Raw genomic sequence first — 72,089 nt, 5'->3', positions numbered from 1 at the left:
TAGAGTAAAAGCTGGGTGAAGGAAGCAGTCTATTATATGGTTGTGCGATCTCCTCTTGTAACAAATTCACAAACCTGTCCTGGGTGCATTCAGGTTCATTTGAAAAACCTCGCTTCAACCCTGAGTAGCTGTGGCTCTGAGCAGTCAGGCTTTATCAAAGGAACAAATGCAAAGTATTTTGAAATACCAAAACAATTGGATAAGAAGAAAATGCAACACAATTAAAATCCAACACTAATTTATAAATCTAGGTTGTACTTTTATCTTTAAATAGACATTTCAATGTCCACCGGAGGATTCCAGAGAAATGATTTAAAACCAAAACCAAAACATTGAATCACAGATTTTCACTTAGTATAATCAAGCATTGCAATCTTCTCGTGACTCGCAGTGCAGGGTTACATACTTCATATACCTTGAAAATGGCTATCAGAGCACCCTTTTTGGCAATCAACTTCAGTAAGGAGCCAGCCACTGGGACCAATCAGATTGAATAAAATAGTTATCTCCTAATCAAAGCAGTCTCCAGTCCAGTTCTAAACTCTATGAATGAACTGCCATAGACCTAATTCATGGGATATAGAAAGCTGGAGATCCTGAATGATGCTGACAGGGGTCTTCCTGCACCCGCCTTGGTCGACAAACATGGTGGATTGACTTTGGCCACAGGGGTTCATATCCCGCTATGTCCTGGTGAAGGCCAGCCGAAAAACAGTTTCCACAGGTCTCCCGTTACAGTAAAACCAGTGGTTCCCTTCAACTCCACTCCGATGACTCTCCTGAGTCCACTAGACTCGAGTGCAATATACAGGCTGCACATTGGCAGACAGTGGCGGTCAGGCTACGTGGAAGCCAAATCACCAAGCTTTTGTAGCCCTTTAGCTGTAAGTGGAAGTCAGCCAACTGACTTTTGGAGTCACCTTCTTTGCCTGAGGCTTGTAAGACTTTTCCTCGAGCAGGACACCATAGGGAAAGTCCTTTCCTTTGCTAGCTCAAGGTTCAGCAGGTGCAGCTCGTCATTGGTACAGCTCTCTTTGCCAGGTCAGGGGGAACAGCAGAGCAGTCCTTCTTCAGATGTGATTTAAGGTCTGGGAGCCAGGAATGCCACTTTTATGCCCAGTTCATGCCCTTGAGGGAAGTGGCAACTACTATCCAATGGGCTACCAGGTCCTCTTCTATCTAGTAATGGCTTCCTGTGAACTGTAGCATTTAGCTAGCCCAAAATGCAACATTTTGCCCACTTCCAACATAGCAGAACCCTTTGCTTGGCATGGGGAGAACCTAGTCCACCCCAGAGGTGTAGTTACCTGGGGGCTACACGCTTATGGAAAGACTGGTTTGGCAGCAGCTTCCCCCCTCTGTCCCTAATGCCAGCCTATCTGCAAAAACAAAAAAATCAGCCCCTCTCCTGTATGACACCATTAGCCCTTCAATGGCAGCTTCTTCTTTGTACCTTGCCTTTCCAGCTCACACCCTGTTTGGCCTTCCTGCCATGGAGAGGTTACACCTCTTTCAACAGCAGCCAATTTCTGTTACTTTCTGAGAGTCATTCACACCTCCCTCAGAAGGCTAGGAGACTGTCTTGTGACCAGCAACCGTAAACCAGCACTGGAAATCTTTGAACAACAAACTGACCACTTTCTAAAGGTGCCATTCATGGATGAGTTACATTAATTTGACTTGAGCATCAAGTATGGTTTAATGCAAAACCTATTTTGAAACCTTGAAGTTTCATATTTAGTAGACCCATTCAGAAATTAGCACTGCAGAGTTATCAGAGTGTACTTCTGTACTCGCCACTGGGACTACTAACCTTTCCACAGTAAAGATGACAATTTAGGTTTTTGTCCTGTCAGGGAATGTAAAAACACATGTCCTACTTTTTAATATATAGCACCTTGCTCTAGAGCTCAGGAGACCTGACTTAGGGGTGGCTTATATGTATTTAAATTGAAGGTTTGAGCTTTGCCATTACTTTAAATGACCAATTCGAAGTAGCAGTTCGAAAACCGCTCTGCCAGCCAGCAATGTTGGGCTGGAATTCATGCTTTACTCTGTCATGCTCATGGTGCCACATTAAGTGCAGTGGTCCAATTGGGACACTTTAACTTCCTGGCCCTGGGCAATCATCGTACCATTTACTAGAGACCTATAAGTAAGTTAATGCACCAATTGTGAGTGAGCCAATCAGACATATATCTAATAAGGGTCAGAGCAATGCCACTGAAGTCTGCGTGGCAGGACTCAGTGCACCTTCGGAGTCAAAAAACCAGCAACATCAGTTCAAAAAGACCATGCAAAAAGAGCCATTTCCTTAAAGTTGCCCAGCCCAATATTTCCATGGTCTGAGCTTGATATCTGTTTTTGCATTTCAAGCACTGGTTTAATATATAAAATTTCTGGAGTTTCTGACTCCGATGCACCAGTTTTTTTGTGCTGCATCCCACTAACGACCCCATAGCAGCGCTGTATTTACAATACAGCACGTTAGCATAATAGCATCAAAAATTTTTATGCTAATGTGGAACTTTGCTGGATTACTACCAACATTTTTGATGCTAGTCCAGCAAATCTCGGGGAAGCTCATAGGAAAGAACACTAGCGTCACTTTAACACCTACCCTGGGCAGGAGTTAAAAAATGACACTAAAATGACGCAGTGAAATCTTGTAAATTTCACTGTGCCATTTTTTTAGCCTCCCTGCGATGGAACGCCCCCGTCCCACTCATGGCATACATTATACCTGGTGCATGTATAATGTGACGCAAGAGTTTACAAAGTGGCACAATGCTAGCAATGCGCCACTTTGTAAATATGCAGCAGGTTGAGGTCCTGTTTACTGCCACTGTAGCATAAAGAAATGATGCTACTGCAGCGCTACAGGCACAAGGGGCTTGTAAATATGCCCCATTTTTCTAAGAAATGTAGTTGGGTTGTGTTCTCAAAGACAGGTCCATAGCTTAGCAAATGTAGCAAGTTGATACTTAACTTGGACTTTAATTAGCATTTTGTCTAGATGTGACTAGATCTGAGGATCCTAGTAAAAATCTAGGTGGCTGAAGAGAAGAACATGTTTAGCTCCCACACTACCGCAGGCAGAAACATGCATAGAGCAGATTATTTTTATGTTTATCCTCTACTTCAGTGGGAACCAATTAAGTGATGAATGTACATTCCGACTGTTTGGATTTGCACCCTTTACAGATTCTAAAGTAGTTTTTGTTAGAATCATATAGAGTACAATGTACTCATCCAGTTATACTAAGTTTAGATTGTGGTCTCCTCTTCCTTTTGATGGCTTGTAAGAGAATGTGTATTTTGAAGTGTGAATAATTGAAAGCTCCATCCCTTGACAAGAGTATCCACTTCTCTAGACGGGTATTAGATCGAACATCGATAGCACCCTGAAATGTTTCAAAAACTCTTTGGCCAGCATTGGAAACTCTATTTTAGCAGCATTGGGACAGTGCCTCTTTCTTCTTCTCGTAGAAGACATGATCCAGCCATTCTGCGGTCCAACTTGTACTGGCTAGCTGTTTCAGATGAGGACATCGGTGTCACCATTGCCACTTTGAATTGCAAATGGCACAATTAGACCATCTGCACCAGGTACCATATGTGCACATTGACGGCAAATGGTGAAAACAGCAATTCCTATGTTGGCTCATAGCAAACTTTTCTGTAAGGGAATTGAAAGGTATGTTTCCTGATTGCTTGACTGTATTTTTGAATCAAACATCGGATCTACTTTCTGGTGGGTCGTCTTATCCCCATCCACCATCAACAGAGTTTAAGGGGCATATTTATACTCTGTTTGTGCCGATTGTGCGTAAAAAAATTTGACGCACATTCGGCGCAAACCTTGCCCCATATTTAAACTCTGACGCCCGACCCCGCAGATGTCGAAATTCCACTGTGTGCGTCATTTTTTGGAGGCGGGAAACTGCCTTGCATTACTGATATGCAAGGTAGGCGTTCCAGTCCAAAAAATGACTTTAAGGCCTGTGCACTTTATTTATACCCCAGCGTCATTTTGATGCACAGGAGGGGGTGGGCCATAATACACGGTGCACAGGCTAATGTGCACCGTTTTTTAACGCCTGGGTCAGGGGAGGTGTTAAGGGACCTGTGGGCTCGGAAGGAGTCCAGAGGTGCCCTTCCCTGCCCCCAGGGACACCCCCTGCCACCCTCGCCCACCCGTGGAGGATACCCATGGATGGGAGGACCCATCCCAGGTAAGTACAGGTAAGTTGAGGTAAGTATTTTTATTTTATTTTTTAAAGTGGGATGGGGGGCCTAATTTGGTCCCCCCTACATGCCACTGTGCCCAATGACCATGCCCAGGGGACAGAAATCCCCTGGGCATGGCCATTGGGCAAGGGGGCATGACTCCTGTCTTTGCCAAGACTGGAGTAATTTCAATGGGGTTTGTGTGTCACAAAATGGCGCAAGTGCGGTTTGAGGCCTGATTTTTGCCTCAGACCTGATTTGCACCATTTTTTGGCACACAACCCCCATTTTTCCCTACGCCGTGCTTCCTGGTGTGCGTCATTTTTTTTTACTCAGTCCAGTCTGCAGCGCCAGCTAACGTCACTCCTTAAATAAGGCGCCCGCATGGCTTGTAGGAATGGCGTTAGCTGGCGGTAAAAGTTTTGACACACAACTGCGTTGGCGCAGTTGTGCATCAAAAAGTATAAATATGGCCCTAAGTGTGCTATGACCCATACTGTCTTAATTGAAGCAATGGTTGACTTCAAGCGTATCAATGGTTTAAGGGGTTTCTCACCTTTGATAATGCTGCAGCTTTCTTTAACTTTAAGTTCCCCTTATGTGTCCTCAGTCGGATGTGTAATGTTACATATAACTAAAGCTACTTATGAACATCATTTTCCAGGCTGTTTGTTGGATATTGTTGATGTGTGATGGAACATGTGTAAGTTAAGTCTTTCGGGCATGGCATGAGAATTTTGGATAGCAGTGAAATCTGGCCATTACATGTATTTTAAATAAGAAGCCCCGAAGAAAGAAACATTGAGAAATTCTTGAATAGGCATGGGCCAGGAAGAATTATTTGGTGGATGCTGCTGGGCAAGGCCCTGGAGGCTTTTGTTTGTAGTATTCAGGAATTTTGTTATGTCCATAGGTAAGAAGGTGAAATGAAAGGAATTCAGAAACGTGGGTAGAAAAGTTTAACTACTGATGTGAACATAGACATTTGGGTCACTGATATTTATATTTATGATTTATATATTTTCATGCCGACATTTTGTATCTTGGCTTCTCAGTGTCTCACAAGACACATGATTTTTTTTTTTTTAAATCTGTTTGTGATTTCTGGAAAAATAATAAATACGCCTTTAAATTGTTGTACATCTAAATAATCCATAAAGCATAGTACTCCTCGTAATTGCTGTACCTTAACCAGTTTCTGCAACATATCTTGTGGTTGCGTGAGTGTGAATTTTCTAACATGCTTATTAATGATTCTCATATTAAGATGTGTAATGAATTAACGTGTAAAACGAGTAACTTTTGAAAAAATTTCGTTTTCTCTTCTTAACTGAACACAATTTTAACTAGATGCTGTGGTTATTTTCAATAATTCAAAAGCTAACATAAAAGTATCTTCAAAGTTTGTGTAGATGTGCTCAGAGCTACCCCTAGTGGGTTGCTGAATTATGTCTTACAAGGTCATGTTTTAACCAGCATTGCATCAGTGTAAATGTCCTATTGTTTGAGAACGTTACTAATATCTGGTCTTTCCTCGAGGATGGAAGTGAGTTGAAACTGTAAAAGCTTCTTCCTGAGACAAGATATTCGAGAGGTGATGAAACAATGGAGCTACAGACGAGAAGGAAGAGGAAATGCTACTTTTGAAGAAACGTTATAGTTAGTGTAGATTTGTTGTGTTTTAGGTCATCAATTTAGTTGTTGATTGGCTGAAACTTAACCACCTCATAGATTGACCAATCATAAACTTATAAGGATTTAGTATAACAATTTGGTTAGGATTCTCGAGTGAGGGCAGACAGATGAGAGAGTAGAGGAGAGTAGATGAATTTTGACACAATTACAAGATTCTGATGGTTCGAGACTTATTGGCTGAGTGGGTTTAGCTGCCGTTAGGCCAAAAGCTTCTGATGCCATAACTGATGGTGTCCCCTGGCTGAAGCAAGCTACTTGCTGTTTCTATTTTTATTATTGGTAATGTATGACATTGTAATATATTATGTGTCTCTTTTGCTTTCTAGGTACCAGCTGCAACTTATGACTTAATTGCTGTATATTAATAATAGATTTTTTATCATTAACTGAGATAAAGAGTTTTTTTCAAAATTTGTGTTGCTAAATTCTTTACACATGAAGCTCAACATGTTGATGCTAAATTGCGGTTAGAGAGGAAACTAATTTGGAAATGCTTAAGACTTACTTTGAATTCATTTGATGCTGAACTAATGTATACTTTGCCATTATTACCGGTTTTTGTATTTTTAATAAGTGTGATTCTTTTAGAGATAATTTGTTTAATTGTCTTGATTAAATTGAGATATATAAGAAGCTTTAATCAACTGCTATTGATCTCATATGCTTATCATTTGGGTTTGAGAGTTATTTTTGTGACACTAGCATTGTTAATATGAGGAAATAAATCCATGAATTCTTCTTAATAAACTGGTGTGGTTATTGATTGGAATTTAATATTATTGATTGTTATTAACCTTTGTTGATACTCATGTCATTCATTGATGACATCCCCTCAAACCTATGTCACTTCGATCCATCGTCCTCTAGCGCAGAATCCACTATTTACTGTAAATAATAGCTAGGATTCCATGAAACTGCACCAGTTTTTGGTTGCAGATTACGCTTACGTCATTGTTATGATGATATCATAATGGAGTCATGAGGTTTGGGTGCGCTAAAGATGTTGGTTCGTTCTTTCTTTTTCAAATTGTTACACAAACTTAACATGATGAGTTGCCTTAAGTGACTTTCCCCGCTTTTTGGAGACCCCCTATATTGAAGGGTATGTTCTTGGCGGTGTTTGGTCGTATTTGAAAGAAGTGTTTTTGAGCTTGCACAGCTTTAGCTAATTTACAGATAAATTGTGTTGGCTATGAGCCTAGAGGGGTAGAAATACTCAAATTAGTTGATTAGATGGAGTGGGTATACGCCTATTGGTATGAGAGTAGGGAAGCGGTGTACTTCATTTGAGTGTGGCGCTTGATGCAGACCTAAGGAGAGAGGTCTGGGACTCCGGAGTATATTGATTAGTGTAGAGAGACACTTAGTATATGTTGTAATTAGTTCATTTAGTAGACTGATCCATCGTGATTGGTAAGTCGAGTTTGTGAGAAATTGGTGTGAATAAAATTATACTGAAGACTTGGTAAGTTCTAAGTGCACTAGAGAATATTCCAAGGAACAGTGGAGAAGTGAAGTTTGCAGGTTGAATTTTGCTCACGATTGTGGGAACTGGGAAAAAGGAGTAGGCAAAAGCTGAAGGTTACTTTGGAAGGTTCTGTAGTGTTTGTGATACCCTACCTGTAGTAAATTAGCAAATTTATTTTCTTTATTTTAAGATAGTTCGAAAATTTATATTGCGTTGATTTTGCGTGTGGGTTGTGAAAGATTGGTACAACAGACTTTGTCAGCGTCTCAGTGAAAGGGGGTGAATGTGTGGGTGTGACGTGGTTGGTGCCGCGCTGGGATTGGTTGATTAGCAAAAAGGAATCGTGCACGGATTCGTCAATTAGTCCAACAATAGAGTAACGCGATTGGAAGGCGAGGGGGGTTGAAGAGAATTGTGGGATCGTAGTCACTTTCCATGATAGGTTATTCTTTCTATATCCTTTGTTTACTGTTTGTATTTGCTTTGTTTAATTGAGTTTGAGAATAATTTTTGCTGTGGACATCAGGTTTAAATAAATTCAGTCAGAAATGAAGTTTTTCAAAGCTTTGAGAAGGGCGTTGAGGGGTGATGAATAAATTCTGGCACTTGAAGGAGAGATTTGTCTGCCAGAGGATACTCTAGCATATACCGTGTTTGAGGAGAGAGGTGCAGCAGCATGTCTTTGGTTGAAACATTGGGTCAAGATTACAAAGAAAGAAGTTTGTCTGGCATTCCCAGAACATGGCACATTTAATTTAAGAATCCTCGATAATTTAAGGTAAAAAATGTACAGTTTAAAACCTTCACCGAGGCCAGCACAATATGAAGCCTTAGCAATATGGGAGCTGGTAGAAAAAACAGCAACAGGCTTTAAAATTTGAAAAGAAAATGAGAAGAGTAGAAAAGACGTTATCTGGAGCTGTATGGGATGAGGAGCAGGAAAGGTGGAGAGTGGAAACTTTCCATGGGGTCAGATTATTTCCTGCGAGAACAAAGGAGGATGAGATTGAAACAAAAGAAGGAAAGAAAAAGAAGAAGGGTTCACTAGACATCAAAGAACAGAACATGAAGGAAGCGAAACGAGTTATGTTTAATGATGATCAAATGGAGGAAGATGAGATAGTTACTTACGTTTTAGAAACATATCCTCCACCAAATGTGAAACAGCAGAATGATAACAGATCTAATGGGAGTAGAGTTAGTAATACAATTCCTACTGCACCACTGATTTCAGAATCAGCAAAGAGTATCCTGGACAATGGGAGAGTTCAGATGCAGAGTAGTTTTAATGATTCATTGAATAACAGACAGCACTTTGAAATGAACATTCCTGAGATACAGCCAGAGGCTCAGAGTTTGAAAACAACTACTAATTTAGTGTTGTCACAAGGTCGCCAAGGAATGAATTTAAGAGAATCTGTACATATACAGATTCCACAGATGCAGAGCATGAGTGCAGGACAGATGCAGAGAGTTGGAACACTGATTAATCCAGATGCAATTACTGTACCTATTACGATGAGTCCGGTAACTCCATTATATGTTTGTGTGGACAATAGTGGAGAGAATTCATTGATAAATGTGCAGAATAGACAAGGACCAAACTTAAATGAGACAAATTCTTTAATAGATTTGTCACCTGCTGGGGATTTGGGAACAATGGCTCCGCAGCAGATTATGAGTTCATGGCAAAAGCGAGGAGCAGATGCACAAGCCAATGGAGTATCATTGAAAGGCTTGTCTGCACAAGAAATCACAAAATGGCTGGAAGATTTAAATAATTCAAAATAACAAGTAAGAAAAGATAAAGAGGAAGAGACAATAAACAAGGTGAGATTAAACATGGAAGGGAGTAAACTTTTAGAAGGGACCATGGGGGTGAACAGACTTGAATCCTATATCGAAGGGCAATTGAGATATCTATGTAAGGTCATCACAAAGGGAGCAAGCAGGGTTTATCAACATTTACAAGATGTAGCAGACGATTATGACATTGATTTGACAAAAATGAAAGCACTAAAAAGAAGTTATAGATTAAATTTGTAGGAAGAGGATTTATTCACATGAGATCTGCGGGGATGAGAACACATCTTAAATGGGACAGGAAAAGAGAAAGACCAAAGAAAGATGATGTGTCACAGACAGGGGATGCAGTAAAAAATGTTACCAATGAGAGAAACACCAGGAGGGAATTTTATACATGTACCCTGGAATAGAAGCGATATTATAAGTTTTACGAATGGTTACCCAAGACTGAGAGAGAAACCAATGGAATGGTACCAGCAGACAGATAGGTTTGTGAAACTTTCGAAGTGTCTGTGGAAAGACTTGAATACACTTTTTGACATTGTTGTTCCAGCAGATTTGTGGATTGAATGCAAGAGAAGTGTTGATTGGCCGACGAGAGAACCGCAAAGTGATCTAAAAACAGGTGCACAATTTTCTGAAGCAATGAAACATTACTATAAAGTAATTGAGTTTTTTAAAACGAGAATTTCGCCAAAAAATGTTGATTGGCAGCACATAAATAGAACATCACAGGAAGGAAAAGAATCAGTTCATGCTTATTATGAAAGATTGTTGAAGGCATTCAAACAATTCAGTGGTGTAGAAACAATTGGAAAGGAGAGCATGAATCATTTGGTGTTCAGATTTTTTGAAGGGCTGAAACCAGAAGTAAGTCAAATGATCAAGAATCATTTGATCCACTGGCAAGCAAAGCCGATTGATAAAGTTTTGCCGTATGCTAAATACTGTAGTGATGAAATTGAGTTGAAGCAGAAGAAGCTGAAGGAGAAAGCAATGGTGATGCAGATTAAGGCTGCACAGACAGGATTGCAAGGAAATTTTCAACAACTGTCACAGAGAAATGGTTTGTTTCCGGGTCAACGTCGAGGTAGAGGTGGAATGATGCTTCTGGTAGTTAATCGAAATGGGGATTTGAGTTCAGTGGTGATGCAAGATGAACAACAAAGGTGAAAAGTGTTACCTTGTCACATTTGTGGATTGCTGGGATATTGGAAAAGACAGTGTCCAATGTTGAATCAGGGAGGAATGGTTCAGCAAACAAATGGTGTCAATTCCTAGAACGGGAGGTCAAAATCAAAATTTTCAGAATAATGTGAATAATATGCAAGGTTTTCAGCCTTTACAGCCGATGTAACAAATGTAAAATGTATAACCTCATGTACAACAGGTACAAATGCTACAAATGCAACAAATGCAACCACAGGTGCAGATGGTGCCTGTACAGCAAATGCACATACCAAGACAGGTTCAAATGATACAGAGCCCAACGGAAGAGCAACAGGTTATGCTTTCGCAAGTGGTCATGAATCAGAGTAAAAGCAAAAGTGCAAAGACAGTGGAAAGAATTTCCCTTACAAAGTGAGAATTAAATAAACTCTGAATGGCCATTGGATAGTTCAGATGAAGAGGAGTATATGATGGCTGCAACATTAGAAGTGGATCAAAGAGGTCCTTATGTGCAGGGTGAAGTACATGGTCATGAGGTTAATTTTTTAGTTGACAAAGGAGCAATACGCTCAACGATAAGGGCAATAGAGGTTCCAGAATTACCTGTTTCCGAAAGGACAGTGCAGATAGTAGGTGTTGCAAATAAACAGTTGCTAATGCCTTTACGGAACCAGTTCTTGTGAAAATTGGAAATTTTAGAGATTATCATAGTTTTGTTGTTTGTGGCTCCAGTCCAGTATCATTATTGGGAAGAGACTTACTGTGCAAGATAAATTGTTTGATTATGTGTTCAAGAAAGATAATTACTATGGAGACCAATAGTGATGATGAGAAAGATTTGCCAGTTGATGAAAGGAAAAGGATGATGACTTGTGAATTAGCTTTATTAAATGTTGAGGATGATCAAGCAGATGACAAAGGAGAGACAAACGAAGACCACAATTTAGAAGATTTAATGAATGTATTCCCAGTGTTTGAAAAGAAGGACTTGCCAAATGATTTGCAGAAAAGGGTTAGACCAAAATGTTGGGATTTTTCAGTTAAAGACATTGGTTTGATTAAAGGAGTTGAAGGAGTCAAAGTGGCAGTGAAAGAGAATGTGGTGTTTCCACTAACTGCTCAATACCCGAAGACAAATGAAATAATAGAGGGGATAAGACCATTGATAGAACAATTCTTGGAGCGAGAAGTTTTGAAAGAAGTGATGAGCAGCCCATGTAATTCACCAATTGTGGGTTTGAAAAAGCCAGATGGGAAAATACGACTGGTTCAGGACTTGGGAAAAATAAATGACATAGTGGTAAAGTGTTGTCCAGTTGTATCAAATCCAGCAGTAATAATGTTTCAGATTCCATGTGATGCAAAATAGTTCACAGTCATTTATTTGTGCCAAGCTTTCTTTCAGTACCTCTACATGAGGATAGCAGACATCTCTTTTGTTTCAAATTCTTGACCAGAGGCTACAGTTGGGGTAGAATTTCTCAAGGGTTTTCAGAATCACCATTGACTTTCAATCAGATCTTGAAAAAATAATCTGGAGTCAATTGTAATGCCTTATCAGTCGACTTTAGTACAGTACATTGATGATTTGTTGATAGCATCAAAAACAAAGGAAGGCTGCAAAGAGGATACAATTGCATTGTTGAATTTTCTGGGAGAAAATGGTCATAAAATTTCTACTGCTAAGTTGCAGTATTGTCAGCAAGAGGTAAAATATTTGGGACATTTGATTGAGAAAGGGTTGAGGAGAATTTCCAGGGAGAGGGTGGCGGCAATAATGAAAATATGAAAATGAAAATGCCAAGTTCACAAAAAGAGTCGATAATGTTTTTGGGAATGGTAAAATATTGTCGTCAGTGGATCCCAAATTTTTCAGCTGTTTCAAAGCCATTGCAAAGGTTGACACATAAGGATGTTTCAGATCCCATAATGATGGATGAGGAATGCGTGAGAGCTTTTACTGAGCTAAGAGAGAGTTTGTGTTAAGCACCAGCTTTAGGTATGCCTGATTATACAAAACCTTTTCTATTGTTTTTCCATGAGAGAGATGGATGTTCCTTGTCTGTCTTGACACAAAAACGTGGTGGTGTCAATCGTCCAGTAGCATATTTTTCAGCTACTTTGGATAATGTTGCAGCAGCCTTACCTGGATGCTTATGAGCAGTTGCAGCAGTTGAGCAGAGTATAACTCAAAGTGAAAATATTGTGATGGGTTATCTTCTGACAGTGATGGTACCTCATTCAATAGAAATTCTATATACCAGGTCAAAAACGCAATATTTGACAAATGCAAGACTGACACGTTATGAAACAGTGATTCTTGGGGCACCCAATGTAACAATAAAAAGGTGCACGGTGCTTAATCCGGCAACTCTATTACCAAATGAGGGGGAAGATCTGTCTAACATAGGTGATGTTGAAAATGATTGTTTGGAAGTGACAGAATTCTGTACCAAACCAAGAGATGATATCAAAGTTGCAGAATGTTGTGTTCTGAATGGGATTTCATTTAAAGGAAATTGGGAATTAATGTCTGAAAATGAATACATTTATGCAAATTTTACTATGCAGATAATGGAGACATTAGAGTGGTCATTACAACCCTGGTGGTCGGTGTTAAAGCGGCGGTAAGACCGCCAACAGGCCGCCTAAAAAAAAAAAATGGAATCACGACCGTGGCTAAAACCGCCAACATAGACAGCCACTTTGACACTCCGACCGCCACGGCGGTACAAACAAACAGCATGGCGGTCACCGCCAACAGACAGGCGGATGACAATGTACCGCCCACAGTATCACAACCTACCAATCCCCCACCTTTTCCTGGGCGAATTCACCGTGAACAAAAACACGGCGGAAACAGGACATCGAAAGGAAAACGCTCACCTCTCCACACCCCACGAGGAATCCGGACGCCATGGAACCTGAGCTCCAGATCCTGCCAGCCCTTATCTTCTTGCTCCTCTACCGGAAGCACGAACGCCGGTGGCGAAGACCACAGTGAGTACTGCACCTACGACACAGGGGAGAGGGGAGGGAAAAAACAGGGACACACACACGCAACACCCCAAGCCCCACCCTCACCCACTACAACACACACACTAATACAGCATGATACATTACAGTTACACCCCCCAAACCCCTCGGAAGAAGGCAAAGACAAAAGGAAATGAGTGTAACTATTGTAATATATTAAAATCCTGTACGCAAAAAATATATATACACCATAAACAAATATATACACCAAGAATAGTAGTCCAGGTAGTGCTCCATTGAAGTCCGTGGAACACTGGGCGCACACGGCATGTGTGAGGCCCACACTCAATCCCCGAACATGATGGAGAGAACACTGCAGGGCCATCAGATAGCAATAAAACAGGCACCTCAGGGGGAAGGGAAAGGGGGTGCACCTCAGCCGGTTGAGTGCACAACGTCAAATCCACGAGGGGGCCACATGCCCACTGTTCAATCCTGGGGAGTGCAAAGCCACAGTCTCTCAAGTCTCTACAGTGGGTGGGTTGCCCACTGTTCCATCCTGGGGAGTGCAAAGCCACAGTCTCTCAAGTCTCTACAGTGGGTGGGCTGCCCACTGTTCCATTCTGGAGAGTGCAAAGCCACAGTCTCTCAAGTCTCTACAATGGGTGGGTTGCCCACTGTTCCATCCTGGGGAGTGCAAAGCCACAGTCTCTCAAGTGGATAACAGTCTCCACTGGTTCTGGAGGGGGCCTTGTGCCCAGAGTGCTTCATCCTGCGAAGGACTGAGGTAGTGGATGTATATCTCCAATGGTTCTGGAGGGGGGTTTGTGCCCAGAGTGCTTCATCCTGCCAAGGACTGAGGTAGTGGATGTCATTCTCCACTGGTTCTGGCGGGGGCCTTGTGCCCAGAGTGCTTCATACTGCTTGTGACAGACTCAGTAGCATCAGTGCCCTTGGCGCTCATGGGCCAGCGGTGCTTGTTGCGGCGGTGTCCTGTTCAGCGGTGCTTGTGGCGGATTGTCCTTGGCAGCGGTGCTTGTGGCGGCAGTGTCCTGTTCAGCGGTGCTTGTGGCGGCGGGGTCCTTGGCAGTGACTCAGCTGCTGTCGGTCCTTTCTGGCCCAGCGGGGCTGGTGCTGGCGGTCCTTTATGGCCCAGCGGGGCTGGTGCTGGCAGTCCCTAATGGCCCAGCGGGGCTGGTGCTGGCGGTCCTTTATGGCCCAGCTGGGCTGGTGCTGGCGGTCCTTTATGGCCCAGCGGGGCTGGTGCTGGCGGTCCTGTCCTGGGCAGCTGGGCTGGTGCTGGCGAACCTGTCCTGGGCAGCTGGGCTGGTTCTGGCGGTGGCCTCCTGGGCAGCATGGCTGGTGCTGGCGGTGGCCTCCTGGGCAGCAGGGCTAGTGCTAGCGGTGGCCTCCTGGGCAGCGGGGATGATGGCGGTGCCCTCCTTGGCAGCGGGGATTATGGCAGTGGCCACCTGGGCAGCGGGGATGATGGCGGTGGCCTCCTGGGCAGCGGGGATGATGGCGGTGGCGTCCTGGGCAGCAGGGCTGGTGCTGGCGGTGGCGTCCTGGGCAGCGGGGATGATGGCGGTGGCCTCCTGGGCAGCGGGAATGATGGCGGTCTTCTCCGCCGTGCTGCTCTTCCCAGACTTGCTGAGTTTCTTGTGCCCCTTCCCCACCTTGGAAGATGTCGCAGCTGACTCCACACTCCCACCTGTTCCCCTGGGAGCGGCTTTGGTGGCTGGAGTCTTCCCCCTCTCCTGCTGTGCACTGGCCAACTTTTGATGCTTGACAGGTGGGGGACTGTCTGTGCTGTGGCTCCGTGCCACACTGGCTGCCCTGCTGCCCGGTGCACTCCAGATTCCGGTGACTACAGGCACCACTGGTCCCGGAGATGTTGTGGCTGAGGTGCTAGGTTGGGACCTGGAGAGTCGGGCCCTAGGAGACTGACGGGGTGGGGGAGGAGAGGGAAAGAGGTCAAGGGTGGACAGGAAAAGTTTCTTGGGAACACTGGGACGGGTAGCTGGATGGGGTTTGGGAGTGGAGGAAGAGGTTGTGGTTGTAGGAGGTGTTCGTTTGGTGACTTTGGGTGAAGGTGCATACGCTGTAGGCTGTCGTAAGGTGGATGGCTGTTCGGTGGGTGTGTGGCTGCGTTTGTGTATCTTGGGAGGTGGCGTCATAGACACACTGGGAGAGGACACAGGGGATGTGTGAATGGTAGTGGGGGTGGTGACTGCACGTGAGCGGGGTGTGGTGGTGGGTGTGCTGGTGATGGAAGTAGTGGCTGTAGATGTAGTGCAATCAGGTGTGAGTGTAGATGAGACTGGGAGGGAGGAGGGAGACGAGGAGGAGGGGAACACAGTGGAGGCAGTGGATGTTGGTGTGTCTGCATGTGTGTGATGCTTGCGTGAGTGCCTGTGGGATGTGTGGTTCTTATGTTTGCCAGAGCTTCCCTTGTGTGTTGACGTGTGTGCATGCTGGTCTGAAGGTGTGCTTGGGATAGGCTGAGGTAGAGGGGATTGGGTCTGGGTGGAGGAAGTTGGAGGGGGGAGGCTAGAGACAGGGACAATAGCTGCCATCAGTTCTGAGGCCAGAGTCTGAAAAGCTCGCTGAAGGGCCGCCTGACCAGAATGAATGCCCTCCAGGAATGCATTTGTTTGTTGCAACTGCCTTTCTACACCCTGGATGGCATTCAAAATGGTAGACTGCCCAACAGTGAGGGACCTGAGGAGGTCAATGGCCTCCTCACTCAGGGCAGTAGGGGTGGCTGGGGCAGGGCCTGAGGTGCCTGGGGCGAAGGTGATGCCCACCCTCCTGGGTGAGCGGGCATGGGGAAAAGGCTGAAGGGCTGCTGGGAGGGCGGTGCTGGTAGGGGGGGTGGCGGCTGTACCTGTAGATGCGGGGGCACAGATGTGGCCACCACCACAAGGGAGCTCCCATCAGAGGTCGAGTCCGTATCACTGGTGTCAGCTCCTGTCCCCGCCGTGGAGCTCCCCTCGCCCTCCGTCCCACTGGTGAATTCCGAGTCTGTAATCTCGCCCTCCAGGGCCAAGTGGGATGCAGCTCCCTCCTGCTCCGGTGCCACTGCTCCTCCGCCTTATGATGCTAATGCACACAAGAACAGGGAGACCACAAAAAGGGGGGAACAACAGAAGAAAGACATGTTGAGTGAATGCATTACCGCTACCGTTGGCAGACACAACAGACACAGAAGCCCCCTGCACTGCGCCGCGCACTTGGGGTCCACTGTTCAATCCCTGGGACATGGCCTACAAGGCTATGGGTGACATCTGCACACATGGATGTCACAGGAGCCTGACTAGGTGTACTTGGCACTGTACACAGGTGGGGTGGGGTGCCACAGGGTCTGACAGAACAAGGGGACCTAACTAGCACACTCGCCCTGGCCTAGGGAATCCCACAGCCCACCTCCCCCACCCAGACACCTCCACTGCGTGCAAAATCAGCAGAATTAGAGTGTCCTCACCCCCTTGTGGCTGCTGTGATGCCCTCAAGTGCCCATCCAACTCCGGGTATGCCACCGCCAGGATCCTGAACATCAGGCGGGTCATGGTGCGATGGGCACCCCTCCCACGTTGGGAGGCCATCCCCAGCTGGGCCTCCGCCATCTTCTTACTCCAGTGGCAAATGTCCTCCCATCTTTTACGGCAGTGGGTGCTCCGTCTGTGGTAGACCCCCAGGGTCCGGACTTCCTTGCCGATGGCACGCCAAATATCCTTCTTCTGGTGGGCGCTGACCTACAGGAATAGTACAGGGGAAAAGGAGAAGATATAACCGTCCACACAGTCACAGTCATTGGCCCCCTTCCCTACCCTTGCCATGTGGCACATGCACTCACCGTCGTTTCATGCACGCCTCAATCTACCCCCCCCATCTTTCATACACCCCACTCCACACAGGCATAGCCCATACAGCATGCTCCCAGTGTACTTACCTGTTTGTCTGGAGGACCGTAGAGTAGCGTGTACTGGGGGAGGACCCCATCCACGAGGTTTCTCCAACTCCTCCGATGTGAAGGCAGGGGCCCTTTCCCCAGACACACGCGCCATTGTGTCTTCCAGACCGAGGTCACAGCAGCACTTGCAGTGTAGGTCCTCTCCTGTCGAAGATTAGGTATCGAGTGATTGAACAGATAGAAAATGGCCGTCACGTCTGTGGCGGTGTGTGCCGTCACCGCCAGCGTACATCGTCATTGGCTCCTGGGACCCATAGGGTCCAATGTTAACCAATGCAGAATTGTGCCGTGGTCTTCGACCGCCTACCGTGACGGTGTACAATGCCAGCGCAGTTACCTCACATCCCATTGTCCCACTTTACAGGTCAGGCATCTGCCATTTCAGGGGCCCACATGGCTTAATTTTTTACTGCGTCAGACATACCTAGGCCTTGCCTCAACACTCATACAGGCCAAATTTCGGATTATGATTCGTGTTCTGTGTAAGCTGTGGGTATGTACCTCTGAGTTGGTTGACTCTGTACTCGCTGTTGTCCTTCATAGGCACCGTCCGCTGGGACATGTGAGGAGATGGCGGCATCCCCCGGTGTACAGACCGCTGGTGGACCTGTCGACAATGGAGGAAAGACATGTAATCATCACCTACAGGATTGATCGTGCCACAATCCTGGAACTGTGTGCCCAGCTGGAGCCAGACCTGATGTCAGCTATCCGCCATCTCACAGGAATCCCCCTCTAGTGCAGGTGCTGTCAGTACTCCATTTCCTTGCAAGTGGGTCATTTCAAACAACAGCGGCAATAGCATCAGGGATGTCCCAGCCTATGTTTTCCAACGTGTTGTCCAGAGTGGTGTCTGCCCTGCTGAAACCCATGCAGAGCTACATCGTTTTCCCTCAGGTGGAGAATTTGCCTACAGTGAAAGGTGACTTCTATGCCCTGGGACATATCCCCAACATCATAGGTGCCAATTGATGGGACACATGTGGCTATACCCCCCGCAGTAGTGAACAGGTGTACAGAAACCGGAAGAGTTATCATTCCATGAATGTGCAGATGGTGTGTTTGGCAGACCAGTACATCTCCCATGTGAATGCCAAATTTCCTGGCTCAGTGCATGACGCTTACATCCTGCGGAATAGCAGCATCCCTTATGTGATGGGTCAACTCCAGAGGCACCGTGTGTGGCTATTAGGTGAGCAGCTGGAAGCAAGTCAGTGGGAATGGTTGTCTGGGGATATCCCTCCAGGTTAGTGCATGTCTAACAGTTGTCCCTCACCATTTGCAGGTGACTCTGGTTACCCCAACCTGTCATGGCTACTGACCACAGTGAGGAATCCCAGGACAAGGGCAGAGGAACGCTACAATGAGGCCCATGGGCGAACTCGCGGATTATAGAGTGGACCTTCGTCCTCCTGAAGGCCAGGTTCAGGTGCCTCCATATGACAGGTGGATCCCTATTCTACTCACCAAAGAAGGTGTGCCAGATCATCGTGGCCTGCAGTATGCTTCACAACTTAGCTTTGCGACGACAGGTGGCTTTTCGGCAGGAGGATGGTCCAGATGGCGGTGTTGTGGCAGCTGTGGAGCCTGGGGACAGTGAAGACGAGGAAGCAGAAGAAGAGGACATCGACAACAGGAACTTGGTTATCCTGCAATACTTCCAGTGAGACACAGGTACGAATACAAACCTGCCTACTACATGTACTTTAACACTACTACCTCTCTACTGTCTGTCGTTTTCATCCAGTGTATGGTCACTGATTTTTCACTTTGCCTTACGATTTCACAGATGTGGGTCCCACTGTGTGACATCTGCTTTGTTTCCTCATGGACTAGAGCTGTGTGACATAGGTATTTTGACATTACATTTGAAAGAGCATATTGTCACTGTAATTGCTAATACACTACAGGGAGTGCAGAATTATTAGGCAAATGAGTATTTTGACCACATCATCCTCTTTATGCATGTTGTCTTACTCCAAGCTGTATAGGCTCGAAAGCCTACTACCAATTAAGCATATTAGGTGATGTGCATCTCTGTAATGAGAAGGGGTGTGGTCTAATGACATCAACACCCTATATCAGGTGTGCATAATTATTAGGTAACTTCCTTTCCTTTGGCAAAATGGGTCAAAAGAAGGACTTGACAGGCTCAGAAAAGTCAAAAATAGTGAGATATCTTGCAGAGGGATGCAGCACTCTTAAAATTGCAAAGCTTCTGAAGCGTGATCATCGAACAATCAAGCGTTTCATTCAAAATAGTCAACAGGGTCGCAAGAAGCGTGTGGAAAAACCAAGGCGCAAAATAACTGCCCATGAACTGAGAAAAGTCAAGCGTGCAGCTGCCACGATGCCACTTGCCAGCAATTTGGCCATATTTCAGAGCTGCAACATCACTGGAGTGCCCAAAAGCACAAGGTGTGCAATACTCAGAGACATGGCCAAGGTAAGAAAGGCTGAAAGACGACCACCACTGAACAAGACACACAAGCTGAAAGGTCAAGACTGGGCCAAGAAATATCTCAAGACTGATTTTTCTAAGGTAATATGGACTGATGAAATGAGAGTGAGTCTTGATGGGCCAGATGGATGGGCCCGTGGCTGGATTGGTAAAGGGCAGAGAGCTCCAGTCCGACTCAGACGCCAGCAAGGTGGAGGTGGAGTACTGGTTTGGGCTGGTATCATCAAAGATGAGCTTGTGGGGCCTTTTCGGGTTGAGGATGGAGTCAAGCTCAACTCCCAGTCCTACTGCCAGTTCCTGGAAGACACCTTCTTCAAGCAGTTGTACAGGAAGAAGTCTGCATCCTTCAAGAAAAACATGATTTTCATGCAGGACAATGCTCCATCACACGCGTCCAAGTACTCCACAGCATGGCTGGCAAGAAAGGGTATAAAAGAAGGAAATCTAATGACATGGCCTCCTTGTTCACCTGATCTGAACCCCATTGAGAACCTGTGGTCCATCATCAAATGTGAGATTTAAAAGGAGGGAAAACAGTACACCTCTCTGAACAGTGTCTGGGAGGCTGTGGTTGCTGCTGCACGCAATGTTGATGGTGAACAGATCAAAACACTGACAGAATCCATGGATGGCAGGCTTTTGAGTGTCCTTCCAAAGAAAGGTGGCTATATTGGTCACTGATTTGTTTTTGTTTTGTTTTTGAATGTCAGAAATGTATATTTGTGAATGTTGAGATGTTATATTGGTTTCACTGGTAATAATAAATAATTGAAATGGGTATATATTTGTTTTTTGTTAAGTTGCCTAATAATTATGCACAGTAATAGTCACCTGCACACACAGATATCCCCCTAACATAGCTAAAACTATAAACAAACTAAAAACTACTTCCAAAAATATTCAGCTTTGATATTAATGAGTTTTTTGGGTGCATTGAGAACATGGTTGTTGTTCAATAATAAAATTAATCCTCAAAAATACAACTTGCCTAATAATTCTGCACTCCCTGTATTTTGAAATCACAGACAGACTCCAGATTGTTTTGTGCTTTAAGGGTGTAAGGGTTAAGTGCTCAAGATTGGAGGGGGTTGTAAAATGGTGAGGGGTGATGGTGGAGGAATGTCCATGGCAGAGTCCAGTCTATTAGTCTCACAGGTGCATTGCCCAAATGGGCATAGGAAGTGGAGCTGGGGCAGTTTGAGGATGGACAGGGTGACAAAGTGGGACAGAAGGATGACATTCAGGGTGGTCTCATTTCTTGGCGAGGGTCTTGGCATCGTGCTCTGTCTTTGTCCTGGATCTCAGTGACCGTTTGCGGGGTGGTTCTCCCTCTGCAGCGGGTGGGATGCTGGTGTGGTGGTCCTGTGGCGGTGCCTCCTGTCCACTAGCGCCGGCAGAGGTGGTGGGCAGTTCATTGTCCAGGCTAGTGTCAGGGGCCCCTTGTTGTGCTACAGTGTCCCTCCTGGTGTTGAGGACTTCCTTCAGCACCCCTACGATGGTGTCCAGGGTGGAATTGATGGATCTGAGTTCCTCCCTGAATCCCAAATACTGTTCCTCCTGCAGGCGCTGGGTCTCCTGAAACTTGGCCAGTACTGTTGCCATCGTCTCTTGGGAATGGTGGTTGGAGAGGGTCTCGTGGAGAGTGGGTTCCCTTGGCCTGTCCTCCTCCTGTCACACAGCAACCCTCCCAGTTCCCCTGTGTTACTGGGCCTCCGTCCCCTGGACGGTGTGCCCACTGCCACTGCCCCCAGGTCCCTTTTGTTGTTGGGGTGGTGGGTTAGCCTGTGTTCCCTGTAGTGGTGGACACACTGCTGATTGACGTGTCTTGGGGACAGAGGTATGGGCCCGCTGGGTGGGTGCTGTGCTGGTGTTTTTAGAGGGGGGAAGCTCTGTGGTGGCCTGTGACTGTGTCAGGGGAACCGACTGTCCCGAGGTCCCCGATGGGCGGGGCTGGTCATCTAGATCCAGTTGGGCAGAGCTGCTGTCATCACTGTGGGCCTCTCCTGTTGGTGATGTGGACATGTGTAGACCCTCCTGTCCGGTGACGTTGGGTAGGGGTCCTGCAGGGGTATAAAAGGATGTTTATTACATCTGTGTGTGCCATGGTGTGCAATGGGTGGGTGACCGTGTACCCCAGTGCTTGCATTCCTGTGTGGGTCCTTGTGTGATGGTGGTTTAGGGGGTATATGGATATTTGCAGTGGCCATGCTTTGGTGATGGGTGTCCATGTTTTGTTGTTGCATGCAGGGCTTGGTGTTAGGATGTGTGGTTTGTGATGTTGGGACATTTGTGAGGAGTTGGGGTGATGGGGTGAGGGTGGGGGTATGTCATAGCATGCAAATAGGGTGTGGGATGTAATAGTTAAGATTTGACTTACCAGGGTCCATTCCTCCATCTACTCCTGCGAGGCCCTCAGGATGCAGAATCGCCAAGACTTGCTCCTCCCATGTTGTTAATTGTGGGGTAGGAGGTGGGGGTCCGCCGCCAGTCCGCTGAACCGCAAGGTGGTGTGTTGAGACGACGGAACACACCTTCCCCCGTAGGTCGTTCCACCTCTTCCTGATGTCATCCCGATTTCTTGGGTGTTGTCCCACTGCGTTGACCCTCTCCACAATTCTGCACCATAGCTCCATCTTCCTAGTTATGGAGGTGTGCTGCACCTGTGATCCGAATAGCTGTGGCTCTACCCGGACGATTTCCTCCACCATGACACTATCACGACCCATGAACCAACTCGGCGGTCTTTCAACCGCGGTAAACCATTGGCGGAACACAATGCTGCGCTCAAAATACACACACATTTACAAAACACAACCACATTGGACAATTCAAAATACACACACCTGATACCCATACAAACACCACTTCCACACACCCAATCCAATATAAGACACACACCCACATTACCCACAAACCCTTACTACCAGAAATTTGAAAGCAAGCCAGAGAGAGACACTACCAAAAACAACACCAGCATCCACAGACACACAACACCATCACTTACAGAACATCCACGCACCTCAAACAACACACACCAACACATCCCCTCACACATCACAACAGACACCACCTCACACATCACCCACACCAGATAATGGCACCGCAAAGACACCCCAGGTTCTCTGAGGAGGAGCTCTGGGTCATGGCGGAGGAAATCATCCGGGTAGAGTTACAGCTATTCGGATCACAGGTGCATCAGACATCCATTGCAAGGAAGATGGAGCTATGGCGAAGAATTGTCGACAGGGTAAACACAGTGGTACAGCATCCAAGAACACAGGATGTCATCAGGCAGAGGTGGAACGACCTAAGGGGGAAGGTGCGTTCCGTGGAATCCAGACACCAGATTGCTGTACAGAGGACTGGCGGTGGACCCCCGCCTCCTCCCCCACAACTAACAACATGGGAGGAGCAAGTCTTGGCGATCATGCATCCTGAGGGCCTCGCAGGAGTAGCAGGAGGACTAGACTCTGGCAAGGCAAATCTTTACTACCTTAGCCCCCCACCCCACCTGCATGCCATCACATACTCCCACCCTTACCCTCACACCCATCACCCCAACAACCCACAGATACTCCACCAACACAACCCAAACATCCCAAAACCAAGCCCTGCATGCAACACCAATGCATGGACACCCATCACCCAAGCATTTCCAGTACAGAGACTCACTCTCTGCAATCACACAAGGACCAAACCAATAATGCAAGCACTAGAGTAGAGGGTCACTCACCCATTGCACACAATGGAACACACAGATACAATAACTATGTATTTACACCCCAACAGGACCCCTACCCAACGTCACCGGACAGGAGGTGCCAGACATATCCAGTCACCCCACAGAAGAGGCCCACAGTGATGAAAGCAGCTCTGCACGCCTGGATCAAGATGACCAGCCCGGCCCATCTGGGTCCTCGGGACAGTCGGTTCTACTGCCACTGTCACAAGCCACCACAGAGCCTCCCCCTCAGAAAACACCAGAACAGCACCCACCCAGTGGGCCTATCCCTCTGTCCCCAGGACACGTCAATCAGCAGTGTGTCCACCACTACAGGGAACCCCACTAACACAGGACGATCAGTGACCTGGGGGCAGTGGCAGTGGGCAAACGGTTCAGGGGACAGAGGCACAGGATAACAGGGAAACTGGGAGGACTTTGTGTGACAGGGGGGGGACAGGACCAGGGAACCGACACTCCACGAGGCACTCTCCAACATCATGGGAGCTTACCATCATTCCCAGGAGACCATGGCAACGGTACTGGCCAAGTTTCAGGAGACCCAGCGGCTGCAGGAGGAACACTACCTTGGGATCAGGGAGGACTTGATGTCCATTAATACCACCCTGGTCACCATTGCAGGGGTGCTGGCAGACCTTCTCAACACCAGGAGTGACACAGTGGCACCTCAAGGGGCCCCTGACCCTAGCCTGGACGATGAACAGCCCTCCACCTCCGCCGGTGCTAGTGGACAGGAGGCACCGCCACAGGAACAACGGGACACCAGCACCCCACCCCCTGCAGATGGAGAACCACCCCACAAACGGTCCCTGAGATCCATGAACAAGACAGAGAACATTACCAAGAACCCTGCCAGGAAATAGGACCCCTCTGAATGTCACCCTTCTGTCCCACTATGTCACCCTGTCCATCATTAAACTGCCATTGCTCCACTTCCTATGCCCATTTGGACAATGCACCTGTGAAACAAATAGAATGGACTCTGCCATGGACATTCCTTCACCATCACCCCAGCCCATTTTACAACCCCCACCACTTATTTGCACAGGAATAAACTGTATAGGGAGCCACCTGTCAGATGGAGGCACCGGAATCTGGCCTTCAGGAGGCCGAAGGTGTGTTCGATCACCCTCCTAGGTCGCCCATGTGCCTCATTGTAGCGTTCCTCTGTCCTTGTCCTGGGATTCCTCACTGGGGTCAGTAGCCATGACAGGTTGGGGTAACCAGAGTCACCTGCAAATGTCGATGGATATCTGTTAGACACACACTAACCCTTAGGGACAGCCCCATACCCAGGCACCTATGTGAACTGTATTGGGACCTTGACCTCATCTATTAGCCACACACAGTGCCTCTGGAGTTGCCCCATCACATAAGGGATGCTGCTATTCCTCAAAATGTAAGCGTCATGCACAGAGCCAGGATACTTGGCATTGACATGGGAGATGTACTGGTCTGCCTAACACACCATCTGCATATCCAGTTTCTATACACCTCTTCATTCCTGCGGGGGGTACAAATGCCACATGTGTCCCAACAATGGCACCAATGATGTTGGGGATATGTCCCAGGGCATAGACGTCTCATTGTGGGCAAATCCTCCACCTTAGGGAAAACGATGTAGCTGCGCATGTGTTTCAGCAGGGCAGACAAGTCTATGGTCAACACGTTAGAGAACATTGGCTGGGACATCCCTGATGCGATGGCCACTGTTGTTTGAAAAGACCCACTGGCCAGGAAATGGAGTACAGACAGGACCTGCACTGGGGGGGGCATTCCTGTGGGATGGCGGATAGATGAAATCAGGTCTGTCTCCAACTGGGCACACAGTTCCTGGATTGTTGTACAATCAAGTATGTATGTGACTAGGATGTGTCTCTCTCTTCCATTGTCGACAGGTCCACTAGGTGTCTGTACACAGGAGGATGCCACCATCTCATTACCTGCCCCAGCAGACATCCCCTATGGAGGAGAACAGCGAGCAGAGAGTCATCGAACACTGAGGTATCACAATTAGTTATTTGCAGAAACATTATTGATCCGCAATGTGCCGGTATCTGTCTATATTCCCGGCCCAGATAGGTGTGAAACAGTTAACATTCATCCCATGTGGCCTCCTGAAATGGCGGCTGCCTGACCTGTAAGGTGGACAAAGGGATATGAGGTAACTGCGCTGGCGTTGTACACCATTCGGTGGGCACAATTCTGCATTGGTTAACATTGGGACCTATGGGTCCCAGGAGCCAATGATGATGTACGCCGGCGGTGACGGTACGCACCGCAGCAGACATGACTGCCATTTTCTGTCTGTTCCCTCACTTAATACCTGACCTTCAACAGGAGAGGACCTACACTGCAAATACTGCTGTGACCTGTGTCTGGAAGCGACGATGGCTGCAGTGTCTGGGGAAAGGGCCCCTGCTTTCACTTCGGGGGAGTTGGAGCAACTAGTGGATGGGGTCCTCCCCCAGTACATGCAGCTGTACGGTCCTCCAGACAAACAGGTGAGTACACTGTGAGCATGCTGCATGGGCAATGCCTGTTTTGAGTGGTGTGGATGGAAGATACATGGGGGGGCTGAGGCCTGCATGTGCTGATGGTGAGTGTATGTGCCTCAGGGTATGGGTGGGAACTGGTGGGCAATGAGTATGACGTTCCGGACGGGTAAGTAATTTCCTTTCCCCCTGTACCATTCCTCTAGGTCAGTGACACCAGAAGAAGGGTATTTGGCTTGCCATCGCCAAGGACGTCCGGACCCTGGGGGTCTACCACAGATGGAGTAACCACTGCCGTAAAAGATGGGAGGACCTGCTCCGCTGGAGCAAGAAGACAGCGGAGGCCCAGCTGGGGATGGCCTCCCAACGTGGGAGGGGTGCCCGTCGCACCATGACCCCCCTGATGTTCCGGATCCTGGCGGTGGCCTATCTGGAGTTGAATGGGCTCTTGATGGCATCACAGCAGCCACAAGGGGGTGAGTACACTCTCATTCAGCTGACTCTGCACGCATTACAAGGTGTCTGGGTGGGGGAGATGGGCAGTGGGTTCCCCTAGACCAGGCAAACTTGGTAGGCAAGGTCCCTTATGAGGCAGGCTATGTGGCACCCCAACCCCACCAGTGGTAAGAGCCATCTACACCTAGTCAGCCTCCTGTGACTTGAAGGTGTGCAGCAATGGTCTTAGGCCTCGTACCGCATGGTCAGCTGAAATTTCTAGGAACTGTCAGTGCATGGTGTAGTGCAGAGGGCTGCTCCATGTGTGTTGTGTCCGCCAACGGCAGTGGTGTTGCATGCACTGAACATGTCTTTCTTCTGACTCCCCCCCCTTTTTGTGGTTTCCCTGTTCTTGTGTGCAATAGCATCATCAGGCGGAGGAGCATTGGCACCAGAGCAGGAGGGAGCTGCAACCCACTTGGCCCTGGAGGGTGAAGCAACGGAGTCTGAAGCCACCAGTGGGACGGAGGGCGAGGGGAGCTCCACGGCGGGGACAGGAGCAGACAGCAGTGACAGCGACTCCTCCTCTGATTGGAGCTCCCTTGCGATGGCGGGCACCTCTGTGCCCACTGCATCAACAGGTACAGCAGCCACCCGCCCTACCAGCACCGCCCTCCCAGCAGCCCCTCAGTGTGTGTCCCGTGCCCGCTCACCCAGGAGGATGGGCATCTCCTTCGCTTCAGGCACCTCAGGTCCTGCCCCAGTCAGCACTGCTGCCCTCAGTGAGGAGGCTATTGACCTCCTGAGATCCCTCACTGTTGGGCAATCTACCATTGTGAATGCCATCCAGGGTGTAGAGAGGCATTTGCAACAAACAAAAGCATACCTGGAGAGCATTCATTCTGGGCAGGCAGCCCAACAGAGAGCATTTCAGGCTCTGGCCTCAGCACTGATGGCAGCCATTGTCCCTGTGTCCAGCCTCCTCCCTCCAACTTCCTCCACCCAGACCCAATCCCCTGTACCTCGGCCTATCCCAAGCACACCATCAGACCAGCATGCATACACATCAACACACAAGAGTGGACATGGCAAACATAAGCACCAGACATCCCACAGGGTCCTCACACAAGCACCATCGCCATGCAAACACAGCAACATCCACTGCCTCCACTGTGGCCCCCTCCTCCACGTCCTCCTCCTCCGCCCCTGTCTTGTCTCCACTCACACCTGCATGCACTGCATCCTCAGCCACTACCTCCATCACCAGCACGCCATCTCCACACACCACTCATGTGCACTCACCACCCCCACTACCATTCACACATCCCCAGTGTCCTCTCCCAGTGTGTCAGTGAGCCCTCCTCCCAAAATACACAAACACAGGCACACACCCACCCAACAGCCATCCACCTCACAAAGGCCTCCGGCCCATGCACCTTCACCCAAATTCAGCAGATGTACACCTCCTACAACCACTACCTCTACCTCCACTCCCAAACCCCCTCCATCTTCCCGTCCCAGGGTGTTGAAAAAACTCTTCCTGGCTAACATTGACCTCTGCCCTACACCCCCCCCCGTCCTTCCCCTAGGGACAGGCTTTCCAGGTCCCAGCCCAACATCTCAGCCACCACATCCCCAGGCACAGTGGTGCCAGCAACTGCGGGGTCACCGAGTGCGCCACCCACCAGGGCTGCCAATGTGCCACGTAGCGAGGGGAAGGACATTCCACCATCTGCCAAGGTGAAAAAGATGCCCACATCCCGGTGGGAGAAGCTGAAACTACCAGCCAGCAAGGGCTCAGCAAAAACAAAAGGGGATAGAGGCAAGACAACTGCGGCACCATCAAAGGTGGGGAAGGGCCAAAAGCAGAGGACAGGCCAGGAGAGGGCATGGTGGCACCAACTGAGGGACCAGTGTCACACCTTCTGTCCATGCCCATGCCAACCTGCCCCGCCACCTGCATCTGCCAGCCTCAGCGACAGTCTCCAGCCTCTTACCCAGTGGGCAGTCGCCCGAGGCTGCAGGAGATGTCCTACTTTGTCCCTCAGCAGGTGCTGACCCATGCACTACCACCAGCACCGCCGCCACAGACACCGCCGCAAGCACCGCCGCCATAGACACCTCCGCAAGCACCGCCACCGGCCCCGCGGCGTCCTTGGACACTGACACCACCGCTGACATGGCTACCATCCCCAGTGGTCAGTCGTCTGAGGCTGGAGGTGAGTTCCTGGACCCTGGGCAGCTTCCATGAGTCATGACTTTCATCACTGTTTGCACCTGCAGGTGGAATGCGAAGCCACAGCAGTGTGGGGGATGTCGCTGCCTCCATGGCGTATCATGCTACCTGAATCTCGCCAATCTTGTGGCACGCACACCCAGGTGAGGGAATAGTACCAGCCACACTGCACGTGGAGCACTCTGGGCACCAGGCCCCCTCCAGAACCAGTGGAGTATCACATCCACTACCTCAGTCCTTGGCAGGATGAAGAACTCTGGGCACCAGGCCCCCTCCAGAACCAGTGGAGTATCACATCCACTACCTCAGTCCTTGGCAGGATGAAGGACTCTGGGCACCAGGCCTCCTCCAGAACCAGTGGAGACTGTTATCCACTTGAGAGACTGTGGCTTTCCACTCCCCAGGATAGAGCAGTGGGCAAACAACCCACTGGAGAGACTTGAGAGACTGTGGCTTTGCACTCCCCAGGATAAAGCAGTGGGCAAACCACCCACTGGAGAGACTTGAGAGACTGTGGCTTTGCACTCCCCAGGATAATGCAGTGGGCAGACCACCCACTGGAGAGACTTGAGAGACTGTGGCTTTGCACTCCCCAGGATAAAGCAGTGGGCAAACCACCCACTGGGGAGACTTGAGAGACTGTGGCTTTGCACTCCCCAGGATAAAGCAGTGGGCAAACCACCCACTGGAGAGACTTGAGAGACTGTGGCTTTGCACTCCCCAGGATACAGCACTGGTCATGGGGCCCCCTCGTACAGCAGTGGCATTGTGCATTCATCAGGCTGAGGTGCGCCCCCTCCCCCTGAGGTGCCTGTGTATTTTCGATCTGATGTCCCAGCAGTGTTCTCTCCATTTCGAGTCAGGTATCATGTGTGGGCTTCGCCCATGCATTTTGGGCCCAGTGGTCCATTGACAATGATTGGTACACTATCCGTACTTGTGTAGTTGGTGTACATATTTGCATATAGTGAATTTAGACTTTTGACCAATGGATTTTTAATGATTACAATCGTTACAGTCATTTCCTTTTGTCCTTGCGTTCTTCCAGGGGGTGGAGGGGTGTATATGTAATGTTGATGCATGTATTTGTGTGTATATTGTTGGGTGTTAGGGTGAGGGTGGGGGTGTTGCTTGTGTGTGTCACTCTCTTTCCTCACCCCTCCCCTGTGTTGTAGGTGCAGTACTCACCGTAGTCGCCGCCGCCACTGTTCGTACTCCTGGTAGAAGAGGAGGTAAACCAACATAGGTAACACCTGAAGTTCGGGCTCCTTGGTGTCCTGGTTCCTCGTTGGGTGTCGAGAGGTGAGTGGTTTCCCTTCTGTGTACTGTTTCCGCTGTGCTTTTGATAGTGTTGGTTCCGCCCCGGAAAAGGTGACTGATAGGCATCTTAAAATACGGTGGGCGGTACTTTGTCTTCCGCCTGTCTGTTGGCTTTTAACGCCGTGGAGTTTGTTTCTACCACTGTGGCGGTCGGAGTGTTAAAGTGGCTTTCTATGTTGGCGGTTTCCGCCATGGTCGTAATCCCATTATTTTTCCACCGGCCTGTTTGCGGTATTACCGCCGCTCTAACACCGACCGCCAGGGTTTTAATGAGGGCCTTAGTCTTGTTTGCATCGTTGTAAAGCTGCACCTATACTGAACCGATGTTAGAATTGGTGTGAGAGGCTGCACGGAATGTTATTTCGGGAAGCTGAAAATTATCAGCAAGTGTTTGTTGTATGTTCCCCACAAAACCTATACATCGATTGCTTAAGTATTCTTGGAAAAAATTAGGTTCATTGTAAAGTCGACTTTATGAGTGATAATGCTATTAGCTGCTTGAGACCTAACGTATGGAAAGCTTGTTCTCTGTGTTAATAAGTTATTGTTTCATTCTTTCAAGTTACAATTTCATGGTTTACTTTTGGAGCACTGGAGCTGGAAACTTTATAAATGGTTCCTTTAAGGAAAGTGATAATGTAACAGTCTTAAGAATAGATTACCAACTCTCTTCTACCACTCCTGGATTCTCTATTTAATTGATGATTTTAATAATCAACAAAGATGTTTCTTGAAATGATGAAACAGGGTCCTGGAAAACATAATATCAGTTAGGTCCAGGATATCAAATTGTATTTATGGAGTAACTCGAGAGCTTTGAAGGTGTTTATGGGTAGACGGTTGATTTCAAACTGCAGCACTAGTTTGAAGTGAAAAAAGTCTTCATAAGGTTATGAGGCATGATTAGATTGATGCTGATTCACATACACACATACACGTTTTGATGAGAATGAAAAGCATTATGGACACAATCCTTTTGTGATTCACAAAGAAAAGCAATATGGCCATTACAATTTTCTATTTTGAAGGTGCAGAGCAAGGCACTTTATGTAGTGCAAGGTTTTGTTCAAAAGCCACATATGCTTATGGCATGAAATGCACATGTAGCAAAAAAAAGTCCTTATAAGTACTCCAAAATACTGCATTCCTTTTTTTTTTGTGGGGAGGGGGATTACAATTCCAGGGAGCAAATCTGCTCATTTTGAAGAGCATGCCAGTCTGGCATCTTCAAACCAACCATTCATTTGAAAATCATGATATATAGGGACACACTTGGACTCATTGGACTTTCATACAAATGAAATACTATGAGAGGCTCTTGTCCACCACTTGTGAGTTTTGCATTTGTAGTGTATAGCAGATAATTGTAGCAACCTTCTTTTCCAACCATAGCCAATGTCACTGAACCCTGGCCAGAACAGCAGGTGAATATATCTGCCTTTTTGCCAGGATGAAGTTTAACGCTACAAAAACCCTAGGGCCTGCTTGCGAGGTGAGCGGTCTGTGGACTGTCACGGCGGTGACGGCAGATTTGTGGTCAGACCACCGTATTACGATGCATGCGGTTCCTTAGGCCAAAGACTGCAGCAGTCCTTCCAGCACAGCCAGACAGCGCAGACCGCTGCAGTGGCCTAAAAGGCCAATGAGGCAGTTGGAGCCAGTATTTCTGCTGGACAGATTAAAATATTGCCTTCCGTCAATGTGACTGAGGTGGTCCAACCACCATGTCCCAGCTAGCGGAAACAGAGGCTTAAAAAGCAAGAACTCATCTGCAGGCAGCATCACACATCCTGTGCTGCCATGGAGCCGATCACACATGTCTTGCTGCTGCTAATGCTCATAGATGAAGCCCAAAATACACACTGCTGTGGATGCAATCAACAGCAAGATCACAAACCTGGGAAACACCCGGAACAACGAGTCCTAAACCAGGAAGTCATAGAAAACAAAAGCAAAACAACGGTTTCGTTTTCCGCGACTTCCTTCTTTTAGGGCCTTAATCACGTATGTGTGAACGACGTACATGCGTGGTTAAGGCACAGAAGAAGGGAGTCGATGCGGTCAAGGAGGAGGTAAGTTGGGCTGGGGCTGTTTTTTTGGGGGTGGAGGGCTCGGGATGATTAGGGTTTAGGGGTGGGGGAGGGGGTCAGGGTTTAGGTTTTAGGGATGGGTTGGGGGTTTGGGGTGCTTCAGGTTTTTGGGGCGGGGTGGGGACTCAGGGTATTTTTAGTTTTTGGGGGTGGGGGCTCAGGGTGATTATGGTTTAGGGGCGGGGAGGAGGGTCAGGGTTTAGGTTTTAGGGGTGGGTTGGGGTGCTTTAGATTTTAGGGGGGGTGGGGTTGTGGCAATTTTGATGTGGTTGTGGGGTGGGGGAGTTGCAGTAATTTTTAGGGGTGGGGGCCAGGGGGGACGCATGCTGGAATCATGCATGCTGATCACTAATGCCTATACCAGGAATGCCTTTACAACGAAAAATCGTTGTTAAGGCATTTGTGGTAAAGGCATTAGTGATAACAATGAGGTCGTTGTTCGGACCTCGTTGTTGAGCCATGGGTGGTTGAAGCACTCATTGTTTCAACATATAACCCACCTACCCATGTTCAGAAACTCTAACACAGATCATCACTCTGCCATAGACCTGGTATTTGGTTTATGCTACGTGGATAAAGAACACTTTTTTTGTGTCCCGGTCAGAATCAGTAACAACTTATGACCCAGACGCAGCCACATTACTCCTCCTTTGGGCAGGTCACTGACACTGCACCACCATGCTCCACCACAAAAACACATATGTCTGCTCATCTCAGTTTCAGGGACAATGAAGTGTTCAGAACATTGTGTCGGACAATGGTAACAGCACATCAATATCACATATAATCAAACTGACACACTCACATTGCTCACTTGCCATGGGCAGTTGTGATGTTGAAGACACATATGTTTGGATATATCATTTCGCCTAAATACACCTTCCACGAGGCATCCCTGTGATGGACCCACACATATCACCCATATTGCAACACAATTGAAGGTCAATGGGGTGCACAATATTTTGAGAGAGAAATATCCTAAACTCACAATGTATACAATATCTGCATGATATGGATGGGGGCATCAGGGACACTTCAGGAAGGATGCTTCCTTGGGGCACATTTCACTTTGCACATGCCCCTAAAACACCATTTGCACAGGAGCTGGGCCTTAATGCATCTCAGGGACAAATAATAATAGAGCCAAGTGACATGCCAATCTGCAAAATGTGTAAGTGGAAATCAAAAAAGAAAAATACAACAGCAACACCATGGGTCACATATTTAGATGAAGAAGCTGGAAGGTACACACACCAAAATGGACACATTGTCAGTCAAATATAATTAAAGGAAGCTCAATTGATCATCCTCCATGTGTGAACAAACAAAACTCTAGCATGCACTCATGAGAAGAATGTCCCATCTGCATCAGGGGGACAAATCCCAACAAAATACATGCTGACATTGACCAACCCAAGATGAAATATTTAGCATATCAAATAAAATACGAGGTAATGACACCTCAATTGGATTACCACCCACATATCCATACAGTGAATATCTACCCCTGTCCTGGGTGACACCATCACTGCCCCAAGTCTGATCTTGCCAATCACAGCAAATGGATCAGCAATCAGGGTGAAACACACACAACTGTAGGCATACAACCCAAATGACTCAGGAACAATACAAATGTGGAAAAGTAAGAGCAGGAAAAATGTTTACCCAAAAAACAACTACTGAGGTTTATTGATTGGAAATGATGAAGAGCAAAGGCCATTAGCCAGTCCATATGTCAGTCCAAGCACAGTACTGTGCTTCAGCTTGACTCTGATTACTGCCAGAGAGCATCCACAGGAAGGGGCATCAAGTAGACATGCAGACACCTTAGGGTTCATTCTTGGGTAGGGTGGGGTCAGATTTGGGATGGGTGGGTTGGGAGGGGTGGGCTTTTTCCTTTAAGGTGTGGTCTTCCCCTTAGGAGGGGCGGGCTTCTTCTTTGGGATGAGAGGGGTATGTGAACTTTCAGGGAGGATGTGTGACGGGACCACTTGGATGTGGAAGGAATGCGTTGGGATGTGGGTGGGGTCTTTATGGGTTTGGGAGAGGAGGGGTGGAGGTAACAGGGGAAAAGGCACGGTCAAAAAGGAAACTTTCCTTGGAAAAATGGGTAGGCAACATTGATGTCAATGGACATTCACCACTTACCAAGAGAAGGTATTGCTCTGTAACAGCACCCAAAGAGCAATGCATGCTCTGCCACATGTATGATGGCCACCTTCACCTGACTGACAGTAGTGAGGCACCAGCACTCGTGACACACTGAAGACAAGTGGCCACTGGGGAGCAGCTGCCAATATACTCACTTGAGCAGATGCATGGCTGAGGACAGTCATCTATTATTTCATGTTGTTTGGACTGTCACACTGAAGAGTAGTGCACTGTTGTGTACAAATTACACCCACAACAGCAAACAACATGACCTGATTGAGTACTGTACTCAGCCATGTGTTGGCCCTGGAAAGTAAATTGGTTGTGGACTGTACTCTGTTGTGTCCTAGGTCACTGGGCTAATAGGCAAGGCATATCAGCAGGCACCAACTTTCATACCTACACAAACAGTTACTCATCTTGTTTGTCACACGTGGCCCATCCCCACTCTTCAGGGGCAGATGGCAGAACCTAACATATCTACCTGGCAATGTTACAGGCAGGAATATGCTCCTTTACTCACTCCCTTGTAGCTGCTGTGCTCCCCTCAAACACCCATCAAGCTCCGGGTAAGCCGCCACCACCAGAATGCGGCCATTAGGGAGGTCATGCTCCACTGTGCAACCCCACCCTATTGGAAGGACAGCCCCAGCTAGATCTCAATGATTTTCTGGGCCCAACGTCTCAGGCTGTCCCACCTCTTGTGACAGTGGGAGCTCCACCAGCTTTGGACCCCCAGGGTCTGTATCTTCCGGTCCATGGCTCGCCCAATACCCTTCTTCTGGTGGGCACTGACCTGTATGGATGCAAGAGACAAATCAAAAGGTTACAAACATAGGTTTTTGCACAAATGGTTGTGTCACACATGTCAGAAGCCCCAAGCACAAAATGTTAAGTCATCAACATACCACAAGTGTAAAGCACACATGCTGATAAGTACAGGGACATGACTACACACTTTTGCATTCATCTGTAGACTAACACACTACCTTGCTCATGGTCTACACTGACTAAGCAAGCCTACTGACATCAAGTAGGTCAGGCTCAAGCAACGTGTAATGCGTTGTGAGCCACAATGACACACACCACATGATTGTGGCCTTCTGAAGGGTAAACTCCATGGGCCTTACTGGACAGACACGTTTACACTCTGCAACATTGACTCACTGCATACAGTCCCTACAGTCAACTACCATGGTATAGATTTCACCCTAAGATTTGAGTGACAATAAAAGGACTGCCATGGTAGACATAGAAAATCTCTTCCCTGTGCATCTATCGACATGTGGCCTATCCAATGTAACCTCATGCCACTTTAGGATGTGTTAGTGTGATATGTACTTGTACAATAGAACAGAACACACTTTTGACCATGTGTGGCAAACCTACAAAGAAAGCATCCAACATACAGGGAATGTTTGATCTATTTTTTGCCATGTACCCAAGCTGCTGAGTCACATGTCATGGCCTCCCTGGAATCTACAAACTATATGCACTGTGGGTTTGTCACTTGTGCAATACACCTGCACTGGACAAATATGACTAATGTGAACGTGACAACAGAGCTGCGGAAGTAGGGGACATGTCATAAGTTAAAGACACACATTGACAATTATGCAAAATGCACATATGTACTAGTTCTCAGATTTACCTCAGCATCCATTCCTAATCTAGTCAACAGCCTAAGGCATTCAGGCCAAGTCTTGCAACTAAGGCCTCATATTGGCCACATGCCAGGGTGTGCAGGTCTACAGGAGTGGGCGCAGTGTCACAGTTACATAGCCACAGTAACTCTACCCCAGCCTGGACTATGTCCCATACTGGGAGATACATTTGAAAGGCCCTGGTCTCTGCAGGCTGAGCATACAGAATGTACATGATACTCACATTTCCAACACTTCCATGCATGACAGTACATTATGTGGCCATCATCAATGCAGCTTGTGGCTTGTATGGCACTGTGAAGGGAACAGTGAGTCATGATATGCCTCCCAAAGAACAGTTTGGCAAGGTCAGATGTAGGCTGAATGATCTGTGGCACAATACACATTGCTTACAAAATCATCAAATGACTCCAACAGTATTTATTCATAGATCATGCTGCCAAGCACATACATGTTGTTTCACCTTTACAGCCATCATATCCATTGATGTGTCATTGTTTGGCTGTAAAGTCTCCTTGCCTAAATATATGAATGCAACACAAGAATGATGTAGGCCTCAAAACGCATCACACAAAACAATGTCAATTTGCAGTACATAGAGTACTTTTCTCCATTGCCTGCACCATGTACATCCCATTTATGCCACACAAATTGCGACAACAGGCACACAAGAAGTCTAACTGGCACATTGTAGCGTGTGAGGAAGGAAAGGATGGTGTTGAACAGAGTCAAATTGTGCCTATGAGGTTCTTACTTGCTCCTCTGGTGAGACATAGAGCTGCCCATACAGGGGAAGGACCTCATTCATAAGCTTCTTCAGCTCCTTTGGAGAGAAAGCAGGGGCCCTTTTATCAGCTGGCCATAGCATGATTGCTCATGGGACGGCACAAAGCAGCTGAAGTGGTGGAGGTGTTGATGGCAGCAGTGTCAGAAGTCAAATGACTGATTTTGCAAAACATGGTGTATATGTACTCCACCTACGTAGTCATCACCACCAAAGGGCACATCCATTAGCCCACAACTGTCACAGGCAACAAAGTTAGCTCATGGCTGTGTCTGCCGCAGTTGAAACCGCCCACCGCGTGGATGACTTCCGTCACCAGCTCCAGGTTGCTCGTAATGTCCTGTGAAGTTGGCCAGGCATCCACCATTTTGGCGGTTGGAAATACTCTATTGGGACCAGTTAAATATGTCACAACACCAACATATGTGGCAGATCATCATAAACATCCTAAAGCAGTCATGTTGTATAGGTTGCACTACACAATCACCAGTTTGGGGGCACAGATGGCATATGATGGCCGTGCACTGTCCACCACCGCTGTCAACATTTTTGGTAGTCGGAACATACTGTTAAATTTCAAGGGGCAATTGAGGAGCAGATAGTTGGGTTTTGTCCACACCATGTTGCGTACAGATGTGTTGACAACCATGGGGGTTACATTTGACCCTTGGTAGTTGACAGCTGTGATGTGTACTGGGTGTAATGTATTTCCAGTCAGAAATGCTTTGCCACATGATTTTGTTTGTATACCTCATGTACGTTGGTGTGGACACAGTGAACAATGCTCTAAGTCATATATTTTCACACATAGGTTCCCTGGGAGAGGGAGGAGGCGACAACTTTCAGTGTACCGTCCAATGCCAGACCTTCAAACCATGGAAGACACAACATCATAAACAGTACCATCTTAATATGCAAGCAATAGTAGATTTATGCCATAAATTGGAGCCAGATCTGGTGCCTGCAAACAGTAATCCAACCTGCTTACCATCCATTGTTCAACTCATGGCAGCATTACACTTCCTGGCCACAGGATTCTTCCAATATACAGTGGCCATATCTGGTGGTATGTCCCAACCGATGTTCAGTCTTGTGTTGAGATATGCCATATCAACAATGATGAAACACATTGACAGCTATATCAGGCTCATCTGACGTGAGGATTTAGCCAATGTGAAGGATGACTTCTATGGTTTGCTCACCTCCTACATGTAGTGGGAGCCATTGATAATACACATGTTGCCTTGGTGCCACCGCAGGTCAGTGAACAAGTCTATTGCAACAGGAAAAACTTCCAATCTATCAACATGCAAGTTGTCTGCTTGTTGGATCTCTACATCTCAAATGTCTGTGCGAGGTGCCCTGGTTCAGCCCATGATTTCTATGTAATGCGGAACAGCATCATACCACAGCTGATGTCACAACTGCAAGCAGAAAGGGCCTGACTAGTTGGTAAGTCACATCTGTCCTGATTTTGTGTGAGCAATGTCAGGTGCTACAATCATGAAGTGGGTGACTAATTTTTGCACCTATGTCTCATTCATAAAGAGGAGACTTAGCACATCCAAATCGTCCTTGGTTATTGATACCGCTGAGGAATCCAACAATGTCAGGGGAAGTCTGCTTCAATGAGGCCCATGGAAGAACACAGCAGGCAAAGGAGCGGGCTTTTGGGCTTCTGAAGGTCAAATTTCACTGTCTGGACAGGACTAATGAAGCCCTCATCTACTCACCCAGTAAAATGTGTTAGATCACTGTGGCATAATGCATGCTCCATAACATCACCCTGGGGAGGAATATCCCTTACATCCCAGAGGAGGGGTGGCCTGCAGTGCCACCGGGTCAGAATCCTGAAAAGCCAAATGAAGACGATAGTGGTGAAGAGGAAGAAGCTGACTTGTGATGAGATCTCTTCAACAGCTTCATATGAGTGTAAGTATGTCATGTGATGTCATGACTTGTACTCTACAATGAACTGTAGTTGTGATAACATGTGTAGTACATTTTTGGAAATAGGGAGCTGATGCTCAGGCAAAACCAGCCAAAGGCTGATTGACACATCCACACCTCAATGATGTTCCTTTATTTGTGTTAGATTTATTGCAATGTGCTTTGTTTTCCAGGTGCTTGATATGTGGCTTGTGTCATATGTGTGTTTTCATATCTATACTCCTTGTTTTGTTCTTTGTTCAGGTACTTTCACCATGACATCTTCATGTGGGCGTTTCAGAGTTGTGACATTGGCAGCTATGTGATGTAGTTCTGACATATGAAGTGGACATGGACTGTTCCAGGGAATGTAGGTCATAGACTTTGGGTGTAGGAGACCTGTGCCAAGACAGCTTGCACAGTGGTAGGATGGAAGTTTAGAAGACTCCATTGGATTTGTTTCTTGTCGTGCCCTGATTCATCATGTGTGTCATCATGTGGTCAGAAAATATGTTGTTGTAGGATAACATCTTGTTAGTTGCCCTTCACCTTGGCTAAACACTCTTTTTGTCTGACTTGTATATAGCTGTTAATGTGTTTCATCATTGTAGGCTAAAGTGCCCATGCCACATCACTGACATTTGTTTGTGTCATACTGTCAGATGCATAAGCACTGGATTGTAATGACTCTGTGATCAGAAACTGTTGTACTGCGATCTGTCTTGAGTCTTGCATGATATGGCGTTGGATTACTTTTGTGTGGTAGGCGGTATGGCTCCAGCTGATTACATCAATCACTTTTGCCTATTCCACAGGACAATGTTGGACAAATCCCTTTTCTTCCATGGCATGAAGGTCTGTACCTGTATATATGTTCATTATACAGTATGATTCAATCATGTATGGTTTGTAATGTTTCAGACATATTGACAACCTATGTGCTGAACAATGTAATAACATTTCTTCTTTGACAAGACACTTATATGTGTGTGTGATTGTGTGGAATGATTGTAATCCTGAGCTGGACACTATATACATGCAACATATCCCATCTTGCACGAGTACCTTGGATCATCATCATATGGTTCACATGGTCTGACATATCTACATGGCAAAATATGAAATTAAAGACAGGAGAGAATGAGTTTGTGATGGATGAATTTATTGCAATGCTACTACTAACACAAAATATTTTAAAATATTCTTAAATGAACAAAAATTGTAATTTGAAGGGAACAGTCATGGTGAATAAAAACATTGGAGTATATGTCACACCATTGGAAGTCCAAAGCTCAGAGTATTCCTCTCATTGGAAATGGAATGTAGTTTAGGATCAGTCCACAAAGAGTATGTGTGACACACAAAGGAGGACATTAAGGAAAGGTTTATCGCTGGCAGTGGTGGCTGCCTTGCCATTCATACCTCCTTGATTATTTGTCAGATGTGCCTGCTTGCAAGAGAGGGAAGGGGTAGATGTTGGGATGAAAGCCCTGCTAAGGTTGGTGTGATTTCCCTCAGCACCCCTGTTAGGGTGCCCATTTTGTAGTTTTGGGCATTTATTTTTTCAATCACGAACTTCTGCAGCTGCTTCATTTCCTGGAGTTCTGTTAACACCTGACCCATCACGCCTTGGGACCCCTCATAGACCACCAAGACGTGGCTGATAATGTCATGGCTGACAGCAGCCCCAGTGGCCTCATTTGGCTGGTCTCCAGCACCCCTCCCATGCACTCTACTCCTATGTGTCCTGGACCCTCAGTGTCAGTTGTGTTGAGATGCACCTCAGGATTCAGGACTGGTGGCACAAGATGATAGAAACTGTGCTAGGTACACAGGTTGGGGGCACATCATTGCCTGGGATGTTGGAACAATAGGGCTGGGAAGTGACATTGTGGCCACAGTGAGACTCACTGTTGCCATCTGACCAGGTTTCCCAAATGGGCCAGGACCTTCCTCCACGTCCACAAGTCAGTAGTGTTGTGATCACTAAGGACATCATCCATGAATTCACACACCAAATAAAAAACTGATAGCTTTAGAGCAGTGGTTCCCAACTTGTGGTCGGGGACCCCTGGGGGTCCGCAAAACCTCTTAAGGGGGTTCACGAATGCATAGAAAATTAAATAATATTAACAGGTTAGGTACCCAGCTTTCTGTAATGACTTAGTGGGTGGTCCCCAGATTCCAATAATGATTCAGAGGGGGTCCCCGGGTTCCAGCAATGATGAATTAGGGGTCCACAGAAGTCAAAAGGTTGGGAACCACTGCTTTAGAGTACATCCATGTAACAGAAGTCAATAAACAATAATGCATACTTAATGAAATGTCCTATTTAAACAATGAAATTAAACCTGTCTTACTTATTTTGAAGACACTTGGGCTGGCCACCTGCAACGATCAAGCTACCGACATCAAGCAATCTATCAAATTCCATTATGGAATTTCTACAACAGCATAGTGCCAAAGAAGCAAAGAAAAATTATGCAATATAAGTGTGGCACGTTTCCTTTGAAAGAACACTTAAAATAAGCCATCCTAGGCTCTACCAATCAACAGAAATGCGTAAAAAGAACAAAGCTACCAGGATTTTACATTGAAACAATTCCTAATCCAACACAAACCTAAAATATTCAAACAAACTAAAGAAATGCATGAACTCCTAGCATGGAAAGAATGTAACACTCTTTTGCTAACAATGAAGGCTTGCAATAACTAGGCTCAGTAGCTAGAACACTACTTTAAAAACACCACAATAAACAGCAACCCTTTTTAACCTCCTTGTAACTATATACTAACATTTTAGTAATATTTGTTTCTACCAATCTCAAAAAATAAATAATTAAAAATACAAATATTCAGTTTGCTAATTGAAAAATGCAAAAAATAATAAAAAATAAATGAATATGCAAGCCAAAATAAGCTGCTTTGTATTAAATACCCACATGCTTTTCTGTCACCTGTAGACATATTCTAAGACTATAAACAGCCATAGATATAGGTGAGACATTAACATATATAACATAAACTAACATTGCCCACCCAATGACAAAAATACATTTTAAAAATAACAATTTTGCAGCTCATGTACTGCTAATTGAAAGGATGACCCAGAAACTTAAATCATACAAAAATTGTTGAAGTGCAAATAGACACAAAAATAAATCAGGCAAAAATAGACGATCCAACACAACTCCAATAATCTGTTGAAGCCACCCATGAGAAAAAAATAAATGCTTCAGGAATGTGTAATGTTACTTATTTTGAATTTATTATTATTTGATCCTATTAAAAATATAACGTAGAATGTGTTTTAATTATTATAAAATTATTTATAATAAAAAATCATGTATTAAAAGACATGATTTGAATAATAATAAAAATATTTAAAACAAATATACTTTGGAAAACATAGTAATAAAGGAACAAGTAATTTATACTATAAATTATTACAACTTTTAAGGTATAAATAAAGAATTACAAACAAATGCTAACAAGTTACTAATATCACTTTTACTATTCCCACCAAAAAATGTAGCCACATTGAAGAAGAAAGTTGTGTACTTTGGTCTAATTGACTATTCCCACCCCAAATATAAAAGCATTGGGGGAGGTGTAGGTCTTTGGTGAAAGGGAGGGGGTCAGATTTATTATTCCTACTCTAAATTTGACTTCAGTGGAGAAAGTGGTGGATTTTGGTGGGTACAGACTTATGATTTCCACTCTAAACCTAATCAAAATGGTGAAAGTGTTGGACTTTGGGGAAGGATGTTTTTATTCACTGTTCATACTCCAAATGTAACCACATTAGGGAAAGTGTTGGACATGGGGGCCCAAATTTATGAGTCACACTCCAACCTGCGCCACGTTGGGGATAGTGTACAGCTTTTGGGGGTACAACACTTCAAGCTTTGTATTCACACTCTACATTTAATCAGATTGGAAAAAGTGTTGGGCTTTGGGTGGTTGGGGGTGAAATATACCATTTTTTTCTCCAAACTTAACCACATTGGAAAAATGCTGCACTTTGACTGGTTCAGATTTACTGTTGCTGCTCCACATTACCCACATTGGGGAAAGTGTAGGACTTTTGGGGTTGAGCGCCTATTTACTATTGACACTCAAAACTTAACAATCTCGAGGAAAGTGTTGAACATTATGGACCAGATTTAAAATTACCTCTCCAAACTTAACCACATTGGCGAAAGTGTTGGGCTTTGCTGAGGACCAGTGCTAAAGTACAAATGCTCTCTATGTGAAATTGCATGTCTAATTGGCTTTTCCATAATTGCCATAATTGATTTACTGGTAAGTCCCTAGTAAAGTGCACTAGAGATGCCCAGGGCCTGTAAACAAATGCTACTAGTGGACCTGCAGCACTGATGGTTCCACCCAAATGAGTAGCCCTGTAAACATGGCTCAGACCTGCCACTGCAGTGTCTGCAGTTTTTAAACTACCAATTCGACTTGCCAAGTGCACACACTTGCCAAGCTTAAACCTTCCCTTTTTATACATGTAAGATACCCCTAAGGTAGGCCCTAAGTAGCCCCCTGGGTAGGGTGCAGTGTACGTTAAAGGTAGAACATGTACCTGTGTGTTTTTACATGTCCTAATAGTGAAATACTGCCAAATTTGGCTTTTACTGTTGCAAGGCCTATCCCTCTCATAGGTTAACATGGGGCTGCCTTTAAATATCCTTAAAGTGCAGTTTCCCTTTGAGAGCAGATAGAAGTGTGGAGTTTGGGGTCTCTGAACTCACAATTTAAAAATACATATTTTAATAAGGATGGATTTTAGATTGTTAGTTTGAAAATTCCACTTGTAGAAAGTGGACATTTTCCGGCTTAAACCATTCTGTGACTCTGCCTGTTTGTGGATTCCTTGTCTGTGTCCGACGGACAGCTGGGCTGTTTGTGTATCTACACTAGAGAGTGACACAAAGGGTGCTGGGGTATAACCTACATACATATCCTGATGGGCCACCTGAGCTAGGCTGGAGAGAGGAGTGGTCACTTACACCTGAAAGGGCTGTGCCTGCCCTCACACAATGCAGTCTCCAATCCCATGGTGTGAATCTGGGGCCAGGCCTGAGCAAGGCAGGATCCTGCAAACAAGAGAGACTTTTCTTTGAAGATGGGCAACTACAAAGGCAGAAAGGGTTATAGGTGCTGGACCCAAAACCCCAGACTTCAGATCACTTCAAGGATTCAAGAGGAGCCTCTGCCAGGAGAAGAGCGGAAGAGCTGAAGAAGAAGTGCTGCCCCTGCCTGTGCTTTGTTGGGCTATCCTGCAATCATTGCTTTTGCCTGAGGAGGGGACAAAGACTGGATCCTCTGGTATATTTCTGCTTGAGCGGTATTTCCAAGGTCTTGGACTCAGCTTGCTTGCTGTTATTAAGTCTCAGGGCCATCAAAGACTTTCTTTGCCAGTACCCGGGCTCTCTGCTGAGACTCCTGACCTGCCAAGTGATGCATAATCCAGTCCCTGGGCTCTTGAAATGAGAAGCTGTTGAAAAACTGAGAAGAACCAAGGAAACTGACTTCCGATGACTCTGGACTGACGCCACTGCAAGATCCGTGACACCGCCTGCAACGGAAATCGTGGTCCTCGCTGGAGTGCGACGACCCCGTCGGCCGGATGCCGCTGCAGCCTCACTGAAGTCCGTGGCTCCATGGAAGTCGCTGCACCACGCCGTGACCGCTGGTTATGGACTCCGCCAGAATTGCATTGATCCAACGTTTCGCACCGATGACGCCTCAACTCCACAGTTCCACATCAAAGACCTGACACCTCTACATCACGCCTCTGCTCCTTCACACCACAGGCATGGAACCAATGGCGCACCGGATCCAGCAACTCATCGATCCTCGACTCCGTGCAGTGGCTTGTTTCCTCATTTTCACAAGGTACTGTACCTGGGGGTCGATGTGACTCCGTGACCAGGTGCCTTTAGCATCGGATTGTTGGTAACTACTCTGTCACAACGCTATGATATCACCAATTCAAAGCATTTGTGCTTCTAAGCAATATTTGTTATGGTTAGTCTTGCAAAATTCATAACTTTGCTTGTGTATGTTGTTGTTTTGCTCTTGTTTTGATTAGATAAATATTTAATATGTTTCTAAACCTGTGTGGTGTCCATTTTGTAGTGTTTCACTGTATTACTGTGTGTGTTGGTACGAATACTTTACACATTGCCTCGGGGTTAAGCCTTTCTGCTCGTGCCAAGCTACCAAGGGGTGAGCGGGGGTGTACCGGGTATGTAACTCCTTTACCCTGACCAGATTGAGGGTCCCTGATTGGACAGAGTAAAAAACTGATTGCCAACCACAGACCCCATTTCTACCATTGGTGACCAGCGGTGAAGATTCGACTTGTATTTGTACTTGACATACAGTGATTAAGTGTACACTAATATTGTCAGTGCAGACCATTATGTAACCACATACCACTGTTTTTGTGATTTTCCTTTTTTCTCTTCTTAGACTTCATCTGCTTCCATTTATTTACTTTTGAACTTCTCATTGGGAACTCTTTGTTCTGCCTTGGAACTCTGCACTTTTGACTTACCATAATGCCTCAATCTGAAGATGCACCAGCTAGAGCTGTCTATGAGTTGGAGAAGCTGGAGAGTTATACAGTTGCCCAGCTGAAACAGTTCAGTAAGGATCTTGCCTGTCCCATTAGGTGCTGTGACAGGAAGGAGGAGCTGCAAAAAGTACTGAGGGCCTGGGTGACAGCGAAGGAGTTCGGGAGGCACACAGAGGAGGAGATTGAGAGTGAGGAGGTGCATGGCAGCCATGACAGCGTAGTAGAGGTGCCTGTATTGCCTGGGGGAGGGTCTCCAGTGCCGGTAGCAGTGTGTCCTCTAAGGGTCTGACTCCTGAAGAGTTGCAGGACAGACAGTGTAGGAGGCTGGCCTGGTTTACAGTGGATACCTTAGGTACTCACACCTTATATCAGGTCCAGTTATCCCTTATTAGTGAAATGTAGTAGTGTTCTAATAGCTTAGGCTGATATAGGTAGCTGTAGCAGAGCAGCTTAGGCTGAACTAGGAGACATGCAAAGCTCCTGCAATACCACTATAGTTACAAAGTACTTATACACAAATAAAGACAATACTCAGTGTTACCAAAATTAAAGGTAGTTTATTTGGGTGACACAAGGCCAAAAATATCTCAGAGGCAATGCTCCGTCTGGAGGTAAGTGTTAGACACAACATATACACTAGACACCAAAATAAGGTAAGTAATTAGACATAGGATAGTGCAAACAATAGGAAATGCTATAGAATGCTATAGGAGAAAGTAGGTCTGGGGCAATACAAACCATATACTAAGAAGGTAGAATGCGAATCACAAATTCTCTCTAGACAAGTGTAGTGTGTAGAGAATCGCTGGGAGAGTAAGAAAACCACAAAGGTAAGTAAAATAACCCACCCCAGAACACAGGAAAGTAGGAGGAAAGTACTGCAAGTTTCCTTATGACACAATAAAAGTCGTGATTAGAGTTATTGCAAGAACCAAGCAAGACTGCAAACAATAATTGGTGGATTCCTGGACCTGAAGACATGTGAAGAGAGGAGACCAAGTCCAGAAGTTGGAAGAAGTTCCAGGAAGGACAGGAGCCCCTGCCAACCTAGAAGAGGGTGCAAAACGTTAGAGTCCCCGGTTGGACAAAGCCTGCAGAAATTAACCAAAGGAAGATGGCTGTGGGTTCCTGCATGATGCAATGGATGTCCCATAAAGAGATTTTGGATGCAGGCGAGTTTCGGTGCTGGATTCATCCAACAAGCCTTGGTTCAAGCAAAGTCTCAGATTGCATCAGAGTGGAGCTGCCTGGACCCAGGAGGGACCTGGGGGCCTCAACTCAGACTGATGAGGCAGAGGGGGCTCCCAACACTCCAGGGAACCCACAGATGACCAGGCAGCACCCATTGAGGTCCCAGGACATGGGGACAAGGAAGGTGCAAATTGCGGTTGTTGCAGCACTACAAAAGAAGGTCCCACACTGCCGGAGGACAACTCAGCGAGTTGAGCATCGCAGGATAGAGTGCTTGGGACCTGGGCCAGGCTGTGCATGAAAGATTCTTGCAAATAGTGCACAGAGGCCTCAGGAGATGAAGATAATGCGCTCCACAGGGGTACTGTTGCAAACAGGGAAGGCAAGCTCTTACCTCCTCCAAATTTGGACATCAGGACTTTAGGACAGTCTGTGTCGAAGGGGTCTACCACCAGTGTTCCAAGGAACATGCTTGTTGCCAGGAGAGGAGTCCAAGAGAACTGGTCGTTGACTTAGAAGGTGCCTGCAAGGGCAGGAAAGTGAATCCGTCACTCCACGGGAGATTTCTTCAGTCCTTCTGGTGCAGGGTGAAGACAGGGAGTCCCCAGAGCGTGCACACTGTGGAAACTGTTGCTGTTGCTGGCTGGAGCTGAAGTTGCAGAGGAAAAGTAGCCCTTCTGGATACTTTGTTGCTGTTACAGCGGTTCCGGGAGCAGTCTGCCATTGATCTGAGGTCAGAGGATGAAGTAGTAGTTGCAGAGGATTCCTGCTGGAAACTTGCAAGTAGAATCTGAAGAGAAACTCACAGGAGAGACCCTAAATAGCCTTGAGAGGGGGATTGGGTACCTTATCAGGTATGGACCTATCAGGACGGGTCTCTGACATCACCTGCTGGCACTGGCCACTCAGAGGCCTCCAGAGTGCCCCCACACCTTGAAAACAAGATGGCTGAAGCCTGGGACACACTGAAGGAGCTCTGGGCACCACCCCTGGGGTGGTGATGGACAGGGGAGTGGTCACTCCCCTTTTCTTTCTCCAGTTTCAGGCCAGAGCAGAGACTGGGGGCCCCTGAACCGGTGTAGACTGGCTTATGCACAGAGGGCACCCTCTGGGCCTTTCAAAGCATTTCCAGAGGCTGGGGGAGGCTACCCCTCCTCAGCCTGTACCACCCATTTCCAAAGGGAGAGGGTGTAACACCCTCCTCCCAAAGGAAATGTTTTGTTCTGCCTTCCTGGGACTGAGCTGCTCAGACCCAGGAGGGCAGAACCCTGTCTGTGAGGTGGCAGCAGCTGTAGCTGCAGTGCAAGCCTCAGAGAGATGGTTTGCAGTACTGGGGGTCCATGGTGGAGCCCCCAGGATGCATTTAATTGGCTCCCCAATACCAAATTTAGAATGAGGGGACAATTCCATGATCTTAGACACCTTACATGGCCATATTCGGGGTTACCATTTTGAAGCTACATATAGGTAGTAACCTATATGTAGTGCACACGTGTAATGGCGTCCCCGCACACACAAAGTATGGAGAATTGGCCCTGGACTGCATGGGGCATCTTTGCTAGTGCAAGGGTGCCCTCACACTTAGTAACGTTGCACCTAGCCTTCAGTAAATGAAGGTTAGACATATAGGTGACTAATAAGTTACTTAAATGCAGTGAAAATGGCTGTGAAATAGTGTGTGCACTGTTTCACGCAGGGTGCAGTGGCAGTCCTGTGAAAGGGTTTGTCTGAGTTCCTTATGGGTGGCAAAAGAAATGCTGCAGCCCACAAGGATCTCTTGGAACCCCAATGCCCTGGGTACCTAGGTACCATGTACTAGGGACTTATAAGGGGGGTCCAGTGTGCCAATTGAAATTGGTAAATTAAGTCACTTGCAAATAGTCACAAATTTAAAAGCAGAGAGAGCATAAGCACTGAGGTTCTGGTTAGCAGAGCCTAAGTGACACAGTTAAGCACTACTGACAACACACACATTGGGCCACAAACTATGAGCACTGGGGTCTCGGCTAGCATGATCCCAGTGACACAGTAAAAACACACTGACACACACTCACAAACAAAACAAAAAAGTGGGGGTAACCATGCTAGAAAGAGGCTACTTTCTCACAGACAGGTAGAGAGGGTACACCAATTTGAGTTGGAGAAGCTCAAAATAGAGATGGAGGAGAAGAGGCTGGCCATTGAGGAGAAGAAGATACTGCTGGCTCATGAACTTAGTTTACGGGAACTAGATCAGAGGATCCAGTCTAGTAGAGATGGTGGCAGCAGTACCGCAGTACAGCCTGAGAGGAGGGTGCACATTCCTAAAGACCTGGTGAAGGATTATAAGAGGGTGGATAATATCTACTTGTGGTTTAAGGGGTATGAGTCTGCTCTCCACATGAACATGATCCCTTAAGCACATTGGGGGTCAGGTCTTTGAAAGCACTTTGAAGTGGAAGGGAGGAATACCTTTACATCCTTAGGGGATCCACAGGGACTCACCTACACCATCATGAAGGATGCCCTACTCACAAGCTATGGTCTTACTTCTGAGCAGTACAAGGACAAGTTTAGGTCCTACAAGAAGAAGGAATCACAAACATGGCTGGAATGTGTTGAGTCTTCTGCAGGTCACTGGATGGTTGGGTGAAAGGCAGTAAAGTAACAACTTATGAAGGGCTTTACAACTTAATAGATTGGGAGAACTTGTACAGTCCGTGTTTTTCAGAGCTGCTCCAGCACCTTATTGACAGCACCCTGACTGACTCCAGGAAGCTTGCGCAGGAAGCGAACCATTGGGAGAGCACCAGGGTCCAAAAGAGGTATGAGGACCACACCAAGGGTTGGCGGGGTCCCTATCAGAAGTGGGGAGGTAAGGGTAAACAGGGGGAGTCCTCTAAAGAACCCCAACTGAGTTCCCAGGGTAAGGATTCCCAGCCCCCCATTGAAAAGAAGCCATGAGCTTCTACAGGCAAACCTTCAGAGCGGGGTCCTTGTAAGTGTTATTCATGTGACCAGGTGGGTCATGTGAGGGGGGATCTCAAATGTCCCAAGTGGACACTGGCACCCACTGGTGCTCAGTCATAGGGTTTGGCCAGTGTAGCGCTTGGGGAGGAGTTGGTTCAAGGTTGGTGGGAGCCAGCTGAGATGACCTTTGCCTCATAGGGGACAGTGAAAAGGTCCAGAGAACCCTTGTGCCTGAAAACACCAAAAGGTACAGGCAGAGGGTGACCATTAATGGACAGAGGGTGGGGGCTGTGAGAGACACAGGAGCCAGTGTGACTACAGTGAGAAGTCACCTAGTGTCTGAGGAGAAGGAAGTTCCCCATGCACTTCACCAAGTAGTTACGGTCGACAACTCAGAGTACCTGTGCAGAGTGGCACAGGTTCCCTTTGAGTGGGGTGTTCTCAGGTGCCTTGAGAGTAGCTGTGAGTCCAACCATGCCTGTAGATTGTCTGCTTGGCAATGACCTGGAGGATTCCCCTTGGAAGGAGGTGGAACACAGGTCTCACTAGGAGATATTGGGTCTGCCTGGGTAGGTGTGTGTGTGTCCACCCAAACAGTGGCAGCCCGTCAGGGTGATCAGGAGACCCTGGAGCCTGAAAGAGTGGCCCCAGGTGTCTGCCAGAAGAAGTAATAGCAAGGGGCACACGAAACCCACCCAAAACATTCCCATGGTCCGGTAGGAGGCTGAACCTGAGTGGGACACCCTGGAGCCTACAGAGAACATGTGGCTGAACTGGGGGTGGTACCTGAGCTGACTCAGTAGCAGCAGGAAGGGGGACCCACCAGGGAAGCATTCTGTGAGTCACAGAAAGTATGCCCTACTCTAAAGGGTGTGCGGCAGCAGGCTGCAGACTAGGCATCTGGCAAAGAGCCTGGATCGCACTTGATCTACTTGGAGGACGGCCTCCTATACAGTGAGCCTAAGGTCCCTAAGCCCGGGTCAGTTCGTGTGCTAAAAAGGGCTAAATCCAAGACCCCTTTGAGACACCTCCCTGTAGATGAACAGGTACCCCAGTGCTTCAGTGCTTCGGAGATTTCTCCGGGTTTGGCTCATGATATGCCTTTAGCTGGACATTTGGGGCAGAACAAGACCTATGAATGGCTTGTCATCCACTTTTACTGGCCCCAAATACACAGGCACTTTGATGCACATTGTAGGTCTTGCCAAAGTTGTCAGGCAAGTGGCAGGAGTGGGGGGAAATGTAAGGATCCTCTCCAACTTTTTCCTGTAGTCAGCATCCCTTTGAAAGGTTTGGTATTGACATTGTGGGGCCTCTGGATCCCAAGACAGCCACGGAAACAGGCTTATCCTGTTCTTGGTAAACCATGCCACCCAGTATCTGGAAGCCATTTCCTTGAGAACAATCACTGCCCCTGTGGCGGGATGTGCATTGATCGAGGTCTTTACCCACATGGGGTTCCACAAGGAAGTGGTATCTGACATGGGTACCAACTCCATATTCACATATATGAAGTCTCTGTGGAAGGAGTGTAGTGTGACCTACATGTTCACCACTCCTTACCACCCCAAAGGAAACAGTTTGGTTCAGAGATTCAACCGCACCTTGAAGAGCATATTTATGGGGCTGTCAGAGCCCTTGAGGTGTAGGTGGGACGTCCTCTTGCCTTGCCTTCTGTTCGCTTACAGGGAGGTGCCACAAATTGGTCTTGGATTTAGCCCTTTTGAGTTGTTGTGTGGCCACCCTGTCAGGGGATCTTTGAGTCTGGTTAGGGAAGGCTTGGAGAAGGCCTCCAGTAAGCACCCCAACGATGTATTCAGTTACATGCTGGCTTTTAGGAACCAGACTTCCCACTTCAGGAAGCTCACCCAAAGAACCAGGAAGTAAGCCAGTAAGATATATGAGTTTCATCCTGGACAAAAAATGTGAGTCACGGCCCCAGTGGAGCCTTGTGGTCTCCAAGATAAGTGGACTATCCCATTTGAGGTGGTGGTGCGCAAGAGTGATATCACCTATCTGGTGTACTTGCAGGCTCCCAGGAACCCTTTGAGGGTCCTACATGTGAATCACCTCAAGCCTCACTTTCAATGGCCAAAAGTGACTATGCTCTTGGCAAGAGATGATGGGGTGGAGGAAGATAGTGAGTTTCTTCCTGGCCTCCAGGCTGCCAAGGAGAAAGATGGTTCAGTGAAGGGTGTGAACCTCTCCCCCTCACTGACTCTAGAACAACAGAGGGACTGTCGCTAACTGTTGGGTCAGTTGCCTCTCTCTTTTCCATGATCCCACGTGTCACACACCTGTGCACACATGATGTGGAAACATGAGGACAGTCCACCGGTGAAACATAAAGTTCATAGGGTGACTGACAAGGTTAGGACCAACATCAAGGATGAGGAATCCAGAATGTTATCTCTTGGGGTTATTGAGTTTTCCAGTAGCTCTTGGGCCAGTCCTGTGTTCTTGGTCTCAAAAGCTGCTGCTCCTGGTGCCACTACAGAACTCAGGTTCTGTGTGAATTACCGTGGATTCAACACCATCATGAAGACTGATGCACACTCCATCCCCCGAGCTGAGGAGCACATTGATCGCTTAGCGGCTGCCACATATCTTAGCACATGATTTAATGTCTGGATATTGGCAGATTTCTCTGACTGAGGGGGTCAAGGAGAGATCTGCATTCTCTACCCCAGATAGGCACTACCAGTTTAGGGTAATGCCCTTCTGGATAAAAAATGCCCTGCCAGCTTTTAGAGGCTGGTTAACCAGCTGTTGACTGGACTGGAAGATTTTGGTGCACCCTACCTGAATGACATTGCTGTGTTCAGCTCCACTTGGGAGGAAAACTTGCAGCACCTCTGTAAAATGTTAGATGCTCTCTAGAAGGCAGGCCCCACTATTAAGGCTAGCAAGTGCCAAAAAGGGCTGGGCTCAGTGGTTATATTTGGGGCACCAGGTAGGGAGTGGCCAGGTGGCACCCCTATAACCCAAGGTTTACACTATTCTGGCTTGGGAGCCTCCCAAGACCCAAACTGAGGTGAGAGCCTTTTTAGGTTTCACAGGTTACTATAAGAGGTTTGTTAAGGGGTATGGCACCAATGATGCTCTCTTAACAGAGTTAACGTTCAACAAACAGCCAAAGAAAGTGTCAGACAGCTTTTGATGCCCTGAAGTCAGCCATGTGCACAGCACCCATGCTGAAGGCACCTGACTTCTTTCAAGAATTTGTCGTGCAGACTGATGCTTCAGAGCGTGGTGTGTGAGCAGTGTTGTCACAGCTAAATGAAGAGTGCCTAGACCATCCTGTAGCCTTCATTAGTAGGAGGTTACCTCCTTGGGAATGTAGGTGGAGTGCAATTGAGCGTAAAGCTTTTGCCGTGATCTGGGCGCTGAAGAACCTTAGACCCTACTTGTGTGGGAGTCACTTCTGGGTTCAGACTGACCACAGGAACCTCATGTGGTTAATGCAGATGAGGGTTGAGATTCTAAAACTGTTGAGGTGGTCCATTTCCCTACAGGGGATGGACTTTATGGTAAACATGGCACAGAACATGCCAGTGCTCATGGTCTGTGCAGATTATTTCGCCTTAGTGAAGAGAACTCCCATGAGGTTGGGTAGATCTCCCCCACTATCAGCGGGGGGACAGGTGCTAGACGTAGCATTCTTGGCGTGGTCTCCCCAAACTTTTTTCCTGTACTTCCAAGGGTATTGCTGTGTGCTGGACTCTGTTTTTGTTGATTTTGTTACTCTGGGCACTTTACCACTGCTGACCAGTGCTAAAGTGCAAGTGCTTCTTATGTGAAATTGTATGTGTAATTGACTTTTCCATTATTGGCATATTTGATTTACTAGTAAGTCTCTAGTAAAGTGCACTAGAGGTGCCCAGGGCCTGTAAATCAAATGCTACTAGTGGGCCTGCAGCACTGATTGTGCCACCCACATGAGTAGCCTTGTAAACATGGCTCAGACCTGCCACTGCTGTGTCTGTGTGTGCAGTTTTTAAACTACCAATCCGACTTGAGAATTGCACTCCCTTGCCAAGCCTAAACCTTCCCTTTTTATACATGTAAGACACCCCTAAGGTAGGCACTAGGTAGCCTCATGGGTAGGGTGCAGTATATATTAAAGAGAGAACATGTGCCTGTCTGATTTTACATGTCCTAACAGAGAAATACTGCCAAATTTGTTCTTCACTTTTGCAAGGCCCATCTCTCTCATAGGTTAACATGGGGGCTGCCTTTAAAATTCTTAACGTACAGTTTCCCTTTGCGAGCAGATAGAAATTTGGAGTTTGGGATCTCCAAACTCACAATTTAAAAATGCATCTTTTAGTGAAGGTGCTTTTTTAGATTGTTAGTTTGAAAATGCCACTTTTCGAAAGTGGGTATTTTCTTGCTTAAACCATTCTTTGACTCTGCCTGTTTGTGGATTCCTTGTCTGGGTCAGACTAGCAGTTGGGCTGTTTGTGCATCTCCCCTAGACAGTGGCACTAAGGGTGCTGGGGTGTAACCTGCATATCCTTGGGCCATCTGAGCTAGGCTGGAGGGAGGAGTGGTCACTTACACCTGAAAGGGCTGTGCCTGCCCTCACACAATTCAGGTTCCAACCCCCGGTATGCTTCTGGGGCCAGGCCTGGGCAAGGCAGGATCCTATAAACAACAGAGACTTTTCTTTGAAGTTGGGCAACTTCAAAGGCAAAAAGGGGTATAAGTATTGGACCCAAAACCCCAGCCTTCACATCACTTAAAGGATTCAAGAGGAATCTCTGCCAGGAGAAGAGTTGAAGGAGAAGTGCTGAGCTTGCCTTTGACTGTGCTTTGCTGGGCTATCCTGCAGTTGCTGAGAAAGGGGACAAAGGCTGGCCCTTGTGGTATATACCTGCTTAAGAGGTATCTCCAGGGGTTTGGACTCAGCTAGCCTCCTGTTCTGAAGTCTCAGGGCACCTGCACTCTCTGATGAGGCTGCTGCCCTGCCAAATGGTACCTAATCCAGTCCCTGGGCCCTTGAAAGGAGATGCTGATGAAAAACCGAGAAGAACCAAGGAAACAGACTTTGGACGATTCCGGACTGACAATGCTGCTGGTTCCCATGACGTCGGCAACAACTGAAGCTGTGGTCCTTGCTGGAGTGTGATGACCCCGCAGACCCGACGCTCGCTGCTGCCTCACTGAAGTCCGCAACTTCATGGAAGTCAACGCACATTTCCGTGACCACCGGATATCGACTCTGCTGGAAGTGCATGTATCCAAAGATTCGCACCGCCGCCGCCTCATCTCCACAGCTCTGCAGCAAGAACCCTCTAAGCGATGCCACTGCTCTTTCACCCCACAGCCCGGAAACTGACTGCTGCACCAGATCCAGCGACTCCTTGATCCCGGACTCTGTGTACTGGCTTGTTTCCTCATTTTCACAAGGTACTGTAGTTGGGGGTCCGTGTGAATGCGCCATTTGAGTCAGATTGTTGGGATCAACTCCGTCCCAACGCCGTGATAGCATTTGTGCTTCAAAGGGCTATTTATTGTGTTTACGTTTGGAAAATTTATAACTTTGCTTGTGTACGTTGGATTTTTGTCATTTTGGTCTTGTTTTGCTGAGATACATTTTTACTATTTGTCTAAAACTGTGTGGTGTCCGTTTTGTGTGTGTTGGTACAAATACTTTACACATTGCCTCTAGGTTAGACGTTTCTGCTCATGCCAAGCTACCAAGGGTGTGAACGGGGGTTAAACAGGTGTGTAACTCTCTTACCCTAGCTCGAGTGAGGGTCCTTGCTTGGACAGAATGTAAACTGATTGCCAAGCCGAGACCCCATTTCTAACAATCAGATTTATTATTCCCACTACAAATGTAACCACATTTGGAAAACTGTTGTACTATGAGGGGGAGTCAGATTTAATATTTCAACTTCAAACTTAACCACATTGGTGAAATTGTTGGACTTTGACGGGGTGACATTTACTATTGTTACTCCAAACTTAGGGCCTCATTACGAGTTTGGCTGTCCGAGACCACCATGTTGGCAGTGGCAGTACGAACATCAATGGTCTGGCAGATGGGACCACCATATTACGAATTTGACGGTCATACCAACAGAAGACCACCAGTGGTCCACCGGCACCACAAGACAGCAGAGACAGCCACGGTCATCAGGAAGCACAAACAGGCCAGCGAAGCGTGTGTTTCCACTGGACTCATTACGAGGTGACCATGGAGGTCCAACCACTATGTATCAGAAGGTGGAAACAGACAGTTTAAAGGGAGACACTCACTTGCCGGAAGCCCCACACATCCAATGTCGCCATGGGGCCATTTACAAACATCATGCCACCACTGATGATCAGCGGAAGACAATGAAATCATTGTTGTAGTGGGCGCCAACAACCATAAGTACACACACCTACCTGTCTCACCAACCTCAAAAACAGCTTGTAGCACCGGAGAACATTTCATAGGGGGGCACACCATGGGCAGCAGGTATATATAGCAAACAACGCGCACTCTCATACATACATCAACATGGATATGCACACAGTCACAATATGCACACTTTGGCCAGCACACTCACACAGCACTGCAGCACTACACAAATACTGATGGCCATGCAGCTCAGGCACAGGGAGACTGAAGGCTACACAATATTGTCATACACATCAACAACAACACATCTACAGTATGTATACAAATGCAACTCACATTCTACACAGGCCAGGGACTGTCCTCACATACAACACACATATGGCACAATGTGGAATGGAACACAAACAACACCACCAGTAATCAACCCTGCAATTGACACACACATCATAGCACAATGGAAGCACAATGGCATGCACAAAACACAAAGACAAAAAATAGACCAAGACAACTATACCTACGCAATTGGGATGGGGCCATCTGGGACACCCCGGGAAGGAGACTACACTGGGACATATTGCACTTTAACACTATAACATTTTCACAGGAAATGGCTCTATATGGGTCTTAGGGACAAAGAATAACAAAACCAATAGTCATGGACATCTGCACAATGGGGAAAGGCAAGTCAAAAAAGCACATACAACTCCTACTGCATGGGACATACCTCTGCAGGAACTAGCTGCAAGGGGCACACACTGCAATGGACAAATGCACAGGAAAATGCAAACACAGCTAGCACAATTTTACACAATCCATGTCTACACAAACAAAACTCAAGATGACACACATTATATGTATACATAAGCTGCATCAAGGGGACAATCCTAACACCATACCTGACCACATTGGACAACGGAACAATGCTTACCATAAAAAACAATACACAATGCCTTGACAACACCATTGCATTTACACACACACAACCCTTTACACACAACATATATCCTTCTCTTGGGGGACAACAGCACTGCACCCAAACTCACATACTTCTAACAACAGCACACAGAGCAGCAAGCAGGGCCAAACACACACAACTGGAAGCACAGAACCAAAGTCAGTCAGGAAGAACATCAGGCTAGAAAAAGAAGTGCAGGACAAATGTATATCCCCAAAAAAACAACTGTTTGGGCTTATCAAATAACAAAAACATAAAATGTCCAAAGGCCACTGGCCAGTCCATAAAACAGTCCAATATTGACTCAGTGGTGTGCCTAAACTTGACTCCCAACTGCCATATAACCTCCACAGAAAGAGGCATCAAGGGGGCAGGAAGGCACCTCAGGGATTATCCAGTGGTGGTTGGAGGATTGGATTTGGTAGGGGTGGTTTGGACTTTGGAGTGGTGGTCTTCTTGAGAGGGGTGGTCTTCTTCTTGGGAAGGATGGGCATCTTCTTTTTCAGGGGGAGAGGTATGGGTACTTATAGGGGGCAAGGGAGGCCTTGGAGGTAGAAGGGATGGCCTGGGAGCTGGGTGGGATCCGTCTGGGATGGGGGGAACAGGGCAAAGGATAAGGTCAAACAAAAAAAGTTTTTGGACACACTGGGACAGTCATCAGAAGGGAGTCAGGTATTGGAAGTTGCAGGAGTGGTTATCTGATGTTTAGGTGTGGATGGCATGGGTACGTGCCTATGGGAGGTATGCTTGTGTGTGGTGGCTCTCTGTTGGGTGGATGAGTGAGGGTATTTATATGTCTTGGGCTTAGGGGGAAGAGGTGCTGGGGGATGCCGTGGTGGGTAGGTGGTTGTCTGTTGGGATTGTGACTGTAGGTATGGTGGCTGTGGAGATGTATATGTGTCTGTAGTTGGGGTATCTACGGGTGTGGTGCTTGTGGTGGATGTCTACGGGTTCACTGGGGTGGTATCTGCAGGTAGGATGGGTGTAGTGGCTGTGTGACTGTCTATGGGTATGCTTAATGTCATGTGTGTAATGCTGAGTGTTGTGGAGGTGTCAGGGGAAGTTGCGAGTGTTGCTGTGTCTGTGGGTAGATGCTGTTTGTGTGCATACCGTTGTGTCTTGTGGTGCTTGTTTTTGTGTGTGCTCTGCTGGTCTGCTGAGGTGAATGTCACATCACAAAGAGTACCATGATCTGTATCTTGGTCCCTCCCAGTTGTGTAAACTTCATATGTGAGTTCACAGACAGATGCACAATGCCATATGGACACTGGTCTGGTTATTGGAGTTACAGGGACAGGCCCTCCTGGGATCTACAGTTATGTTACTCCAAATACTACTCACAGTATACCTAAGTCATCCTCTCAGATGAGTACACTTCCATTGCAAGGTGACGAACAAGGATATTTGGACATATGCACTCTGGGCTTGTGTTTGGATTTGGGGAGACAGGGCCTCCTTCCCTGTACTTCATGCACTTGTTATGTCACCCCCCGGTGTGTATACTTCATGTGTGATTTCCAAAATGAGGGTATATTTGCTAGTATACACTGGACTAGTGTATGCAGTGACAGCAAGGGAGACTCCAGTGAGTTGCAGCAATTTAACTCCCAGTATTACACAGACTATCCTGATGGTTTCCTCCCAGTGAGTACACTTCAATGATGATTTGGTACACAGGTGTATTTGGGGGAGGACACAGGTTTGTTGTTTGTAGTTAGGGGAGGATTGGCGGCTGTGAGTTACAGTCCTGTCACTCTCACTGCTTCACAATACCTGATGGATGTCAACTCTCCCAGTGATTATACATCATTAGGGATTTGAAATACTGTTGTCTTCATGGAAGGGGACACTGTTCCGGTGTTTATAGTGACAGTACCAGTGACTCTGCCTTGTCAGTTCTGTCAGTGCCTGTACTATACATACTATACAGATGTCATTCTTCCAGGTGAGTACACTTCAATCGTGAGTTCAGGGACAAGAGTCATTGGAGCAGAGGACACTGTGTTGACTGAGTGAAGTGACAGTACCAGTGCCTCTTGGCCTTATTAGTCCTTCAGTGCCTGTAGTCAGTTTCAAATAACTATAATAAATATATCAGATTATATTTAATTACTGAATAACAAAATTAAACCTAATATAAAGATTATTTTTAAATTAAACAATTTAAGTAAAAAATAAACCACAGAATACTAATTTGAAATATAAGAAACTAAGAAAGAAACTTTTAAAATGTACTCCTACCATATTCCCATAAAAACATTACATCCACTCATAAATTAAAATACAAATACTTTTTATTAATAACAAATTGCATGCAAAAAAGATAAACATTACAGGTATATAACACAAATCTATAGTTTTGCAATAATATTAAAAAATAGTACAAAGGAAAAATATTTTTAAAAACCTACATTCTTACCTGCGACATTCTGTCTCATTATATTTCTGACATCATGATATTTATGACACAATATTTGTGTTTCAGAATATTCATTTTTTAATTTAAAAAGGTTTACTGTTTCCAAACGAAAAAGAGCAATCCTTACATAATAATTAAATAAATAGACATGACTACAGTGTCAAGGCCCAATATATTTCAGCATGACAGTCTTATCTTAGGATCCATGGGAGATATGACAAATTCTACTAACAATGTATTATACAATATTTATTATAGAGAATATTCTAGAGGATCATTGATAAGTGATTTCCCAATAATGCTTGTAAGAAAAAAGATTATGCAAGGAAAGAAAAGTAAAAAAAGAATAGGTGAGAAATAGAACAGCAAGAGAAATAAGATTAGAATAGATAGAAAAGTATTAATGGTATGAGTTGTTGTCTGTGTCCACATTGATTTGAAGGTCTAATAAATTCTGAATGAATAAGTTATTGCCTGGGTCTAGTGAATTCTCAACATGATATGAGACACAGTGACATGCATAATCTGATGAGCCATGTGGTTTACGGAGGATTATTTTTTTTGTAGGTACTTGTCTAACTTGTTCCATGTTGGTCTATTTATTGAGATTAAGGATATTGTTGGAACACAATTTCCTCTGAGCTTTAAACATATATCAACCATTCCCACTATGTGTGTATTGAAATATTCTTTAGGCCCTTCCAGTTTGAGAGAATCATTTTGTGGGCATGTTCTTGACATTATATCTTGATTTAGCACACTTGTTGTTGCTCTGTGAGAGCCTGCTTGCGAATAAATGATACAGCATTTAGGAAATGTAGTTTTCTTTCAAATGCTTAGGGGAAACAACATAGGAGGTGCTCTACAAGGTTACATTGGTGTTATAGATGCGGCTGAACACTTTTTGAGGACTTCTTTTGAGGCATAGGCAAAGTGGACAAATGCTGAGGGGAACCCACATTCCATGGTGCCCCCTTGTAAAGTGATGAGGAAAGTCGGATGTCCAGCCATCAAGAACAGGCCCATTTAGTTTTTTGTTTAATTTGGCAGCCAGCATGAATTCTCTTCAAACCTGCAATTGTAGTTGAAAATAATGTTTCTTTCTCATGCCTGTCTTCTTAAGTCACATAACATCTTCATCTTCACTCCTCTCTATTTATCATTCTCCAACTATTTTTATACACTCTGTGTAGCTACCTTCTCATTCATTTGCAGCATATGTGTCTCACCTATCTTCCTCAGTAAACCTTTCTCTATACCATCTCTCTATTTCACTGTCATAACCTTATCTCTCTCTCTACCAGACTTTGCACCTTCCCATAAATCCCCATCTCCTCTCTTTACCACAGCTCTATCTCTATTGTATCTCTCTCTGCACGAAAAAGCTGTGCTTCCATCTCATATCCCATAAGCTCACCTTCATTCACTGGCCTTTGCTCAGAATCAGACCTTTCTCTATCTCACACGTCCACCTCTTCTATTCCTACCACGCCATACATCAGGCTTTCTACTTTTTGTCCAACCCTCTTTATTGCTTTGATTTCCAGATTGCTGAGAAAGAGGGATTTATTTCTGATTACTGTTATCCAAAAATTTATTTTAAGTACTATATGCCCATCTATTTCATATGTTATGTGACATTCTCCAAATACCCAGCACTTTAATAGCTTAGTTGAATAATGCAAGGAATAAGCATAACATGAGCTTCCTGTTTTTCAATGATATTTTGCATCCACTTCAAAACTATAGAATACACAGGAATAAAATGATTGACTCAACATCTATGTTTCCGGCATATTCTCTTCTTACCAGCATCTGTCTGGGTCTCCTTGCCACAACATCTACTATGAACTGGTCATCTTAGCCTTCTAAATCCACTGACTGTCTATTTTCTGTACCACTAGCTCATCTCTCTAATTACTTGACGTCACAGAGCGAGTCAAAGATGTGGCTAAAATAAACAAAATATTGAGTAACTATATCACTTTTTCACCTTCAAAAAACTATGCATTACAAAAACACACACGCACACAATGAATGAAAAAAATCAATGAAAATAAACCAATCTGTGGAAAATGTTCTCTCTTACACTATAAACCTCAGTTAGCTGATGCAATCACCACAGATTTCTGAGAGTGATCAGAAAGTCACTGAATTGAAACATGGTTTTCATAATGGGGGATAGTAACTTGCATACTTATAGAGCCACAAAGTCCAAGCCTGTGGTAAAATGTGCTGTGACTCCATCAGTTAAAGCTTATATTAGCTCTCAAGCAGCTTTTATGTTTGCTGCTTAACCAGTTGCACAGGGTCCAGCAGTATGAGGGGCCAGCTAAACCCAAGGCCACTCGAATTATGTGGCAGGAGAGGGCCAAATCATATGACAGGGTTGCCTAAATTATGTGGCAAGAAAAGGCAAATTATGCAGCATAATGCAGCACATTTTGTACTATTATTACTTAATTATTTTGTCCTTTTAAGGTCGAGCCTAGATAGCGCGCATGCACTGTCTGGAAGACCTATTGCATGGAGTATAGGCATATGCTCCTGCCTGCCACTTCCAATAGGTTAAAGGCAATGTCACTCTTGTTGTGCTGCCTCCTAAGTGGTTTGGAAGCCAATACGTCACTTCCTGTACTTGGCTGAGGAGCACTGGACGAGTACAGTTTACTTACGCCTGGAATGTTTTTCTGTTAGTTGGACGGACTATTTTTCTTTATTTCCTGTTTCTCGTGTTTGTCAGTAAACACTTGTGTTCACATGCCTGGTTCGTTGTCCGCATTTGCCTATCACTTGGTCCTTACTTGACATTCTCAGTAATTGCAAGTAGTTGTGTTATACTGTGTTTTGTACTTTCTTTTGTTGCTTTATATCACATGAAATCGACCTAGGAATGAATCCTAAACAGCGGCTCTTCTGGCACAGTGGGAGAGCCAATACTACAATATTTACTGCACTTGGGAAAACTGACCCCATAATGCTTTGCAAGCATTTGTTGTACAGCATCTTTTTGCCCATAATTCAGCATGTGGTGGTCCTAGGCCAATGGGACCTAAACCAATACATTCAGAACTAAAATCTCTTTCTGTCCATGCCATCTTGTGGGTCACACTAGGTGAGAGGAAGCCCAAATATCATAACTTCTTCCACCATTCAATGTGTATTTAAATTCAGTAGTAGCTGAAATGTTTATTATTATAGCTAAGAGGAGTTTGTGTTATAAGTTTCTTGTTTAAAATAGTATTCTGACATCCTTGCTTGGGTTACAAATGTGTAATGCTCTATGTTTTCAAAGGTGATAATTGCTCGAAGACACTACTACCTTAGTTGGCTCAACAGGGACATCCAGCCACCACTAGAGGTACTGCACCTTCTGCTAATGCTCAGCCACAATTTATTTCTGATAAATGTTTAATGTAGTCACAACTCAACCCATAATGCTTTGCAGGTGTTCATTGTACAACACAGTTTTGTCCATAATTCAGCCTTCGGTGGTCCTAGGGCAATGGGACTACCACCAATACATTTAGAACGATGTACTCCTTCTGTTCAGGTCATCTTGTGAGTCACACTGGGTGAAAGGGGTCTCAAAAATCATAACCTTTTCCACCATTTAATGCATATTTAAATTTTCTTGTAGCTAATGTTTTTATTTTTTAATTTATTTATTGTAGTTTGGTGGAGTTTTAGTTAAATAGGTCTTGTTTCTAGCAGTAATCTGACATCCCCATTTGGCCTGTTCTTTGCTCTCTCTGGGCTGAAAGATAATAATTACTGCAAGGCACTACTAACTCAGTTGGCTGGAAAGGGACATCTAACCACCACCAGTAGTACTGCACCTTCCGCTGTTGACTCTACAGGGACATCCAGCCATAACCAGTGGTACTGCACTTTCTGCTATTGACTCTTCGGGGACATCTAGCCATAACTAGTGGTACTGCACCATCTGCTGTTGACTCTGCAGGGATATCTAGCCACAACCACTGGTACTGCATCGTCTGCTATTGACTCTACAGGGACATCTAGTAACAACCTGTGTCACTGCACCCTTGTGCCACTGATTCCACAGTTAAATGATATTTAAAAGGCCTGCTAAGCCTGAAAATGTATAATGCACTATGCCCTCAAGGAGCTGATTATGTGATTACTCTGCAATATTCTTTATCATTCTTTATCATATAATTATGCCCTCTAGGGGCCGAATATATATTTACATGATTATTTTTTTTCTAAATGCTATTTTTACTATGGTGATCTGTACGGGCTGTTCAGACCATTACAGTCTAATGTAAGAAGGAATGAACAAACACAGTTTATTTCTGATAAAGGTTTAGGGCCATATTTATACTTTTTAACGCACAACTGCGCCAACGCAGTTGTGCGTCAAAAATTTTAACGCCGGCTAACGCCATTCCAAAGCGCCATGCGGGCACCTTATTTATGGAATGACGTTAGCCGGCAGAGCTGACTGGTGTAGGGGAAAATGGAGCTTGGGCATCAAAAAATGGGGCAAGTTGGTCTGAGGCAAAAAATCTGCCTCAACCCGAGTTGCGCCATTTTTTTTTACTCCCACCCTCCATTGACATGACTCCTGTCTTAGCAAAGACAGGAGTCATGCCCCCTTGCCCAATGGCCATGCCCAGGGGACTTTTGTCCCCTGGGCATGGTCATTGGGCATAGTGGCATGTAGGGGGGCACAAATCAGGCCCCCCTATGCCACAAAAAAAAACAAAATAAAATACTTACATGAACTTACCTTAACTTCCCTGGGATGGGTCCCTCCATCCTTGGGCGTCCTCCTGGGGTGGGCAAGGGTGGCAGGGGGTGTCCCTGGGGTCATGGGAGGGCCCCTCTGGGCTCCTTCCGAGCCCACAGGTCCCTTAACGCCTGCCCTGACCAGGCGCTAAAAAATGACGCAAAAGCGGCTGGACGTCATTTTTTTGGACCCGCCCACTCCCGTGCGCCATTTTTGCACGGGAGTTTGAATAAGGCGCAAATGCCTTGGAGTCATTTTTTAGACGGGAACGCCTACCTTGCATATCATTAACGCAAGGTAGGTGTCCACGCTAAAAAATGACGCTAACTCCAAGATCTTTGGCGCTAGACGGGTCTAACGCCAAAGTATAAATATGGAGTTAGCTTTGCGTCGGATTTACATAAAAAAAACAACGCAATTCCGGCGCAAACAGAGCATAAATATGCCCCTTAATGTGCTGCATGGCTAAATATTTATAAGGTCCCAAATGCAAGGTTGTCACTCTCATTTACAACACCAACAGCTCTAACTCTTGCTAATGCAAGACCTATTGCATTGCAAATGCTTGTTATATTTGGTAACACTATGTGGCATATGTTGTACCTCATTAATACTGCTTTAATACTCAAATATAGTAATAAGCAGCAGAAAGGTGACCAGTCAAACTTAGTGAAGGGCCTTTTATTGTTTGACAACACACAATTATGACTGTCTTTCTCTAAGAATGGAGCTAAATCAGAGGACCACAGCTATGACAAGCATCCATGTTGCCAACATGGTTCATTGCAGCACATGACACACAAATAAGACACCATCAATCATAAGGTAAAACAGTGTTTCATATATGAGGCAGTGGATGTGCTATTGCATTGGTAACAGGAATGTATGACCAGACCCTTGACAGCAGTAAGTGTGACATCAGCTATCTTTGCAAGGAGCATGTGTGACAAGGAGTCCAACTACATTGAAAATGGATAGCACGAATGCCCCAGGAATGACAAACATTGCTCACACGACATGCTCTGCGTAGTGCATCCCAGGTAATAAGTCCTGCCACTGCCATGTTTTCACTCTCTGCCCACCCTTCTCTAGGGGGCCCTGTAAATGGACTATCTGTACCCTGATAAGTTTCATCTACACGCAGCCAGACTCCCATTCTGACTCCTGTGTGCTTCCCTCTTCAGTATGGCATGTCATAGTCATAGTTCATCAGTCTGCATGGACTTCAGGTCTGATAATGCACTGCCTGGTAGTCGGTAGGACCTGTAATCAGGTGTCCATTGCTTCCCATGTGAAAGGTCCAGTTGGCCCTATGAACTTGATTTTCAACTACAGGACTTGTGAGAGACTGAAGCTGCACACACCTGTGAGCACTTCCATGCAGACCGGCAATTTGAACCTGCACTACTGCCATTTTCTGAATATCCTTGTTGTGCATTGCCATATAAATCACTTGTGTAACAGAGCCCTTAGGGGATTGTGTAACGTTGCAGCCCACAGCACAAATACAGTTTTTAGTTCCCACAGTGTTGTTCCAGCTTTTCCCAGTCAGAGTCTGCTCACTGTGTATTTGGCTTGTTCATTTGTGTTCCTGACAGAGCCTGCATCCTGTTAGCCTGACTGGTTCCTGCCTTTGCGTTAGCCATAGAGGTTCCCTGTGGCTACATTTGTCTCATAGTTGCTTTCCATGCCCTCTCTTTCCTCCTGGGTGTTCTGCTTTCCTGCTCTTATCTCATAACCGAGCTTACAGAACCTCTCTGGAATGCACTTCTGAGTTTAAAGAAGACATTTATTGTTATTATTACTTCACCATGAGGTTCCTGAGAGACGAAATTAGTAGATTGGCAGCACACGTTCAAAAGTAGTCGCAGCAATGAAAGCAAAATATATCAAAGTACTTCTCAGTTTCAATGTACACAGCAAATATATGTGATTATATTATAGCATAACTTCAAAGCAAAGCATAAAAGTCAAAATTCATCACCGTAGGGCAAGGCTGTAGGGCCTATATTCAGCTTCATCTTTCTGGGGCTTCAAGTTGATGACTCCGTTCAACTGCAAGAAAGAGATTTTCTACCCAAACAGGAGACAGGCAACTGACGTCTCCGTTCCTGTCTGAAGTCAAAGCAGATTCAATCTAACTCACTCTGCCGTTGTCCAGAGCCATTGTTCCAAAAACGTGCCCCCTCCTCTCAGACCCGGGAAAACTAAGCAAGCCTTTGGAGACTGGCCAGATCTCCTAGACCCCTCCTCTTCCCAAGGCTGAGCAGAAAGGAAAACATCAAATGTACTCTCTCTTATCAGCTATAGTCTGGTGTGAAAAACACAGCTTGGTCTATCATGTGGAAAAACACAGCTTGGAAAAACACAGCTCATCTGCAATGTCCCAACTGCAATGTCTAACTCCACGTTAAAGCCAATAGGCAGCTAACCTAAATATCAAATGTAATGTCTAATGCCATGTCAAAGCCAATAGGCAGCTAAACTGAATACAGAATGTAATGGCTAACTCCATGTTAAAGCCAATAGGCAGCTAAACTGAACACAACATGTAATGTGCTACTGGTGAACATTGAGCAACTAATATGCGCAATGGTGAAACACAAAGTCATTGGTCAAACACAATTAATAGCATCACACTGGGGTATTGTGTCTGGTAGGTCTACGATGAATCCTCAAATGTATAGTATAGTTTAATCAGTTTACTTATTGTATTATGGTCTGGGGCATGTATTCAAATTGCCTAATCCAGCCCCAGTCCCTTGCCTGGGTTTTATGTATTCGTGAGTGCCAAACAGTGACAGGGTACTATGGCTGTATGCATGGATTTGGTACGGTGGCTCAAGCACAACAAACAAGGTTTGCTAATGTGTATGAAAGGACAAAACATGTTTGTGCCCTGCCGGTCCACACACAGATTCACATTGGCCCCAATCTATTGATGGGGCTTGCGTGGTGACTAGCTGTGAGATTAATCAGCACAGAGGCACTGATGTTCCCTGTTGCAGTGGGAATTTTAGAGGCCACCCTGTGTACAAATGTTGTGATGAAACCTGCCTGTTTCCTATTACTGATCCATAAAGTTTTTTCGCACACCAAGGTTACCCTGTTGTCAGCCTTATAAAGGTTCTGCAGTGCCATAGCTGGACTATCCCCATGTGTGTCGTCAATTTATCTTTGGCTTTAGGTCAATTCTGCTTTGAAGGATACTCTGTTAATGCATGGAATGGCTCTACAGACTCATGCCTAGACCTTCATGTAACTGTGACAACATGGAGGCCAATACTGCCACAGGGTATACATGTGCACACACTTGAACTAGACACCTTTGTGCAATGAAGCAATGAAAATATGTGAACACAAGCATCATGGGCTGCTGGTCCTCCACTGCCGCAGGAGAAACATGGCTTATTTGTATGACTCAAACTGTGGTTTACCATAACGTTTTTGGATTGGTGTTTGGACTCAGTGTCACAAACGCTCTACCTACCTAGCATGTTCAAATGCCTGACTCGTGGGTAGTATACAAACAAGTGACTAGGAAGTGGTATCCAACATTCCAGTACATGTGATGGCTTACCCTTGTAACATTGCCATTATCAACCATTCTCTATCTATCCTGTGTATAGTTTGTCATGGGAGATGTTTTGTCCCCAAAGTCAGGGAAGTTCACACAGCATAGGCGCTACGGGTATGACAAACACATATCCTGACTGATGTACCTCAATTAATGGCATCTGATGGTTATCCACATTTACTACACATGCATACAAGCACGTTATGCAAAACACGTCTTGTGACGTTCACACAGAGGCACAACAACAATTGAAATGGCCAATTCACAGACATAAATGCACAGGCCATGAGTGAATGTATTAAGTTGTGTAGCCTTGCTATCTTCTATTGATGCACCACCTGCTCAAACTAGGGAATAACAATTTTTATTCCAAAGGTTTGGGTTGCTGTTGCATCAGTTAAGAGAGCTAATCCGGCACAACAACATGAGTATTATGGTCTGCAGTAGTGTAGTCTGCCACATGTGCCCAAACACTGAAACACACACAGCAGGCCCTAACAGCCTATCTCTGTATAGTTACAGCTTTCATTTACATTAAAAATGAGAAAAATGACACAAACACAGTTAAAGACAGATATTTTGATGCAAACGTGTAAAAAAAGACACATACGTGTCAAAATATGCCACATATGCATTGAAAAATGATGCTCACAGCCATTATACATACGTTGGTCCCTGGAGGTAATTCCAGCACTGCACCCCATGAAATTGGTTATCCATGAAAAATATATTGTTCTTTGAATGCGGGGTACTTTTTAAGTATATGCGCCAAAAAATATTGACGCAAAGCCCGTTACCGTCATAAAATGTTCACACATCATAATATAAATGCACCACATTTGAGACAGGATGTGATCTAACAGGATATCCTGTTTACAGAAATGGTACAGTGGGTGTACTTTCACTTTCACTTTGCAGTCTGTAATTCTTCTAGACTGTGTGGCTGTGTTGAGAGTTTTGTCTGTCCAAATTGTGCTTTCGTCTCCTGTGTGCCATTCTAATTGCCATCTGTTGTTTTTGAAATTGTCTCAGTAAATCTGTGTAAGTGTGCTTTTGTCATTTTTGGTATCTAATTTTGTCTTTGTACTGTTGGGAGTGTGTAATGGCTATTGTTAGTTGGGCTGTTTGTGGGTTCTTTAAGTTTCTTTTTCCTACCTCTTTCTCTGTATTTTCCCATTTTCCTTTTCCTATCCCTATTATTTTTGTCATGTTGGGAAGGCCACGTCTGGGGAAATTGGATGAGGAGGAGCTGGGGGCTTTCATTTGGCTGGTGTGCCACTTCCTCCCCCTGATGTTAGAGGCTGGTGGCAGGGTGATACAGGCATATCACTCCGAGGCGAGGAGGCTCAGGTGGTCCAAGGTGCTGTTCCATCTGAAGATAGTATTCAACAGCCAGTGCAACGACCACCAACTCAAACATTGCTGGGCTGACCTTATGGCCAGAGAGCAAGACCTGCTGGACCACCTGGGTGTGGTGATTGGTGGCCCTGTTGGTGAGTACAAATCAGACTAATGTGCACATTTCAATGCACTGTAGTGACAGTAGCAGATTTGTTGACATGCTGCATGCAGTGTTTGTGGACATGTGGTATGCAAGTTAAATATACAGTGGGCCTGATTTATACAGTATTTGCTACACATTACTGTCATTTGTTGACTGCTTCCATCATACATTTAAACTGAGGCAATAGTTTGCTAGTTTACGTTTGATACACCCCTGCTGATCTAGTGCAGCAAATGTACAATTGTTAACTTCTCAGTATGAAGGCTATCACGGACATGGATGTATGCTAAGATCAGCAGACCAGCATTCCTGTGACTGCTGACATTCCCAAGGTGCATACACATTGAGACCTACCTCATCAAGATTGCCAAAGTAGGACATTTGATAAACCATGTTTCAATTAGGGGACAGTGTAAGTTTGTAGTAAAACCACAGATCACCTAACTTGACAAACGTAAGATGATGAATGTGGCTAACTGTGATTTACAATACCTGATATAGGTACACCGGGCCCTGAGCAACACATTTCAGGTGCAATGACTCCACCTTTGCCCATGCATTCTGTCACGGATGATCAAATTAGACACTGTCAGCATATATTTCTTTGTTGTTTTGATTTAGATAAATGGCCAATCCATGTTTAGCGTAACATTGTCATCAAGTAACACACAAGATCCATGCCATCATGGTGTCATAGTGGTATATCCAGCTCTGGGTACACTGGAAACAGGCCCACATATAATGGACCACAGAAAGCACAATAATTCATGAGCTAAACTCAACCCACGTGAGCATCACACAGTAACTGATTGTCCCTTGATGCACACGCCACAATACCTGAGTGACTGGTATTGCAGTGCAACAGGAATGTGGATTTGCATGTCTCTCATAACAACAAATGAAGAAATGGAGTACCCTCTTGAATAATTCAGCACAAAATTGAGTAATCATGTTTGTCCCCACATGATTGTTAGGGCCTGTGCATGTATGCATATGTGTGTCATTCACTCACTGGAGTAACATGGTCAATACATGTTTGCAGTAGTATGTCTTCTGGGGTGTGTACATGCCTGAGGTGCTGCTCTATCTTATAAAATGTCTCACACACAGTGATTTGTTGTTCCAAGTTTTGTACAGTGAGCAGACATTGAGCTAATTTCACCCTTCCATGTTTTACAGGTGGACCAGCCCCCTACACAATTGGAGAAGTTGCTCGATTTGCGGACCCTGACATATCCAGTGAGTGTTGATATGGTAGTTCTGTGTTGTGTTTGCAGCTGTTGTGTGATTGACACCTGTGTGTTGGACACATTGCAAGGTATGATGTGCTGGCACATGATCTGATATGTGACTTTACTGGACTTTGACGTTTTGTTCCATTTTTGATTTGGACAATCGGAGGCGGAGAGACACATTTAGGGATTCTACTGCAGGGCTGTAGGCATGGGCAGGTGAACAGGGTGGTATTTGTTGCTACATTTATGCTAATGGAAAATTTGGAGGTAGCCATGTTCATGATTTAGTCAGCAAGTCATACCCTGATTCACACAGACTAGTGGTGCCGAAGTATTACACACAGACTTGAGCCTCCCTGTGAATTAATGAACATGTAGGACTATATGTTTGACTTCCTAGGAGCATCTATCTCCCTCATGTTGTGCTACGTTTATGTTGCACTTGAGTAGAATGTCATATGTGTGCATGCATCTCATGTCCAGATGGCTGCTTGCATCTATGTGCTTGTTTTTGGAAAGGTATTAGTGAGATCAAATGATGTTGACAATTGTCCGCAATTAGGAACATAAATGTGGATATGATTGTCCAGTGTTTGAGTCTATCCTAGTTGGCAGCCCTCCTTACCTGTGGTGGACTGACAAAACCCATGGACGGCTTTCCAAAGCTTCCTGGCTGTCCTTGATGTTTGAAAGTATGAGTTGCATGTCCATCACCCCCTGAGGCACAGGGTTAGGATTATGAAATATGTGTACCTAGGTGTGAGGATCCCAGTGTAGAAGACAGACATGTAATTCTAAAATTCCTTTGTTCCAACCTATGATACCCCCCCCTCATGATTAGCAACTGCATGCTGTCCTGGCAATTCCATTTACAAGTCACAGATCTTGTGGGCCTTGATTGTCATCCAGAAGATAGTCATTAGTTGGCTTGTCACATGTGGAGTACTTGCAACATTTGTTATGTGACTAATGGCAGAACTATGATGCACAGATCATTTAAGTAGGTACACAACTTTTTGAGCATTGCTGTGCTGTTAGATAGGAGATGTGTAGTCTGCGTTGGCATGTAATTCCTCAGGGACAATCTATGATCTTCACTGTGATTTGGACTGTATAAGCTAATTTTGAGGAAGTGTTAGAATATCATCAGTAGATTTATCACACAATGATGTCACTAATGTTTGGCTTTCTGTATTTTCACAGCTGCCAACATGGATGCTTATCAGATCAGAGAATTCCAGAGGCGGGCGATGAGTTTCCGCCACATTCTAGATGTGGAGCCTGGGTTCTGCAACATGGCACGGCGTTATCGCCATGAGAGCCACAGGGGTCTGGAGGGCATTTGCCCAAGGGGGGCCATCCTTGTCCATAACAGCCACCACCACCAGCACAACGGCTCCAACGACCGTCACACAAAGGATGACAGCCACTGTTGCAGGTCCCTCTACCTCCTCAGCTCCAGTCCCACAGACAGCAGCTCCTGCACCTCCCCCTCCAAGCACCGGCACCAGCACCAGCACAACCATCTACTAGTGGCACACAAACAACCCCTGCTGCAGTCATAGACAATGCCGAATTTATGAACATGAGACGTGACATGCAACGGATGTTGCGCAGGATGGACAGGCTGGAGCAGGAGGTGTCCCGCAATAGCAGGAGACTGCGTGGGATAAAGAAGATCCTGCGGAGGGCAAACTTGTGACTTTGTGACCCTCAGCCATGATTCCCTCCCCTCCCTCCTATTTCCTGGTTCTTATATTTAGTGGGTTTAGGGGGCTTAGTGTTAGGTTAGAATAGGCTGTTAGTTTAGTTAGTATAAGTGGGTTGGGGATGGAGGGTATTATATTTTAACATGTGTTTTTTGTGGGTGGGTAGGAGATGATGTTGGGGTTTGTGTGTATAAAAAAATATATATATATATATAATATATATAT

This window comes from Pleurodeles waltl, chromosome 2_2 (assembly GCF_031143425.1).
Source record: "Pleurodeles waltl isolate 20211129_DDA chromosome 2_2, aPleWal1.hap1.20221129, whole genome shotgun sequence".
NCBI classification, from domain to species: Eukaryota; Metazoa; Chordata; class Amphibia; order Caudata; family Salamandridae; genus Pleurodeles; species Pleurodeles waltl.
The sequence above is the reverse complement of the archived record's forward strand: the minus strand, read 5'-3'. Positions refer to the sequence as shown.